Source organism: Girardinichthys multiradiatus, chromosome 2 (genome assembly GCF_021462225.1).
Source record: "Girardinichthys multiradiatus isolate DD_20200921_A chromosome 2, DD_fGirMul_XY1, whole genome shotgun sequence".
Lineage (NCBI taxonomy): Eukaryota > Metazoa > Chordata > Actinopteri > Cyprinodontiformes > Goodeidae > Girardinichthys > Girardinichthys multiradiatus.
Genome location: NC_061795.1, coordinates 37,163,608 through 37,214,118, shown reverse-complemented (window position 1 = coordinate 37,214,118; position 50,511 = coordinate 37,163,608). Strand labels below are relative to the sequence as shown.

The window sequence follows — 50,511 nt, the reverse complement described above, 5'->3', positions numbered from 1 at the left end:
GTCAGGTCGGCAGTCTTACCCATGATTGGGGTTTTGAGTGATGAACCAGGCTGGGAGTTTTAAAGGCCTCAGGAATCTTTTGCAGGTGTTTAGAGTTAACTCGTTGATTCAGATGATTAGGTTCATAGCTCGTTTAGAGACCCTTTTAATTATATGCTAATTTTGTGAGATAGGAATTTTGGGTTTTCATGAGCTGTATGCCAAAATCATCTGTATTAAGACAATAAATGACCTGAAATATTTCAGTTAGTGTGCAATGAATCTAAAATATATGAATGTTAAATTTTCATTGTGACATTATGGAAAATAATGAACTTTATCACAATATGCTAATATTTTGAGAAGGACCTGTAAATATAAAATATGTTACAAAGCACTCATTTTGGGGGAAAAGGCTGTTTCTATTATATCTGGCTTCACAACAGATACTGAGTATATGTTCATGTATGTATAAACGTGGACATATTGAATATATTGGCATAGACTGTTTTTCAGTAAAAGTTGACACCTTTGAAGTTAGCTCCATCTAGTGGTCAGAAATAATAACCAAACTAGAATTTCTGACATTTAATTAGCAGTCAGTGATGATTTTTTGAAAGCAAGTTAAAATACCAGTAAAATTAAAACGTTTTCAGTTCAGTGTGTCATTCAAAGTAAACAAAGTTGCTGTTTTTCATCTGTCATTTATTTATTTACATAGCAAAGTATTCTTTAGAAATGGAGATTGAGCCATATTTTTAAGTTGTGCCATTTTTTTCTCCAAATACCACTATTGTTATTTTGTCACTTGTCCTTTCCACCAGCTGTGCCACTTTTGTTTTCCTATCAGAGTAGCAAACTCTTGCTTAAAACTTTGGTCTGTGTTGGCATTGCCTCACCATGAAGTACTGTTTTTGGCATTGACACAACTATGTTTTCCATGACAGAATAATAGAGCGTCTTCATTGAAAGTCACCACATAAAGAATTTGCATAGTCAGAGTCTAAGACCAAAGCTTACCTGCATTTATGCAACTACTTACTACTATAAAGAGATTAACTATACATGTCCTGTTGTTCTGTTCTTTAAACAATCATCATTGCTTTCAAATATTTATTGCATCCACACAAAATAATGTAGTTTTACAAAATATACAAGTCTTAAGTAGCTTTAGCTGAAGCTGTGTAAAAGTGTTTCTGCATGAAATATACAACAAGAGCAAAAACGTATTTTATGAGGAAACAGGATGAGAGCAGATACCAAAGCTGCACTTAAGTCAATCTGATTTATCGCTCACACCCTCTCTGGGATATAATATGCATTGTTAATCTTCATAATCAAACACCTTGATTTTCTAAGAATTCTGCAAGTTTTGCAGAAATAAACAAAATATCCTGAATAGCTTTCACCACATTGTGTTGCTGACCAAGAAAAAAAAAAAAAAAACTGTTTCCAAAGACTGCACTCATCTTTCAGATGTTTTGCACAAAATACACTGGCTTTAAAAGAACATAAAAAACATTACTTCATTGCAAGATGACAAAGTGCAAAAATAGGCTTCTAAGGCCTGCTAACCTAAAGAAAGTGCAACTAATATTCTTTACAGTGATTTAGTACATATTGTCTGCATTAAAGAGAAACAGGTGTTAGAAGTTACATGATGCATTTGGTGTTTTAACATCAGTGCAGCCACTGTCCATTGCTGACTTTATAGCAGAAGATATTCCCAGACTGCTTATTGCATTCATATCCTGATCTGACTCATAAGGGTAGAGAGAGAGTTGACACTTGTCTTGAGTTTGGAATCTTCTTCAGGTCCCAACAACACTCCAGCCAACCGCGTGGATCCGTTTGCTCCCATAATACACGGCAAGCTGAGGAACACCTCTACGCCTATACCTCCCCAGCCCTGGGAAAAGCAAACCGCAGAGATTAAAAAACCTCATCAGTTATAATGTGACTAACTGGATGAGTGTTTCAGTGCCACTTTGAGTTAATATAGGTACACTTTAATAAATTAGAGAACCATTGAAACTTTTTTTTTAGTAATTCAACTGTAAAAGCAAAACACATTGAAATGATTAATTTCACGGACTGATATTTTTATTGTGTTTACTTCCTACTGTTTTTATGCGCATGACTTACAGCTAATGAAATCCAAATATTCATTTTCTCAGATAGTTTGAATATTTCATAAGCCAAATAAAGTAGGACTTTTAATACAGTAACTGAAAAGCATGTCCATGTCCTGTACAACATACGCACTCAATAGTTGTTTGGGGATCTGAATTCACACATCACTGCATCAATGTGCCCCATGTCTTGGATTTGTCTGACTGGAATTTTTAAATGTTGCTCCTCAAGGCTGCAGTTATCCCATTGCTTGTGTACCTTTTTCCACCACACTTCTTCCTTCCACTTAACTTTCCAATAATATGCTTAGATACAGCACTATGAGTATCTACCCACTTACCAATACACTTTTTTGGCTCAACCTCCTTGTTGAGGGTGTCAGTGACTGTCTGCTGAACAACTGTCCAAACAACAGTCCTGTCATGACTCTGTAGACCTGGGACTATATTCACAAAGAATCCTAAGACTAAAAGTAGCTCCCAGTGACATCCTTCTAAGAAAAATCGTAGTATTTCTGGAATTCTACGATTTTTCTTAGAATTTTACCTCAGCAAGATAAAAGTGATTCTCGAAGCATCTTAGGGGTTAAGAGAGAACCTAAAGTGAACAAATGTTAAGAGTAGTGAGGAGGATTTTAGTAAGCTTTAGAGTGTTATAAGCAGGCAAGTTGGTGGAAAAACAGATATTCTACAAACAATGAATAACAGCGAATCAATAAAAAGCTCGGGGATCCACTCTCATGAACACATAAACTTCTGTAACAGTCATACAATTATTAATATAGAGATAAGATAAACTTTATCATCCCTCTAGGGGAAAATGAAATAGTTTCAGTGGCAGGAGATGAAAGGTGCACCTCTAGTAAGGTGATATTAGGAAGGATACATAAATAATATAAACAATAATAAATAACCATGAACAAAAAGTGAACAAAATTAAAAGCAATATAGTACGGAATTATTTAAATATTTACAGACTTTAAAATACTTTCAAAAAATAAATATGGAAAAAACTTGAAAAAATATATATACGGAAATACAAACTAGACACGACACAGTACAATAAACTAAGAAGTATATACATAGAAGGAAGATGTAAATGAGGTGAATAAGGCGCGGCGCTGATGGTGTAGGGGTTAAGCGCGCGACCCGGGTTCGAGTCCCGGACCCGGCGACATTTGCCGTATGTCTCCCCCTCTCTCCTGTCTGCCTACTGTCAAAAAATTTAAAATAAAGGCCACTAGTGCGGAAAAAATATATTTAAATGAGGTGAATAAGTATTTGCTGTATTGTACATGATGATGTCAGCGGGCTAAGCCTAAATGGTCATCTACAAAACTCTCCATCTGTGGAGACGTTCGCTGGTGTCTGCTCATATCTCCTCTCTAGCTTCTGATTGCAGCAGGTACCAGAGCTGCTCACAGTCCAGGCTGGTCTGTAAAAGCAGAAAGAACGACCCATTGATCTGCTCGGGAATGCCTGTTTGCACCATGAACCCAGGACCAAATGTACCTTTCAACACTCGTCTGTTCTCCTCCACCAGCTGTGCCAACAGCAGGTTCTGCTCCTTTGTTCAGTTTGGTTTTCTCCACCTTTTTTTCCAGGTCATTTTTATCAAACTAAACTTTATTATACAAGAAGGCAATTAAAGTAAAATGCTGAATTTGAATATTAATATGAAATTAATTAATATCAAATAGATGCAGTATGAAAGCGACCAGCGTGGTGAGTAAACATAATAATAGGCAAATCAAAATGACGATGAGCATGTAAACAAGCTACGTTCAAACATTTTAATGCTGTGTGACAATTTAATTTTGCAAAGTTTCATCATCATAACTTACACATTTTAGAATCCAGTCTAAATTCAATCATCGGTTAATTTCTCTCCATTGATTACTAGGAGCACATTTGTTTTTTTGCAACAACCAATCAGATCTCTTAGAACACAGCGTCTCACCTAGCAACGGGATCAACAACACCTCCTCACTAAGATAGGAATTTCTGTTGTTTCCGTGCTCAGAGTCGCTATCACCAGTTACGTGAAACACTCTTAAGCTAAGACTCCTTGCCAGGAATTTTTAAGATTTAAGTTTTAGGCTAAGTTAGATTCTCAGAGTCCTCTGAGATGACCCAGGTGTCTGCGACTCCTATCTTCGAGTGCCAGTGTCCGGCAATTTTTACATGCATTCCTGCTCCAGCACAACCGAGTCAGAAGGCTGAATTTGGCATGTCAGCAAGTTCTGCAAAGACCTGGTCATAAACCATTCGTCTTTTTCAAGTGTGTGGAGCAGGGATGTATCTAAAGGTTGCAGGACAGTGGCATTCTAGGACTGGAGTTGCAGGCGGCTGGTGTAGACTATAATGCGGCTGCAACATAAAATTTTTTTGATGAAAACCTTTTTCCGCAGACAGAAAAAAAAAAAAAAACTGAATTAAATCACTTTGTGTAATGAATGCATATAATGCATCCTACTATTTCAATGGATCTTTTCAGTGATATTCTAATTTATTGAGATACACAAGAGTGAACTACCTGAGCCAGTGTGGAGATGGAGTGAGCCTTCATCTTATCTGTCAGGATGCTGTTGGTGATGTCCGCAACAGAAAGACCTACAGACCAGGACCGCTGGCCTCGATTTTTCATGAGCTCAAATGCTCTGCATGCAAATAAAATAATAATAATCAGAACAATCGACTTGTCTGTCTCTTTTCTACAAAATCCCTTATTTCATGAACCAATAAGATGTGAAAAAAATCTATACTTTAAATCTTTGTTTGGGGTGAAAGTACCTGTCTAACAGTGGTTTGGTAGAGTTGGATCCTGGAGCGATCTCCAGTTCTCCATTGGAACTCAACCCAACATTACTCATTACAGGAACTGTCAGAAAAAACAAACACTGGTAAGCTTAATGGTATGCATCATTTATAGTTGGCTTACACGAGAATGTAAAGAACATAAATGATCAGCTGGAACAGCAACACGACTTGTCATCCTTATAATGGGCTTTAAAAGCAAAAGCACACGGTGCAGGATGACCAAAAGGGATGAATGCAAATAAAAAAGCACACTACATACAGAAAATTTTATATTCAAAGAAAGTCAAAGAAAATAGTTTAGATTTTAGTCACGAGTTATTTTTGTCAGAGTTAAGTAACTGAAAAAGTAGTAGGCCAATAAAAAACGGATTTCTAATATAAAAATGTTGCTAGACTGTAGCCTAAATAATCATGGCTGACTTGACAGTTGTCCAGCTAACATTTACTGACACCCTCCACTAAAAGGGTTGGCCACAGAGTCATTGCTAAAGCTGACCATTCACAGAATACTATATTCTAGCATTTTAACGGAACGTTGAGTGGAAGGACAAAGTGTGGCAGAAAAAGGTGCACAAGCAACATGGATTACTGCAACATTGAGAGGATTGCGAGGCAAAGCCACACTGTAAGAGTTTGGGGGAGATTCACAAAGATTGGATCGGGCTCCAGTCAGTGTTAATAAACCACCACAGGTGTAGCATGGAAAAGAGCAAATATTGTCATTTTTTTCTGTTAAACCACACCTGAAGCAGACGCCATGGTAGCTTCTTTTCCGAGTTACAGAGAAAAACAACGTGATCCAAACTGGCCTACCAAACCATATAGAGAATATACAAGTTTCACTTTATAAACTGAATCATTAAGTTGCACCTGTAAGCTTTGACTGAAACAACAGTCAGGGTAAATGTAAAACCAGGCCTTCAGGATTAGTGTTCACACAGAGCTTTATGTAAATAGTCAGCAGATTTTTTACCAGCCTTTTTCCTCACCTTTATTGTCTGAGAGCTCTCCTATGATCCATGCAGGTTTGTGCGTATTCAGATTAATATCCAGAACGTAGCTCAGCCGCTCAGAGTCCAGGTTGCACCCCGCTCCGATTACCCGTGTTGGAGGGAGACCACTTTGCCTCCAGGCAACATGGGTCATAATGTCCACTGAATCGGAGGAAAAAAGTGTAGAGGTTATAAAAACAGCGATAAAAATAACCCCACTTTGAGGATGCGTCTGTTTCCGTTACTGACCTGGTTGTGAGGCAATGAGAAGAATAGTGTTGGGGCTAAAATGTACCAGACCGGGGATTATTCCTCTGTACAAATCAACATTGGTCTGGACCACCTTTATGTACGACTCTTCGCTGTTCCATGAGTTCGCAGTCAGTACTATAACCCTGGACCCTGCGGAAGCTGAAATATCTAACACATAAAAAAACCATTTAACATGATTAGGGTTTACTCCTGAAAGTCTTGTAGGAACACAACCACATCTTAAAGCCTTGTTGTTCCAGTAAACAAGCATGTGTGTGAGTCACCGTGGAAAGACTTTGTCAGCACAATGCCAGAGACATTATTTCACAACACAAAAGTATTTTTAGCCAAAAAGCAACCATGCGTCAAAACATGACGGAGCAGAAAGTGACGTACCTCTGGATACCTGCACCTTTGGCAGATTGAAAATTTCCAAATCTGTGCTGCCGCCTTTGGTGGAGCTTTCAGCAATGTCAATGAAAACTAATTTGTCCACATTACACTAGATCATGAGTAGATGGGTAAAAAAAGGTAAGCAACAATGCAGGGCATGTTGACATTATAAAAACTCTGATCTGACAGAATCAGAAATCTTCCAAATACAAAGAATTACCTTAGATAAAAGGCTCATCAGACACGCCATGCCCAAATCACCTCCTCCAATAACTGAAACTTTGATATTTTGCTGGTCGTGATGCCCAATTCCACCTGAAAATAATGCAAAATAACTCAACATTTAAAATAAAAAATCTGATTAGTGATAGTGAAATTTAAGAGTGAATGTAAAGAGCAGCACCATCATTGATCTGCAGATTAGAGACAAACGCCATGAGCTCGTGGGGGTCTTTGGTGTCCTTTGTGGTCTTTGAGGATAATGGAGGGTCTTCCTCAAACTTGGTGATCATCTCGGTCAGGAGACCCACAACGGATGACTTGGGCTGTTACAGAGTAAAGCTGATGAGAACATCACAGCTAGGCATGTGTTATCATAATGAGGTACACCAAGATTTATAGTTAAATGAGATCCCAAAGGAAAGCCTAAAGCAACAAGGTAAGCAGCAGACTGCAGGCTAGCTACCCTAGTAGACAGACTGACTAATTTACCAGCTAATATTGGTTTCCTATACCTGTGTTGCTCTATATGAAGCAGAATGGGAAGAAGGGATGGTATTCTGGACATTAGACACTTAAAAATGATTTGTAAATCTAGCAAGGTATTCTATATTTTTGCTTTGGTTTATGTACCAACAAGTCAATAAATGGTACAGATAACAGTATTCTAACAGAAATAATATATTATTTTAGCAGCAGTAGGAATAATTGTTTCTTTTCCATTTAAAAAAAACCATGTTATTTAGTTTTAAAAGTTTTCTGATAAACAGTGAAATTGTGGTATTTTTTTCTCAAGGTTATCAGACAGTAAGAAGTCCCAGTAATAATCGTGGCATGACATTAGACATTAGTGCAATTTTAAAATGCAGTTAGCAAATATAAAACCTTACATAATCCCAGCTGTGAAGTCCCGGTAGGTGGATCCGTCCCTTCGCATCGACATGTTTTCCCTCTCTGATCACCATGCTTGAGGTGGGTTTCAGGAGGCATATCGGTGGAGTGAACGGGAACGAATCCAGAAGCCACAGCTGGATGGGGAAGTTGTAGGAGCGACCTTAAGGAGATGCTGCTGTTAGAACGTCCCCAGATATATTACTGTATGAAGAGAGTGTTTGTAAAATTCTTACCGTCATACTTAACCGGTATGACGCCGGATAATTTCAGGAGCTCCTTTTGGCTGCTATCGTTGAATGCTGAAATATGCAATATGTCAGCTGTATAGTTAATACAATATTGCGAAAGTGTATTTCCCCTCTTCGAGAGTACTTGTTTTTGCTGTTTACTCACACTTGCATGCTTTAGATTAATTTTAAAATCAGAAAAAGATACCCTAATAAATGCCAAATTGTTTTTTTAATGATTATTTCATTTGTTCAATGGAAAACGTTTCTTACCTTCGCCTAACACTATGTTAAAATGTAACTACCTCCTGTTTGCATGAAGCAACACATCATGCGAACTACAGAAATTCAAGAACAGATGAGAAAGGAACTCACTAACATCCATCAATTTATAAAGGGGTTACAAAGCTATTTCTAAGGCTTTTGGACTCCAGTGAACCACAGTGAGAGCCGTTATCTACAGAAGGAGAAAAGAAAAATAGTAGTAAACTTTCCTGGAGTGGCTGAACTCCCAAAATTACTCCAAGAGCACATCAATGACTCCCCCAGGAGGTCACAAAAGAGCCAAGAAGAACATCTAAACCCCTGCAGGCCTCATTTGCCTCTATTAAGGTCAGTGTTCATGATTCAACAATAAGAATAATTTTGGGCAAAAATGGCATCCATGGGAGAGTTCCAATGTGTAAACCACTGACGACCAAAAGAACACAGAACTGCCTCTCATCTTCCAAAAATAGCTTGACGGGCGAGAAAAAAGCTGCATATTTGGAAGGTCTGCTTCCTGCCACATCTATCGTAACAGAGCACTTTAGGAAAACACCATTCTGACATGCAAACACGGTGGTGGTACTGTGATGATTCGGGTCACCTAGCTGCAACTGACTGAATGATGAATTCTGCTCTGTACCAGAAAATCCTGATGAAGATTGTCCAGTCAAAAGTTTGTAACCTTGAGCTCAAGCACAACAGCATAGTCCTCAATGAATTGGTCTTAAAAAAAAAAAAAAAAAAAATCATGGTTTTGGAGAGGTCTAGTCAAAGTCTGGACATAAATCCGATTGAGATGCTGTGACCCTGAAACAACTTGTTTTTGCACTGCAAACCCTCCAATGTGGCTGAATTAAAGTAATTCTGAAAGAAGAGTCGGCCATTGTTCTACCACAGAGACGTAACAGTCTCACTGCCTGTTATAGCAAACACTTGATGGCAGTTAGATGACACAACCAGGTGTGACGTTTAGGGCCAGGTTGGATCGGATAGATTTTGTTTACCTTAATAAATGAAATCTTCATTTGAAAACTCATGTTCATATTTACGCAGGTTATCTTTGTATAAAGCTAACATTTGTTTGATGAGGTAAAATAGCAAAAACAGAAATAAGTAAGGGGGGGAAATACTTTTTCACCAGAGTGTATTTCTGTATCAAAGAAATGTGAATGTCTTTAAGAGATGAATGTAGCACAAAACTCACTGTAAGTGCCTGTGTATGGATTCAAGTCTGGGAAGATATTATTGAGTTTTTGCAGCTCGGCAACTGCGACATCATGAAATTTGTACTAGTATGGGGGGAAAGAAATGATTAGTGATAGCATGCATATGATTTTTAAACAAGCTTTTAATGTTACCAAGACCATTTTTTTTAACCACGTTTTCCAACATAGCAATGTTCTCTTTAAGAATCACCCTAAACTTGCGGTCCTTGTCTTGCTGAGGTCTAAATTCATCAAAACTTTCTACATTTTCGGTTGCTACACGTTATTGCCCATGTTTCCTTCTACTGTGACCAGAGTTTCTTTCTGTGTTACAGAGAAAACATTCCCACAGAAGGATCCCTCCATCACCTTGTTTAGAACAGCTTGAAGGAACTTCTTGCATACAGTTCCATACATGACTTGACCTCTCATTGTGCAAAACTCATTTGGCTGTAAGGATGTACTTAGTTTTCCCACTTACAGTATAAAAAAAATATGACAAGCTGTAATCTGTCATGTGATTTTAAAAGTAGGCAAAAATATGTTCTTTGACTGTCTTGATATTGAGTAATTTCAAATCAGATCAGTTAATTTTACACCATATCATCATTTATTATATATTTAGAAGGTCAAATACATCCCAAAGATTAATATGCACCACAAGACTTTTGGATCCAAGCAGGTAAAAGAAAGCTAAAATAAGGATGCATAAAAGACACAATAATTGAGTTCAAATTATTCCTAATCTCAAAATAAAAGCCAATTTAAAAGCTGTCAAGGAAGATAATATATGCAGATTCAGAAAAATTTGAAATTAAAAGGATATGTCTTTAGTTTGATTTAAAAAATGCAAAGCCATCTTCAGGGAGCCTATTCCAGAGCCAAGAACTGTAGCCATTCATCAGAACCTCATTGTATATTTTAATTTTGACTTTGGTTAAAACCTTTTACCAAAAGAACCGAAGGTTGTGGAAAGTTCATACAGTAAAACAATTCTGATAAACAAGACGGGCCAAGACTATTAACGGCTGTGTTAACAACCTGACGTCCTGAGCCAAAGCTCTTTTGCTCATGACATAATTCTCCGCTCACAATTTAGTGTAATTAAGCTTTTATGGTGAGAGTACCAAAACTCTGAAATAATCTCCCTGAGGAGATTAGATTGGCATATTGAGTTTTACCTGTGTGGTGGTTTTTTTATTTTTTACTTGAGATTAGTTGTTTTTAAATTTCCATTTTGGCTTATGTATATTATTCCTGTATATTATTTATTGCTTCTATTACCATAATGCTGTTTGTAAATTTTATGTTCTCTTCTCAACACACTTTCCAACTTCTGTGTAAAAACATGCTATACAAAGAAATCTGTTTGATATTATTAATAAAAATCAATCCAAAAGCTAACATATATCCAGTATAGATTATCCAGTATTATTGTATGATGTGTCTGTTGTCCCTAACTGTATAACACTGCAAAGAGTAGGAATAATATATTAAACTATCTGCCAAATATTTAAGACATTTTTTTTTTAATCTTCGCTGACTAATAATGGCCAATTTGTCTTCATATGTGTAATGCTATCCAGTAAATAAATAAAACCAAAGCAAAAGAAGCTCAGTAAAAAAGTGTATTAGTCTATTCTTTACTAAAACAGCCAGTTTCAAAGGAATTAACAAATCATACATAAATATCTATTGTCGTACTCAAATTTTAAAGCTTTTACAATTGTTTTTGAAATTTACTTTGTTCATTGTCATAGTAAGGATAAGGAGACAGGGGGAAAAAAACTGTATAAACGTTAATATTTTTCTGTACAAGTGAATAGATTTAAGGTGTTATATTGCTCATTTCAGTAGTTTCATATTGCGCAAATAATTAAATGAAATAATAATTGTACAGTCTCAGATGCTAAACTTATTTAAGGTCCTCTCATGAATGTAAGTAACTAAGCTGGTTTTCCCAGTTCGCTCAGGCTTACAGAAACTAGCCTGCGAAGCTAGCTTCGACAGATGAAAGTTTACACATTTGTTTAAAGTTGTCATTAGTTGAAGTTTCTAACCTTAGAAAGGATCCGCTCTATTTTCTCTGACTTGAGGTCCATCTACTTCACAAAAAAATAGCAAAAAATTAAAACATATACTAGATCTCTATACTAGTTTGGTGCTCCCGCCGGTTGTAGAATTTCAGCTTCGTTAATAAACTTCCGCAAACTCAGCCAAAGGCGTAGCTAGGTGACGCTATTGTCACTACCTGCTCTAGCCCCTCCCCCTTTGGAAAACTCCCCTACACCAAAGATATGGCAAGCAATTGTAATATATAATTAGATATCGCTACAAGGAGTCCTAATCAGGATAGCATTCTTAGTACTTGGCGATGAAACTGACCATAATAAAAACAATCTTAATAGCAAAATTTATATTTCTACATTTTAAGAAATGGAAGTAAAAACCAAGTGTAGAATGTCCAAAATCCTAAAAAGATTTATATTCATTTTCATATTTGATGGTTAAATTCGGTTTTTGTTACATATATAGTGAACTTTTTGAGGTCAACATTTAACTCTAAGCATCATTGGGGGTCGAATTAAAGTCACTTTCCATATTTTATCTGTACTATTCTTTCAGCTTCCGATATCTACAAGCAGCCCTAAAAAATTATTTGGGTATTTATGATCAAGACTAATAACAGTGTTGCTGGTTAGGTTTTTCCTGATAAGAATGCATATATCTGTAATGCCCAATGGATTCAGTTAAGAATGCACATGCTCATATCTAGCGCCCCAACACATATTTTGAAATGGAGGGGTGTCATTGAATGGTGCAAAGTGTTGATTGTGGGTAGGACTAATGGTATTCTGGATAGCTGTAAAGCATTCTACAGATTTAATTCCAAGTATCTGCCTATCAGCGATAACACTGCATGCAATACCCAGCAAGTACTGCCATAAAACCCTGCGTAAAATTTGTGAAATATTCTGCTCATTTTGTGACAAGCAAAAACATGATTTTTAATAAATCTGAAAACATATTCTAAAAAACATTGACATGATATAGTGTTAAATAAATTTTTTTATGTAATTATCCCTGTCAAATTATTTTACACAACATATGAAATGGTAATGCATTCTGCACCTTAACTGATATCTGTAATTGTTTGAAAAAGTAAGCAAGAAAATATGCTGAAAATCTTGAGTTTGTAACAGGTAACATTTAAAAAAAACATATTCATGTTTGTTACAGTTCAGTTCTTTCTGAATTGTAAATCCAGGATTCAGTAGCAGAAATAAATAAGAACATGATGAAAACTTTTCATTATTTTTTAAAGCTTTCCAAAGGTTGTCTTTTAATAGGTCATACTTTACTAGAAATTCTCCTTTGCGATCCAAAAGCATTAAAGCCCCTTATCCACATCGGCCCATGTTGCATTTGACCCTGTATTTTGAAAGAAAGTCACTATACCATCATTCAGAGGACAAAGGAATTTTTTATTCATCAAAACAGGAGTTGATCCTCAGTTGATTTTTTTCCTCTTGGTCTTTTGTCGTTTCAGCTGTTCTTCCTCTCGCCTCTCCTCCTCCAGGTCCTCTTGCACTGCCATCCTTAAGCTAAAGTAGAATGAGTAGATGAGTACAAAACATATCAGGTTAAAGGGTACAATGACTATAAGTCACGAGGCAAAAAGTACAAACAGCATGATGGAAGATATTTTCAATACCTCCTGGCTTCTTCTTTCTGCAGATCTTTCCAGCTGCTCTCCATAAATTTAAGAGCATAATCACTTTCATCTTTGTATCTGGGAAGATTACAAGTAAAATAGTAAGGTCTTTAAACAACATTTTTAACAACAGTGCTATTTCATAAAGCTCAGCCTACACAAATTGATATTTTGAAAAGAAATATACATTGAGCAATAGTTTTAATATAAAAGAAATCTACACTACAATATTTACTGAATTCACATCCTTTCTAGATTGAAAACTGTGTATATAAAAAGTGTATTAACTCTAATTCAGTTAATGAAAACTGCATAAAGCTTGTCGACAGAAGGAAGCATGAATACCATCATATTTTCTGGAAGACGTTTACTCTACTTTGAACCTGATAAAACAGTGGACCAACACCAACAGATAACACAGCTCCCCAAATCTTCGCCTACTGTAGAAACTTCTCAGGAGACCTCAAACAACTCGGGTTCTTCGCCTCTCCATTCCTTCACACTCTAGGAACTTGATTTTCAAATAAAATGCAGCATTTACTTAAATATTAAAAGTGGACTTTAAACACTAACCTTGTTCGATCATAGCCAAAGATCTCCTTAATGTGCCTGGAGATTTCCTCTTGCTCTTCATCTCCATCATCAATGAAGTCGTCCATTTCAGGGTCATACTCTTCCTCCTCATCCTCATACTTTCTCTTGTATGCACTTGTGATGGGTGGTAACATGGTTCCTAGATAGGAAACACAAATTATTGGTGACAAGACTTATGCTAGGGAACAGGAGATGTGATTTGATCATTTTGATGGTGTTAAAAAAAAGAAATAAAAGTTAACCCTCCACTCAAAGATGGATGACACTGAAATGTTTTATACATCTGTGCTTATGTGGTAATGACAAACATCACAGTTTGGTAAATTCCCTACTAACATCATCCTTTTTTGGTTCTTACCCGGTGGTCTGTTCATCATAGGTCTGGGTGGCATTCCTGGTCTCGTTCCTGGGATCATCCCAGGTCTCTGTTGTATGCCTGGCCGAACGGAGACCCCTGGCCTAGGTCCACCAACATTCTTGGATGAGATGGTCTCTGACACAACAGTGCACTTAGGTCTGCCAGGCCCTGATCCAAGGCTACCGTTTGGCCGGCCTGGTACCTGTCCTCCACTACCAGGGTTAAAAGGTCCACATCCAGGAGGCCGGGATCCGCCTCTCCCAGGACCACTGCCACCTAGCCTGGCCTGTGGTGCACCACCAGGTTTATTTTGGGGTATGCCCACAGGCCTCCCCTGAGACTGGTTCCCTGCCTTAGAAGGGCCACCCAAAGACGGCCTTATCAGTGACTTGCCGTTTGATCCCACAACAGAATTATTTCCAGGCCTTTGTAGGTGTCCCGAGCTGGATTTCATCCCTCCGGCAATAGGTGCCTGCTTTGATGAACTGCCTTGAATGGGTCTTGTCTGCTGTACGCCTCCTTGTTGAGACTTTTGGCAAGCTTCAACCACACTAGAAGGCCTGTTCCTTGGAATACCGGAAGCTCCTTTTTGATGCAATGACAGTTTGTCTTTTCTTAAGCTAAGGTCACTTGAGGTGCTGGGTTTTTGGGTAAACGATGGCCTGGAGCTTGCTTGCTTGGCTGAGACCTGAGATGAGAGGGCCTTTGAAGGGTTTTTACTCACTGTAGCAGCTGATGTTGTAGACATGCCCGTTTTAGATCGTTCTCTATGACTGTGAGGCACCTTGTTTCTGTCCCTCTCTTTATCACTCACAGAAGGTTTGGAAAACGACAGGCCTCTGTCGCTTGTCACCGTTGGTTTAACCTTATTTCCTGATCTGTGCAGACTTGTGTTCTCTATGGAGTTCTTTTGTGGTCTGTTGTGTTTCTGTTCTTTCTCTGTAGGGTTTTTTCTAACTGAAGTAGAACTGGACAGAGACCGGCTTCCCTCTCTGCCACCGTCTACCTTTGAGTCCCTGTTTTTGTCGGGTCTCTTAGCCTTGCGCTCCATCTCAAGTTCACGTATTTCTTCGGCTGTGCGAAGTCTTTCTTCCTTTTTCACCTTGGGTTTTAGCTCAACTGGCTCAAATTGCTTTTTCTCTGCCAGTCTGAGTAAATCAGCAAAGTTCATGGCAGGAGGAGGTTTGGGTGGCCCAGCAAGTTGTTTTGAAACAGTTTTGCTAGTACCACTGGTCCTGCTGACACCTATAGTCTTCCCTGGCCTCTGAATCTCTGGCTCAGGCTCTGCCTCTGAATCTGTCTGCTCATACTCATAATTATCTTCATCATCTAGTGGATTGATTGCATTATTCCTAAATCTCTCAGAGTCATTTGAATGATCTTGCTGCTTATCTACTTTTGAACCCCTCTTTTTAGGAGCCTCAACCACTGGAATGCCATTGTAGCCATGGAAATTGTCCTTCGTTCTGGACGCCATGGCTCGTGCTTTACGGTCCGACTTCAACTCAACCCTTTTAGCCAGTAGCTGCTCCTTTTGTTTCTTAACCTCCAATTCTGAAATGAAAAAGAAAGAAACTTCTGAATGATTAAAGAAATTACCAGTATCTGTACAGATTTCAGTCAGAGGTGTACCAGTAAGTCTTTTCCTGACCGAAACAGATTTCCTTTTTTAGAGGATAATTTTATTCGGATTTGACTTATCAGTTTTGCTTTTCAAGGACAATGGGATATAAATGACAAAAGAAATGCATTGCAGGTTCTTCGATGGAGATAGTACTTTTGAATTCAATAGAAAATAGGGGAATTAAAGAATAACACTCATTTATCCATCCATGCACATGTCACTGACCTTTATCTGACTTTTTTTTTAAAGCAAAACTGCATCAACATAGATCCTGTTGGCTGACGTGCTCAAAGACTGAAAATAGTGAGACTTTGCCAATCCGAGTCAATCCAGAGAAAACTAAATATTCCAATCCCCAGCCAAAAGATCTGTGCATATTAAATATCAGTATTACTGATAATGTTTAAGTTGACTTGATTTCTTGCATACCTTTCTGTTTTGTGTCATTATGTCGCTTATTCAAAAGTGCCTGCACTGCAGCAGGGTTCACGCCTTTAGACTTTGGGTCCTTTTTGGATGGTCCTGCCTGAAGACTGTATCTCCTCTGCAGAAAGACAGACAAGGATTAGACACAAAATCAGCTGCTGAGCATGAAGCTTTACCTCACAATTTATACAAGGCACATTTGCTGCTTTTCAAATGCACTAATTTTGAAGTCTTAAATGCATTTTTTAAGGTCATAGAACTAAAAAGATATAACTAGTTAGAATGACATGTTTGGGACAGCTTAAACCAATAAAAACCACGCAGAGTCAAGCACCCAGCCTCATTATAGGACCGTAGCTGACACTTTCAGGTGGAATACACAGAAACGTAGCATAGCTTCCCACTTACAAACGTCGGTGAAAGGGATACTCTTTAACTTACTTGTACACTGCTGACACCCTGGTTTTGCGATGCGATGTCCAATATATTATCAAAATCCATCATTTTGGCAGTAGATGGTGAAATATGTCTGCCTAAAGTGAACCAAGCCAAACTCTGCCAGCACAGCCGAGATTGCCGTTTAAAATTCACGAACTATCAAACTGCATTTAGCTTGACAGCTACACAAAGAGAACCATACTTTGGTGAACACAAGCTACGGGAACATAACTCGTTATCTTAACGGTCCATACTACTTTTACTCTACCACTTTTGAGATAGCATATGCTAGCGAATTTAGCTAACCGTAGGGCCACAGCTGTTAACGTCAGCTATCCGAGATTCCTGAAGGACCAACTTCCCCTTTGTACGCAGGAAAACAAAGCAAAATCCATCAAAATGCGTGTCTGACTGAACGACACTAAAGGTAAATATTTAAAAAATAATCAAAAGTTATTAATTCTGGGTGACAGTGAGTAAGAACGACAAATTAATGGGCCAAAGCGGAATGTGCGGAAGTGCGATGATTCACGCTGCATACTTCCGTTTTTGTCCAACGAGCAGAGAGCGTGTCTAGTAGATTCATGTCGTTTCGCAACAGATGCCGCTGCAGGAAAAGTATCTTCTTCTAACAATTCCAGATATAACAATAAATTAATCAGAACCTCGTTTCAAAGGGACATTGGAACGGTTACTTATGGTGATTCATACTGGGGAAAATTAACGTTCAACATGTTTCCCGCTAAAGTCTATATCCAGAAACGTTTTTAAACGAATATTGATGTTAACTGCAGCTTGTGTTGTCATCTTAAAACATTAGTCCTATCTGTTTTGGCCGTTGCCCCTTTGTTCAATCCTGTATGGCGTCAAACTTGCAACATGATTTTAAAATAAAATGCTGAAGTTTTCTTTTATTGTAAAAGAATATACTCTTTGCTCTTACGAAAAACATCTACAAAAGAAGCCCGATAGGGTATATATAATCGATCTGATTATTATTATGGTCAAAATTTTCTACATTGGTGTAAATTCATGGCTCCTACATTTTTTATAGGTTCCTATATTTTTCATTGCAAAACCCTCGAGTAATTTTTCTGGTCAATGTTTTATGTTAACTAACATATTACTCATTGTTTTGTGTCCAAAGTTTTTGTTCTGTCGGGCTCCGTACAAAATAAAGTTCTTGAAAAAAATCCTCCTTTCGCTGTAAATCGATACATGGAGATGGGGGGGGTGATCTATCTTGACTGTAGGTGTGTTAATGTGACATAATCGACTAATCGATTAATAAAAGGTCCATCGAAAAATGGGTTATTTTTGAATTTAATTAAAATATGTGAAACCGATTTTAGTTTGTTTTTTTATAATATATACAGCATATATACAGTATATCAATCATTGTTTTATGCGATAGGCTTCAAAGTGACTCCATTCCACTTCAGTTCTTGTCTCCAGGTTTTATGTGTGACAAAACCTCCGTTATTCGCCATATACGCAATATCCACCCAAAAGCAATTTTGACAGTCGACCACCACTTGATGTCGCCACTTTTAGGGCAATGTAGAAAGCTCTGGAACTTTCTTTGGAAGCATCGGTAAAGCTCTTACATTGTCTACCAGGTATAACCTGTATAGCCTCATAAAAGGACCAAACATTCATTACTTTGGTTATTATTTACAGCCTATGCTCTCCAATATTTTCTATATTTGTATAACAGTATAAAAGCAACTATATCAAAATGCAGCAGAATGTAAATATGAATACAAATGAAAAAGTATACTGTTTTAAAACAAGGAATTTTTTGGTTTTTTCCATAAATGATTTCCAAGAGGCAGTTCTGGAGTGTATCTACCAATACTTATATGTAAGCTTAAGTTTTTAGGTGATTCAGTATTTTCTTTTTTTTTTTACATTTCAAGATAGATGTTGTTTAGATGCATGTAAGAACACTTTAATGTTAAGTTTGATTTTTAATAAATTTTGTGTATTTTATAATAAAGATTTGACAAATAAAGTCATACTACAGGTTATATATTATTACATACAAAAAAATACTGCGAGTAATCAGCATCAGTCGTGTCCTGTCTTATATTTAGAGAAATCACATTCAACGGGACTAAAAACAAATGCACTTTTCCTGTTTTCCTGTATCTTGAAGCAGCTTTCCTGGAATGTACCCAACAGCACCTTTAAGGTTATCAGATTATAAGAGGTTAAACAGCCATGCAAGCTCAAATAGATGTGAAGTTTGTGGTTGTAGAATGACAAAAAGCAGAAAAGTTCAAAGAGTATTAGTACTTTTGCAAGGCAAGTTTTGCTGCAATGTATGTAACTAGGTGGGTGCACCAATTGATCAGTCGCGATTTCCTTAATTTTGGTTGATTGGCGATTGTCAGATACTTGCATGTGAAACTAATCTTATCCACCGATCTTATCCCCTGATCATCCCTACTGGTCTACCCTGTTGTGCAAGTTTGTTTTTAAAATGTGAAAAATGAAAGACTAAAGCAACTACAATGCTCTAAATGTTTCATTTACAGGTCCTTCTCAAAATATTAGCATATTGTGATAAAGTTCATTATTTTCCATAATGTCATGATGAAAATTTAACATTCATATATTTTAGATTCATTGCACACTAACTGAAATATTTCAGGTCTTTTATTGTCTTAATACGGATGATTGTGGCATACAGCTCATGAAAACCCAAAATTCCTATCTCACAAAATTAGCATATTTCATCCAACCAATAAAAGAAAAGTGTTTTTAATACAAAAAACGTCAACCTTCAAATAATCATGTACAGTTATGCACTCAATACTTGGTCGGGAATCCTTTTGCAGAAATGACTGCTTCAATGCGGCGTGGCATGGAGGCAATCAGCCTGTGGCACTGCTGAGGTCTTATGGAGGCCCAGGATGCTTCGATAGCGGCCTTTAGCTCATCCAGAGTGTTGGGTCTTGAGTCTCTCAACGTTCTCTTCACAATATCCCACAGATTCTCTATGGGGTTCAGGTCAGGAGAGTTGGCAGGCCAATTGAGCACAGTGATACCATGGTCAGTAAACCATTTACCAGTGGTTTTGGCACTGTGAGCAGGTGCCAGGTCGTGCTGAAAAATGAAATCTTCATCTCCATAAAGCTTTTCAGCAGATGGAAGCATAAAGTGCTCCAAAATCTCCTGATAGCTAGCTGCATTGACCCTGCCCTTGATAAAACACAGTGGACCAACACCAGCAGCTGACACGGCACCCCAGACCATCACTGACTGTGGGTACTTGACACTGGACTTCTGGCATTTTGGCATTTCCTTCTCCCCAGTCTTCCTCCAGACTCTGGCACCTTGATTTCCGAATGACATGCAGAATTTGCTTTCATCCGAAAAAAGTACTTCGGACCACTGAGCAACAGTCCAGTGCTGCTTCTCTGTAGCCCAGGTCAGGCGCTTCTGCCGCTGTTTCTGGTTCAAAAGTGGCTTGACCTGGGGAATGCGGCACCTGTAGCCCATTTCCTGCACACGCCTGTGCACGATGGCTCTGGATGTTTCTACTCCAGACTCAGTCCACTGCTTCTGCAGGTCCCCCAAGGTCTGGAATCGGCCCTTCTCCACAATCTTCCTCAGGGTCCGGTCACCTCTTCTCGTTGTGCAGCGTTTTCTGCCACACTTTTTCCTTCCCACAGACTTCCCACTGAGGTGCCTTGATACAGCACTCTGGGAACAGCCTATTCGTTCAGAAATTTCTTTCTGTGTCTTACCCCCTTGCTTGAGGGTGTCAATAATGGCCTTCTGGACAGCAGTCAGGTCGGCAGTCTTACCCATGATTGGGGTTTTGAGTGATGAACCAGGCTGGGAGTTTTAAAGGCCTCAGGAATATTTTGCAGGTGTTTAGAGTTAACTCGTTGATTCAGATGATTAGGTTCATAGCTCGTTTAGAGACCCTTTTAATGATATGCTAATTTTGTGAGATAGGAATTTTGGGTTTTCATGAGCTGTATGCCAAAATCATCCGTATTAAGACAATAAAAGACCTGAAATATTTCAGTTAGTGTGCAATGAATCTAAAATATATGAATGTTAAATTTTCATCATGACATTATGGAAAATAATGAACTTTATCACAATATGCTAATATTTTGAGAAGGACCTGTATATTTGAGAGCACTACCTCATGTGGTGCAGTAAAAACACGTTTGTACTGTTTCATTGGTATTGTTCAATGTTTTTTAATAAAATAAGACATGTAACATTGAAGGAGTATTGTGACCTGGTAGCCACTGACAGTATCAGTTATAATAAAAAAAAATCGGTATGCCCCAAAATCGGAATCGGCAGGTCAGGCTTTTTTTTTTAGGTCAGGCTTTTTAAAGGTGGGGGAGCAGCAATCAGCCAGAAAACTGGAGTTCTTACATATCAGCTTAAAGTTTTAAGTAATTTAGAATGCTGCTTTGTGTTGGTCATTACATAAAATTCTATTAAAGTACATTCAAATTTTTGGCCTTTCATTTAATTTTGAAGTTGTATATGAAGAATGTCCGATTTTTATTCTATTTTTTTAACAGCTGAATAATACTAAAAAGGCCTAAAGAAAATATGAGATTACTGAAGCTTTTCCCAAAACAGTAAACTGTATTTGACTTTAGGGGGCAGAGTTTGCCATAAAATGTCTCTTCTAGTGGAAAAGCTATTTCTCTTTTTTCTATAACGCTACTGTAGCTTTTTAATACTTTTGAGGTTTAACTTCCAAATACATATTGCCTCTTTAATCTTCTTATGTGGCTTGACTTCATCAAGTTGTTTTCCATTTTTATGTCAATGGAGGCCATGTGTTGTTGCTCATAAATAAAGAAGGCGTAAATAAAGATAAAGGGAATAAGGCATTGATAAATAAATTAACAAACAATCAAATAAATAATACAAATCTGATTTGTGTGTCTGAAATGAGTTTTGTTTATTTACTCTTCCAATAATCTTCTCATCACATTTTAGATTAATCTGTTTATAAACCTGTAAGCAGCTCAAAGTATTGGCCAGAACAAATGCATTCTGCACACACTTAACCTTCACTTTTGCAACTGATAAGAAAAAGTTAATCATATTTTAACCTCTGGCCTTGACCTCTGGAATCCCCTATAATCAGGTTTCATGAAGAACTCCATCTCTGTGGCCTCCACTTGTTTAAATTCTTAAACAGCCTTACTCCTAAGTAAATTTCAGACTTAGACTGACCTCCGCTGACCAGTAAGATTTGCAGATCATGCTAACTATGGAGGTAACGTTTAGAGACATAGGGAAATCGGATCAGTTCCTTTCGAGGGCACATTTTATGGCAACCTCTTCCCCTGTAAGTCAAGGGACAATCTCCACTTTGGTAATCACTTTTTCATCCATCTTTTTGTAAAACACTTCAACGCTTTTTGTAAAACACCTGACTTTGCAAAAGAAGAGGGCAGTAAACTGTACATTTAATAATACTACTAATAATAATCCAGAATAAACAACTGCTTTCATGATTCCCCTAATTAGTAGTGTTTCTAATCAGCCTCCCTTTCCATATTTGCAATAATGTGCAGAAACTGAATGCTGAGGTCGAGAACGCTTGGAAGAACAGGATCCATGGCTCATTCAGTTATGTTTTATCATCAATGACTTGTTAAAACAGGCACAATAGACTAAATATTGACTTTAGCTGTGGGTGCACCCATATTATGAGTGAGAACTTGTGATTTACACAGTCTAGTAATAAAACAATGTCAAAATTTTATACCTTCATCCAAAAAATTTAAAGAATATGACAATATTTTAAGCCAACCAACACATGGCTGTCCACATAAAATGACTGGCTGAGAGAGAGCATAAATCAGAGAAGTAGCCAAGAGGCTCATGGTAACTGGAGAGATGCACATCTCAGGTGGAATGATCTGTTGATAGGACAACTTTTAGTTATGCAGTGCACAAATCTGGCCCTTATGGAAGAGTAACAAGAATATTGAACTGTTGAAAGAAGCCTATACAAAGTCCAGTTTTCAGATTGCTACAAGCCATAAATGGGACAAAGCAATAATGTGGACTCATAGACATGAGAATGGTAGGAGACAAGACTCCTAAAACATACAGCCAGAGCTGCAATTTAATGATTAAAGCATATTAATGTGCTAAAATTGGTCAGTCAAGGTCCAGATCCAAATCTTAACGAAACCCTGTCCCAAGATGCCAAAAAACTGGATGGATGGATGGATGGATGGATGGATGGATGGATGGATGGATGGATGGATGGATGGATGGATGGATGGATGGATGGATGGATGGATGGATAGATAGATAGATAGATAGATAGATAGATAGATAGATAGATAGATAGATAGATAGATAGATAGATAGATAGATAGATAGATAGATAGATAGATAGATAGATAGATAGATAGATAGATAGATAGATAGATAGATAGATAGATAGATAGATAGATAGATAGATAGATAGATAGATAGATAGATAGATAGATAGATAGATAGATAATGCTCCGTTCCAAAGAGAGTATTTTTACAGAGTTATCCTTCCTGATCCGATTTAACCCAGCGCAGTGAAGGTTTTTGTAGCAAAATCGACAATAAGCTCGAAAAGCCAAAAAAATGCCAAAAAGCTGAACATTTTTGATTCTGATTTATTCTTTTTTGGGAACTATTCCTCTTGTGGTGGATACAGTTGATTTTTTTTGGACTACTGTCTACTTCGGTGTTGGATGCTGTGCAGCTTGGAGGATTTTTCTTGATACTTTCTATTTTTGGACATTTGTTATGATGCATTGCCATGGCAACGGGGTTGTTTCTTACAACCGGGAGCAGCTGATTAATATCTCAAAAGCTCAAATAATACTTCAACTATAACCCCAAATCCCTGATGAGTTGAAAAGGAGACGCCGTGGATGCAGAGCAGGAGCTAAGAGAAGAGAGAGAAGGAGGAAGTTCAAACCATCTCTTCCGTCGATTATGATGGGCAATGTGAGATCGTTGGGAAACAAGTTGGATGAACTCCAAGCCCTACAAATGACCCAGCCAGAGTACCGGGCATGCAGTATCATGTGTTTTACTGAGACATGGCTGCAGGATCATATCCCCGACTCCAGCGTCTCTCTGCCGGGCTTTTTAACCATACGAGCAGACAGAGATTTAAAGAGGAGCGGCAAATGTAAAGGAGGTGGACTGGCAGTACTTGTGAACAACAGATGGTGTAATCCAGGACATGTTACTGTGAAGTGTCAACTCTGCAGTCCAGATATTGAACTGTTGGCAGTAAGTTTTCGTCCATATTATTTACCCAGAGAGTTCACCAGTGTTATTTTGGCAACAGTTTACGTTCCACCTTCCGCTGTTGCCGACACTGCATGTGATGCCATCAGCTCAGTTATTGCTAAACTACAGACACAAAACCCCAATGCTTTTGTGGCAATTTCTGGTGATTTTAACCATGCTTCACCCTCTGCTACACTTCCAACGTTTCAACAGTTTGTCAGCTGCTCTACCAGAGAAAACAAAACATTGGATTTGTTTTATGCAAATGTCAAGGACTCATACATCTCTACAGCAAGACCTCCGCTAGGCAAATCAGATCACAATCTTGTTTTTCTCTGCTCGAAATATAAGCCCCTTGTTCAGAGGCAACCTGTAATAAAGAGGACTGTGAGAAAATGGTCACAAGAAGCTGAAGAAGCTCTGCAAGGTTGCTTTGAGGCTACAGACTGGGACGCACTGTGCCAGCCACATGGAGAGGACATCAATGCCATGACTGAGTGTGTAACCGACTATATAAACTTCTGTGTGGATAACATCATCAACACCAGAACCGTGAGATGCTTCCCCAATAACAAACCTTGGATCACCAGTGACCTGAAGGACCTGCTTAACAAGAAAAAAAGAATCTTCAGAGAGGGAGACAGAGAATTATTGAGGAGTTTACAGAAGCAACTTAAAGTCAAGATAAGAGACAGCAAGGAGGTGTACAAGAAGAAGCTGGAGGGCAAGCTCCAGCAAAACAATATCAGAGATGTGTGGACAGGGGTGAAGAAGATCACAGGCTTCAAGCAGAAGGATGATCAGACCGACGGACGTCTGGACAGAGCCAATGAACTGAACATATTCTTCAATAGGTTCAGTTCAGAAAGAAGCTCAGCATCCTCCTCTCCTGCTCACAGCCAAACAGACATCCCACCCTCCTTTGACCCACAGCTGTCCAGTAACACCTCACATTTTTTATCTTCCACCTCAGCCCTAGACCCTTCTGCTTCTACATGTTTGCCATCAACCATATCAGAAGATGCGGATGCTTCCTTTGCTTCCCCCTTCCACCTGTGTGTCTCAAGAAGTCAAGTGAAGATGCAACTGGAGAGACTGAATAGGAATAAGGCTGCAGGTCCAGATCATGTCAGCCCTAGAGTCCTGAAGGCCTGTGCAGAGCAGCTCTGTGGGATTCTGCAGCACCTCTTCAACCTTAGCCTGGCCCAGAAGAAGGTTCCGGTGTTGTGGAAGACCTCCTGTCTTGTTCCGGTACCAAAGAAAACTCACCCATCAGTCCTCAATGACTATAGACCTGTTGCCCTGACATCTCACATCATGAAGGTCCTAGAGAGACTCCTGTTGGCCCACCTGAGTAAGCAAACAGTAAACCATCAGGACCCCCTTCAGTTTGCTTATCGCTGTGGAGTTGGAGTTGAAGATGCCATCATACACCTGCTTCAACAAACCCACTGTCATCTGGACAAAGCCAGCAGCACTGTGAGGATCATGTTCTTTGATTTCTCCAGTGCATTTAATACAATCCAACCTGATTTGCTTTGTCAGAAACTCCAGAAGACTCAGGTGGAGGCCTCAACAATCTCCTGGATTAAAGACTACCATGAGCTATAACAACATTTAATTTCCCTTTGAGATTAATAAAGTTTTTTTGAATTTGAATTGAAATGAATTGAATGTAAATAAAGGCCATCTGCTTCCATATGTAAACACCGCTCTGACTCCTCCTATCAGGACGTCTCTGACAGCTAGACCCGCCACTCTCCGCTCCTATTGGTCAAGTTTATAGGCCTGCCTACGTTTACGTGCCTTTGTTCCCTCCTTCCGGGATGTTAGACCGCCCAAAGCATCGAGGACAAAAACAATTGGCATCCTCCTGACAGTGCGGCGCAAACACGGAGATCCAAACGAATTTGGACATCGGTTAGATATATTTGAACTGTTATTATCATTGACTGATACGACAGCTTCAAGGGAGAAATGGTGTCTCCGGTAACAGTGGTGAGTATAGGCGTCAAAACCGGCGTTTTAAACGGATAAGAAAAGCAGCGTCAGTTTAGCTAGTTATTTTTCACCGTATAACATCCTCTGTGTTTAAAGTATGCAGTTTAAAGTATACTCCCTTTATTTTTAACAGTCAACGCCTGTCATAGTTTAGGAAGGCCAACGCATGCTTACTGAATGATTAGTAAAACATTACGATTCATAATCTATCTAGTTATCTTGAAGTTGCTGCATGTGTCCTGGAAACATAATACAGCTACTTTATTATTATTATTTTTTTTCTTCCGTGTATCTGTGTCGTTGTCTTTTTGGTACACTGCATCGGCTAAGCCTGTTTTATCCTTCTCGGCTCAAGAAAACACATTTCAGAATGCACCTCCGGCCCAAAAAAAAAAAAAGAAAGAAAGAAAACGTATCATCATGTGACTCAGTCGAGCCTTTCTTGCCGTATTTTCTTTCCTGTATCCTCCAGTGAAACGCATGCGCCAAGCAGCTCCCTCATAGGGCTTTCCTTTCGGCTTTTTTTTTTTTTTTTTGCTTTAGCACTGCTTCATGTAGACTCAACTGTACCGACCTAAACAGAAAACCGCTTTTTTTGGGCAAAAACAACGACACGTCAGAGACGTCCTTTACCCAAAACGAAGTCCCCCTTTCCTCTGAAAGAGCTCTATGAAATGTTACCCCGTGTGGAGGGGCCTTGAAGAATGGTGTGGGGTGTCTTGTCTTTGCCTGTGGTGAACCCTGATGTGTGAGAGGAGCTTGTGTTGAGGAATGTCTGCCATACAAACAAGTTGCCTGAGTGCTGAGGACGCTGTGCAGGTCTGCAGTTTTCCCTAGAAAAACAAGGATCTGCAGTGGCATCTACTTCCATGTTGTTCTCCCAGCCCCATACGAAGGAAAACATGCTATAATTTATGAGGATATCCTTTAAATGTTACATCACATGACTGAATAATTGCAGTCAGTTTGGTTTTGTTCTTTCAGCCTAGTATTTATTTAGAATATTGTAGATCACTGTGCATTTTTAAATGTCTATTGCAATCATTTTGAATAAAATGAATGGCTGCTTTCAGTACCTGTAGTGTCTTGCTAATGCATTCATGCCTTTTGAGCTGTTTCACATTAAAAGCATTACTTTAATTTATTTTATTGCAATCTTAAGTGCGAGTCAAAATATTGAATAATTTTGAAGTGGAAAGATAATGATACATGGTTTTTGATTATTTTTTTTATTATATATATAAAAATAAAATGTAAAACGTCTGGCATTCAATACTCTGGGTAAGTTCCACCTGTGTGTGTCACCTTTGGGCATCTAGAGACGGTCATTTTTGCAGAATTGTTCAAGGGTCATTCTGAAAATCCATTTCAAGTCTTGCCACAGATTCTCAATTGGATGAAGGTCACGACTTGGAATGTGCTATTCTAACACAATAAGCTTTGATGTAAATCGTCCTGTTGCAGCTCTGGATGTATATTTAGTCATTGTACTGTGAGGTGAACTTCAGACCTAGTCTCAAGTCTTACGCAGCTTATAGCGGGTTGTCTTCCGGGATTGCCGTGTATTTAGCTCCATCCATCTTCCCATCAACTATGACATCCTTCCTTGTCTCTGCTAATAAAAAGTATCCCCACAGTTTGATACAGTCACTACCATGTTTCACTGTGAGAACAGTGTGTTCAGGGAGATGTAAAGTGTTTTCTGATGCAAATGGAGATTTGCATGTTGGCCAAAAGGTTCAATTTTTGTCACATCTGACCAGAGTATGTTTTTCCATAGTTTGCTGTGTGACCTACAAGGCTTGTGACAAACCAAAAACATGACTTTTAATGGGTTTATTATAACCATAACGTTCTAGCTTCTAACTATGTTTCCATAAAGGTCAGATGTGAGGAGTGTCTAAAAGGTTCTCCCACATGAGCTCATCCAGAGTTGCCACGGTCTTCTGGGTTTTTTCCCTCTGATTAAAGCCCTTCTTGCCCAACCTGTCAGTTGACGACCGTGTCTTGGGCCACTCTTTCCATGTCTGGATGACGGATTAAATACTACTCCGTGAGTTGTTAAAATCTTATATTATTTTATAAACCAGCCCCACTTTAAACTTCTTTACTTCTTTATCTTTGATCTGTTTCTCTTGATGATGCTGTTTTTTCACTTTCTCTGAGGCCTCATTGAACAGCAGGATTTATAGTGAGATTAATTATTCATAGGTGAGCTTTATTTACTAAAGTGACCTCTGTGGGCCATTAGTGGCTAGATTTTATTTAGAGTGTCAGCGTAAAGTGGATGCCACATTACTCTATGCCACACTTTAGATTTTTATTGTTACAACATATCCTGAAAACTATGTGTCCTCTTCCTTCTACTTCACAAGAAAATGTTGCTTTTCTTGGTCTATATCACATAAAACCCAAACAATATACATTGAGGATTATGTTTGTGACAAAGAGTGAAAAAGTTGAAGGGGAATCGGGTGACTCATGGTAACAGAAAGGGTGTATTTGTTAAGTCTTTAAAGGAAATGTATCAAAGTTAAATGAACCATTTAAAAGTGTTTATTACCCTATAAATGTCATAATTTGTGTCATTTGTATGCAAAGGAAGCTTCTATATGTTTGCCCTTGTTTTTATTTCTGTCTCTAAACTAGGGTTTGATAAACACTGCCACACTCTGCACCATCTGCCGAACCAACTGTTGTGTTCTCGTAAGGGAACTCATCAAGTTTTTGTCCTTTGCAGATTACATAAAAATCAAGGCTGTTATTATCCATTTTACCTAATTAGGTTCTTCTCTAGGTATCTTTTAAATGAAAATAATAAATGTGTGTGACTGTAAAATTGTCTTTATGAAAATCACCCCAAATCGGTTTTAGATGACATAAGGGAATAGTTTTCTGAGGTGGCGTTGTCATATGATTAAAATGCCAACTGTGGCTGCTAGGACCTTACTTGTATTACAGTTACCCTCTTCCAGGTTGAGTACACAAGTGTCTTTAAATATTTCTGTGTATCATGTTACATATGAACAGTGGTTGAGTAGATGTCATCCTGGGTGAATCTAATGTGGTGCTTCAGTGCATCTGTTTTGTGTTGGTTGCTATAACAGCTACTTATTTCTTCCTGGACTGTAGCTCGAGGCTAAGTAACAGCTCGAAGAAGTTAGTCATAGACATAAAAGTTAGTGAGCAACTTTCAGTTATTATATTTTATTTATATTTTTTGTTATGATGTTACCTTTACCCTGCACTGTTTGTTGTTTCACGTTGCTTTAGAAACACTGTATCTGTACATGTCTAAAAAATATAATAAACATAAACAATATAGATTTTGGTTGTCAGCGATTTTTGGAAAGCGTGAACGTTCCACCTTGTTGCTTGCTCAAACAACATGACTTTCCTTGTAACTGTGCAGCTAATCATTTACAGTGTTACGGTTCAACAGTGAGCAGAGACAAATGTTTTCTGTACAGATTAATATTTATTGGCATCCCTGGTAAAGTTGTGTAAAAAGTTAAAAAATAAATTAAGCTTTTGTTGTAGTTAACATAATCTCATTATTCCAAAGAATTAAACTTTTAACCCGAGCACAGTACATGTTTTCTGAAAGTTTCGTATGCAATCATAGGAATACATTCCAATTCCGGTTATATAAATGTAACAGAAGCATTTTGAAATGTATACTCTTTAAGTTAATCACACAGTTATGGAACTTTCAAGTAGTAAGTAATGTCTCCTTGTTTCTTTGGGGTATAAATATAGTGTTGCATAGAGAACCATTTCTCCTTGCCACTCTGCAACATGGGCTAGAGAACATGTCAGTAAAGTAAAATAGATGAGTTCTCCAAAACTCAGTGAGAAATGCAGCAAAACCTTTCAATGTGAGACTATTCTATAGCAAAAAGGATGAATATTTTAAGGTTTATTTAATCATTTTTTCCAGGGGTACGAATAATGTGAATGGGGCTGCTTCATGTGATTAATCAGACATAAAATGTTGTAAAACATTTATTTTGCCCACCTGTGAAATCAGACGGACAACAGCAGATGGTCTCACAGGACTAACTGCTGTTATTAATGCCAGTCTGTCTACAGGGTTCGCACAGACAGACTCATGTCTCATGGAAGTGAAACCATAGATAGACAATGTGCCTTGATGAACTTAAAGTTATACATGTGCAGTTGAGATGGTGTCACATTGCCTAACCACCACCCCAGTCCTGAGAGAAGTAAAACCCTCACAACCACAGAGCAAATCAGGATTTAAAGCAAGCAATGAACAAATGTATGCAAGCTCATTTCAAGCTTTCAGACCTAATGAGAATTCAGAAATAATGTAAATATGTATGTGTGTGTGTGTGTGTGTGCGTGTATGTATGTATGTATATATATATATATATATATATATATATATATATATATATGTATATATATATATATATATATGTATATATATATATATATATATGCAGGGGTTGGACAATGAAACTGAAACACCTGTCATTTTAGTGTGGGAGGTTTCATGGCTAAATTGGACCAGCCTGGTAGCCAGTCTTCATTGATTGCACATTGCACCAGTAAGAGCAGAGTGTGAAGGTTCAATTAGCAGGGTAAGAGCACAGTTTTGCTCAAAATATTGAAATGCATACAACATTATGGGTGACATACCAGAGTTCAAAAGAGGACAAATTGTTGATGCACGTCTTGCTGGCGCATCTGTGACCAAGACAGCAAGTCTTTGTGATGTATCAAGAGCCACGGTATCCAGGGTAATGTCAGCATACCACCAAGAAGGACGAACCACATCCAACAGGAATAACTGTGGACGCAAGAGGAAGCTGTCTGAAAGGGATGTTCGGGTGCTAACCCGGATTGTATCCAAAAAACATAAAACCACGGCTGCCCAAATCATGGCAGAATTAAATGTGCACCTCAACTCTCCTGTTTCCACCAGAACTGTCCGTCAGGAGCTCCACAGGGTCAATATACACGGCCAGGCTGCTATAGCCAAACCTTTGGTCACTCATGCCAATGCCAAACGTCGGTTTCAATGGTGCATGGAGCGTAAATCTTGGGCTGTGGACAATGTGAAACATGTATTGTTCTCTGATGAGTCCACCTTTACTGTTTTCCCCACATCCGGGAGAGTTACGGTGTGGAGAAGCCCCAAAGAAGCGTACCACCCAGACTGTTGCATGCCCAGAGTGAAGCATGGGGGTGGATCAGTAATGATTTGGGCTGCCATATCATGGCATTCCCTTGGCCCAATACTTGTGCTAGATGGGCGCGTCACTGCCAAGGACTACCGAACCATTCTTGAGGACCATGTGCATCCAATGGTTCAAACATTGTATCCTGAAGGCGGTGCCGTTTATCAAGATGACAATGCACCAATACACACAGCAAGACTGGTGAAAGATTGGTTTGATGAACATGAAATTGAAGTTGAACATCTCCCATGGCCTGCACAGTCACCAGATCTAAATATTATTGAGCCACTTTGGGGTGTTTTGGAGGAGCGAGTCAGGAAACGTTTTCCTCCACCAGTATCACGTAGTGACCTGGCCACTATCCTGCAAGAAGAATGGCTTAAAATCCCTCTGACCACTGTGCAGGACTTGTATATGTCATTCCCAAGACGAATTGACGCTGTATTGGCCGCAAAAGGAGGCCCTACACCATACTAATAAATTATTGTGGTCTTTTACCTTAAGCTCAGAGCTTAAGATTTGATTACAGGCAAAACATTCTTACTAAATGACAATGAATGACAAACACTGTTACAGTGCGACATGACTATGTTGTGACTCCTCTGTTTGTGTTGGAACCAGAGATAGGATAAACATGGTGGCAATGTTGAATAGTCTGAGATTACTGTGTTTATTTCTCTGTTTGCTCCAGTTTGGCCTTCAGAGACTGTCAGAGCCTCAATATAGACTCTTGTGTACAGTACAGCAAAGTTCATAATGTTTAGATGTGACTTAGCTTCCTTTACTTGCTACACCAGTTTTGTTGCTTTGCTGCAAAGTTGCTGCGATTCTTTTGTTTGCAAAGTCATTGGCAACTTCACTGTTGCTGCTAATGTGTTGCCTAGCAAGCATCACGCCTACCTCATTCGAGTTCAAATAATTAAATAAACAAAATTTAAAAAAATTACCAAACAGCTTTGATTTAGAAAGATAACCCTTATTAGAAAACCTAGATAGATTACCCTTCTTTAAATATCTTTAACTTGAATGTGCATTAGAGCAAAATTAAGTTGTACTTTCATGAGATCATAAATGATGCTAGTACAGACTGGGATCAATACACAAAAAGTTTACTCATGATCTGTAATAAATGCATGTGGGGGTATTTGAAATAAAATGAAGTACTATTAGATGTGGTCATACATCTGACCTTCATAATCCAGAGAAATATATGACCAACTGTCACTTTATTTGGTACACCAGGTTGGACCCCTTTTTGCCTATAGAACTGCCTTAATTCTTTATGGCATAGGTTTAACAAGAAACCTTCCTTTTGCTCCATATTGACATGACCGTATCATACATTTGCTGTAGCCGCACATTGCAGACCCCAGTTATAGAGGGATGTGAAAGCATATAAATAGCTGGGCATAGCAGCACAGCATATTCTACAGTCTGAGCTTACGTAATCAAATAAAAATCTGTAGCCAGTGTAGTTTTGGTCTAAACATCCAGGTCTTTGAACATATTGTGGCTTTTTAATAAACTTCTGTTGTACACATACTTTGAGGATCTTCTTTGGTATTCTTCGAAAGTAAAGTGTCGGTTTCATGCTGCCTTTTCTAATTTTGCCCGAACAGGTCTGTGGCCAAAGTGTGTGTTTGTTCCCTGATGTTTTCCTGCTGCTAGTTATATCAGATACACCCCATCCTGTAGTGTAATTTAGTGTGTTTTTTTATTAAGGCGTTGTGCAATCTATGTCCTCCCTTTCCTCTGGGAGAATATGATCTAGAGTAACCCCTCTTTCTCTCTCACCTTCTGTTCCCATCTTCACCTCCTCTTTCTCACAGCTGCCATTTAAAAGCTGGGAAACCTTTCTCACGTATTGTACTCCTTCCTTGAAGGACCTTTTAGCTTCCTAGTCCTTCTTTTTCATCTGTTGTCCTCACCTTTATTTGAACTCTTGCAATTTTCTGATCACAAATCAACATCTTTTGGCCTGCCGTTGTCAGTCATTTTTCAGCAGCACTGTTCTTCCTTCTTTCTTACCTGTTTTTCACTCACTTTTACCCTTCTCATCTCTGTCTCAGTGAACCCTCACTTAATTCCTATTCCACATGACATGATTTTCCCCTTTGTGTTTGTCTGCTGTTCAGCCTTGAGAAAGATTCCCAGAACATTTGGTGGGTCTATTTTTTAACCCTGCTGGCCCTATATTGTTTTAACAGAAAAAGAATCTGACTTATAATGCGGTAGGGAACTGGAACTCGAGCCTGAATACACATCTTAAGAACTTCAGCGATTAAAGGAGAAGACAGAAAATCTTGTATGGAATAAAATAGAAAGAAAAATTTTTACTAGGAGTCAAAGCCATGTGGCAGAAGCCTTTTGCATTTCCCTTTTAGCTTTTAAACAAGACAACAAGACACGCGTGTGCCTAATATGAATGCTCTAACAACCACACAAACCGAGACATGACTGAAGCACTTTCAACCCATTTCTTTTTTTAATAAAGAAAATGTAGGTTTCTGTGCATCACGCACACAAAGAGAGGATTGTTTTAACAAACCATCGTTAACTTCCAGAAGGTCAGCAAATGCTTTATGTTATTATTTAAATGCTAAATCTCCTTTCAGGTCAAGAGCGAAGGCCCCAAACTAGTGCCATTCTTCAAAGCAACCTGTGTTTACTTTGTCCTGTGGCTGCCCACCTCGAGCCCTTCCTGGTTCAGTGCCCTCATCAAATGTCTGCCCATCTTCTGCCTGTGGGTCTTTCTGCTGGCTCATGGATTTAGCTTCCTCGGTGCTCGCTCCAGCGCCCGCAAGATTTTGGCTGGTCTCATCTTTTCAGCTCTGGGTGATGCCTTTCTCATATGGCAGGAACAGGGCTACTTCGTCCACGGTGAGAACAGTTCTAATGTTTGTATTATATTTGTAACAGTGGTTATACACATCGGTCTTAACAGTAATTTTAAACAATTTTTGTAAATACAGCTCCCTTTATTGGCACCCTTAGTAAATGTGTAAAAGCCCTCAAAATTAACTGTTGCAAAAACTTGTGCTGACGTGTAACAGTGAGTGGTAAGTGTTGGAGATTTTTTATGCCTCCCTTATTATCTTCCTCACTGTGCATGGTGGCAAAACAAATGTGGGTCCTTACCCAGCCTTGTTTATCACAGTTTCAGTTGTTTCAAAAGTTTTAACTACTACTAGGCAAGCAGCTCTTTTCTTGTTGGCATCTCCTGTCTTATGGTCATCAACATAAAGATGACAATAGTGTTGGCATCACAGATAAAAATGTTTAAAAAGCCCTGAAATAAATTCCTCTTTTCACTTAGCCACTGTTAAAAATAGAAAAACAAGTCAACATGTTCACGCTGTTCAACTAAGGCAGATATGTGTTAATCTTTTTAAGGTTAAGAGTGATAGCTAGGTTGGATGACCTGCGGTTATCTTGCCACCACGCACAGTAAGCAGGATGGTAAAGGGGTTGAAAAAAATCTCCAAAGATCACTGTTTCCTGAAAAACTGGCATGTTGGGGTCACATCGGGGTCTTGATAATAAACACAATACTATATATACATGCTAATTAAATTAAGTTTAAAATGAAACAGTTGAAACATACGGGAGACTAAAACCATGTCCACAACACAGCAAAGGGTAAAAGAATGAGTAAAGTGTTTCTATGAAACAGTTTTAGTGGTTTGTACGCTTGTCAAATCAGGAAACTTGCCTTTAGGATTGCTACAAGGCAAAATAAGCCATATGTAAACAGGAAAATATTTCTAGCACTGTACTGAGTTGTGTTCTTACACTTTAGTCCACAGATTAATCCACTCAACCTTCATGGAAAAGTGAACAAATGAAAACACAAGATCATTTCAGAAACAGGTCCTGCAGATAGATAAAGATAGATAGATAAAATTTGCTTTTTGGCCAAATTAACAAAACTATTGGTTGCTTTACCAAACTCACAACTGTTTAACATTTGGGAATATTTACTATATTTTAGCCATTCCACTGCATGATTTAAAGACACAAAATTTTTTTTAGTAACAAATGTACACCGACAATAAAACCAAAGCAGGGTGATCATGTATGGATTTCTGTAGCAGCATTTTATAAAATGTTTTAAAACACACTTCCAGTTCTGTTCAGTGTGTTTCTGAATCGATGAAAACTGCAGTTTTCTGTTCCATCGAATGTTCATGGCATGCTACTTTATGTCATTGCTTTAATGTCTTGCAGGCCTTCTCATGTTTGCCATCACCCACATCCTTTATTCATCTGCCTTTGGGATGAAGCCAACAAATGTGCGTGCTGGCCTGGTGATCACTGCTGCGTCCGCCCTGTGCTACCTCCTGCTTTACCCCTACCTGTCCGGCCCCTTCACCTACCTGGTGGCTGTCTACACTGCTCTAATTGGCTTCATGGGTTGGAGAGCCATTGCGGGTCTGCAGCTGGCCAACGACCTTTGGACCTGGACCAAGCTCTCGGCCTGCCTAGGTGCCGTGCTCTTCATAGTCTCCGACCTCACCATCGCTGTCAACAAGTTTTGTTTCCCCGTGCCCCACTCCCGAGCCATCATCATGGCCAGCTACTACGCTGCCCAGATGCTCATAGCTCTGTCAGCTGTCGAGTGCCAGGATGTGGAGGTTTCCCGGAAGAGAACATGAGGTGAAGTGGTCCCCAGGAAGCCAGAGGCTGGGGAGACGGCTCCAACTCCGGCCTTGAGTAGTCATAGACACATCTCACTGCCAGGTCCCAAACCCCCGGCCTTCATTTCAGTGTGGCACTCCCACGTGATTCTTATCATGGCGATTGATCCACTACACAATGATCACCCTGCAATCCCACTAGTATGGTAGTCTTATATGTATCTTCTTATAAAAGAAGATACTATAGTATTATTTTGAGCCTCTCCAGAGTGCAATCAAACCTTAGAAAGACTGTTTCTCAATCAAGTTATAAAGGAGACAAATGTAGAAATAATATCTTACAGAAAGCATTAATCTACTTGTAATTGGTTTGATTTCAGGGGAGCAAGTTGTTGGGCACTTTCAAGCAGTGTGTATGAGAGAGTGGTTTTCTGTGAGTGTGTCTGTGCAGTTTTGTGATTGATTTACACTCTTACCTCAGTTTCCACACAGTCCACAGTCTCCATACAGACACTCATTTTTACTTTGAGTGGTCCATTAAGACGATTTAATAGTTAGTATGTGGTTTTTTTGTTTTTGCTTTAATGCATGACAATTCTGTCAAAAGAGATATCTTCATACAAACCACTAACCATATCTGCCGCTCTGTGTCCCCCTTCATTAAGGGTGCTAATCTTAGATTTAGGGGCATGTTCATACCGGTTTGATTAATTATTTGCAGTCCCTTTCATTTCATTTGCAACAACGTCTCTTCCTTTTGTTAATTATGCTCTTTACACTCCCACTCAGTTTGCTTTAAATAATTGAATATTTATTTTGTTCCTTTAAGATCTCTCTGAATAACTAGAAGAAGCGACTAAAAAAAGTTGTGTAACTAAAAAAAAGTACTGTAGCTTTAGATGTTGGATGCCTCCTTGAGGAGGAGATGTTTCAGTTTTTCAGTTTTAACATCTACTTGACCCTGCTGTTAGGTCCTACAGGTGCAACATGTTGTTCTCTGTTCACTTTTTGGAGTTACACCTTCAACAGCACCACACCTGGCACCTAAAACCTCCTGCTGGTTTAGTCATTAGGAAATGTTCATAGGGGGTCTTATTGTCTGACTCAATCAGCTGACCTGTGCTGTTAATGACCGTGTTATGAAAACAGAAAAAGAAAGGGCTTTGTTGCTGGCTGGACTCAATTTGTTGATGAACTCTGCAGGCAGAGTCTACAAGTCTGAAGGCATGCGCTCACCCGGAACGACGCGCACACAGATTTACGCAATGCAACAAACGGGGCCAGGCGGCTTGGGAGAAACAGGGAGACAAGAGAAAGTGGCGAGGGAACAGTTATCCCATTATTCCAGATTATTCTTTCTCACAGGACATTCTGAAAAAAATCCACTACAGCTTATCTTCGACAAGTCCAGTTGTAGTTTTTTCCCTTCATTCCTGCTTTGTCGTTTCTTTTGAGTTCTTTTATATTGAAGTGTTAACTACATCTACATTTCTGCATGCTTTTTGATGCTTTATTTTGATTGTGTGTTTTGTGTTTGTCTTACCTGTTGAGTGGAACTCAGACCAGCTCAAGGCCAGAAATACTGCGACCCAACACAGTTAATATGACACAGACACACTGGATATGTTCATTTGTATAAAGGTTCTTAAATCTTTGTTTATTCTAGCTCCTCCTTAGAACTGCAACTTTATTATGTAAGTCGCAGGAATTGTCCGTTTAGATTTGTTTTGGCTGAGCAGATTCAAACTATGACTCTTGACTTTACTGTTTCTGTTGCTGGACAGGCTTTTCTTCACCATACAGCAACTTGCAAAAGTATCCATACCCTCTGAACTTTTTCACATTTTGACTGGGACATGCTAAGAGTCAAATATGCTTTGATCTAAACCATTCCACTGAAGCTCTGGCTGGAGGATTAGGGTCATTGCTCCGCAGAAAGGTGAACCTCTGCCCTAGTCTCATGTTGCTGTCTCCGTAAAGGTTTCTTCCAGACGTTTCCTGCATTTAGCTCCATCCATCTCTCCATAAACTCTGACCATTTTCCTTGTCCCTGCTGAAGAGCAGCATCTCTGCGGCATTGTTTTCCACCTCACATTGCATTTTGCATGCAGTCCGTTTAATATTTACTGAGTCCTCCATAGATTTTGGGCAAACTGCCAACACTTCTTAGCTTCCTTTTTGAATTTTTTTAATAGATTTTGATATGTAATCTTCCTGAGAGAATAAAAAAGTATGTTTGAATTGAACCCAATTTAAGTTTATTTGTTGAGAGCTCCACTAATAGTTGTCCTGACAACAGATTCTCTCACTTGAGATGTGAACCTCTGCAGCCTTTCCAAAGTTACCATGGGACCTCTTGTGGCTGCTTCTTTGATTCAGTTTCTTCTTGCTGGGCCATTCAGTTTAGATGAACTACCATATCTTGAAAGCTTTGCTGTTCTACCAAACTCTTCTATTTTCAGATAATGGACTGGACAGGGCTATGTGAAATGTTCAAAGCTTGGGATATTGTTTTTTTTTTTGTGTTTTCCTAACTTTGCTATAAACTTGTCCAAAACCTTATCCTTGCCTGTCGGCTATGCATTTATACTGAGAGTAATTAACTCACAGGTGAACTCTGTATATGAATTCGGTGTCTTTTGAAGGAAATCGGTTGCTCTCGATTTCATTTGGAGGTATCAGAGCAAAGGGGGCTGAATACAGATGCATACCACACTTTTCAGATTTGTTTTGTAAAACATGTTGAAACAATTGAACGATTCCCTACTTCTCCTTCACAGCTACGTTTTTCTTTGTCTTGGTCTGTCACATAAAATCCCAATGGAAAGTTTTTGGTTGTAACATAAAAAAAATATTGAGATGTTTGAAGGCTATGAATACTTTTGTGAGGTGCTCTGTCCACGGCTATTGTCTTCACTGCATTAGGCGATTTTTATGCAGAATCGGGGTATCATTTTTAAAGTTACAGGTATTTAAAATGTGCATCGAAGACATTTAGAAAATGAAGGAAAATACATATAAGATTTTACATTAAAAAAGTTCTGAAAAAAGTTTGACTGAACTAATAAGGACTCGTGATATGTTCTTTAAGAATATGCTTTGAACACTAAGAGGATTATAAATGCTGGCATGGAAAAACCCCAGAATGTTTATGCCCTAAACAGCCGTGGAAAATTATTGTTCCTTATTCCGGGTCAATGACCCACAGAGCTGCCAGGATCACTGAAAACACACACACACATCAAAATATGTTTGCATCACATGAGCAACAAGATCTACACTCATGCAGATCATTCTGTCACGTTTGACCAAGAAAAACACCAACTCCCAGCAACCATTTTGATCACCACTGTATCAGTTCCTCAGTCTTCTTTCGTCTCATCAGTGCCTTTGTCAGCACTATCTGTTCTCTTTGTCTGTCGATCAGTTTCAGTGGTCTGCACATATGACCATTAGTCTTCTGTTCTATATTTTTGAATTAATCCTCCCAGCATTGCTGAGTTCTTGCAGAGTGTTTCCACTGCGATAAATGTAAACCTTTGTGCTTAAAAGCTATAAACAGAGGTCTACTAGCAGACATCCATTAGTCTGCCTACTGTGTTCTAATAAGACAGAGTAAGTGGCGTGATTAATGAAGTGAAGTAGAGAAGATGGATCGCACAGATGATTCTAGTGTACAGCTTCAAGTTAAACCAAGAGGGGGATGGCAATATTAAGTCAGGGAGTCGTATTTATCCTCAGTGTGTGGGCAATTTATGTAAGCACTGCTCCTATGTACTGAGCCAGAAAGAGCCTTCTGACTTTTGTTCCTTCTTCAGGAATGGTCCCACACTGGAGGCACAAGTATTTTTGAAATATTCCTTGGAAAGCATATGCCTTTTAAAACTAGTATTTTAAGAGAGTGATATTTGGAGATATTGGTTTAAGAAGCCATGTCTTAATCTTTGACGTTTATTCATCAGTTGCTTTTGCAAAAGAATTTAAACCTCTTCAAACTTTTTACGTTTGTCATAACAGCCATAAATGTCAATATGTTTTATTGCGATTTCTATGTGCTAGACCAACACAACGTAGTGCATATTTGTGATTTAGATGAAAAATGAAGCAGGATTTTACAGTATCCTTACAAATACAAATCTGAACATTTGAACATCTATTCAACCCTGCCGGGTCATTACTTTGTAAAACCACCTTTTCCTGCGAATACAGGTTTTTTTGGGGTTTGTCTGAAGAGGGCCTCCAATTTGCCTCCAGGATTTCCATTTATTCCCATTCATCCTCCCATCAATCCAGATTCTCTGCATCTATTGAAGAAAAGCATCCTCACAGCATAACGCTGCCACCAACATGTTTCATGGTGGGTTCAGAGTGTTTTCCGCAACAAAGCATCTTGCATGTTGACCAAAAAGTTACATTTTGGTCTCATCTTACAGCACATTCTTCCACATATTTGCTGTGTGTGGCTCACGGCTGCCGTGTTTTACAAGTTTGAAGTTTTACCATACTCTTACTCAGCCCTGCTTTAGACTTCTCCACATCTTTATCCTTTACCTTTCCAGTATTTTTCTTGATCGTCATGATGCTGTTCGTTCAGTAATGTTTTGTAACAAACCTCTGAGGCCTCCAGATGTATATGTACTGTTTAAAATGAAGATTAAATTGCTCCCAGGTGAACTCTATTTACTAACCTCTGAAGGCAGTTAATTGGAATGGATCTTATTTTGGGATAAAGGTGGCTGAATACGCTTGCCACACTTTTCAGATTTTCTATGTACATTTTGAAAACTATGTATTATTTTCCTTCCACTGCAGAATTATGACCTACTTTGTGTAGGCCTATAACATATAATTCAATTCAGTTTATTTATACAGCGCCAATTCACAACACATGTCGTCTCAAGGCACTTCACAAAAGTCAGGAACATACATTCCAATTAATCCTAATCATTGAACAGTGCAGTCAGATTCAGTTATTTATTAAAATTGGATAATCTCAAGATACACCAGTTTCTTTTTGCAACATATAACGATATGTAAACATTTTCAGGGGGTAATCAAATCAAAGGCACTGAATATTACATTGATGCAAAAGGAACAAGAAACTGTTTAAAGGGACTGGATCTCGCTTTTCAAACACCCTTTTGTCTCTGGCTGTGCTGCATCTGGCCGTCCTTTCCCCCAGGGAGTTTATTGTTGAGTGATATTTCACCTGGAATAAGGTGAGCTGCAGAAACATGACACGCAGCAGGAAGAGTCTCCCCCAATCCATCAGATTAGCTCCCATCCTGTTCCCCCATAGATGGCAGACCAGCAGGCGCATCACTTTACCCATCTCAGTCAACAGCCCTGTTGTTCTGAGCTTTGCATGCACAGCCAAAAGGAGACCCAGGAGAGCATGAATGCTTCGGCCTTCACAGCTTGAATTAAGCTGGAGCCGGTTGCTGTTATATTAAAAAACAGTGTGTATCTTTTGAATAAGTTGGCACTTTCCTTTGAATTTATATGTGTTATCAGCCTTGATGTATACATCTTTCTTTAAAGTATTATTCTTTCATTTCCAGAGAATGACAACCAAAAAGATAAATTTTAGCATTTGTTTGTGGGTTTATTTACACAAAAAAAAAAAAGATTTTAGTCATTAAAGCCCATAGACATAAATCATTTCTTACAGTCTACCTTATTGTCCTAGATTTTCACTTTGTGATTGATTTCTCCCATGACTGTGGAGATGATATACTTTTTCTTGCTGTAGTGAAACTCTGCAATGAATGTGAATATCTGTTGGAGAAATAAATGCAATTGCAATGCAACTTCAGCATAATATTGTTTGGACTTGGTTCTTTCCTAGAAACAAAAGGTGCTGCATTGAAAATGTCAGCTGATATTTATAACTGCAGTGTTTTGTGTTTCATTTGAAGCTGCTGGTCCTCAGCTGCTAAAGTGCCATGATGGCAGAAAGGGCTGGAGGACAACAGAGAGCTCTGTTCTGGTAACCGCTGTGATCTATTGTCTCACTGAGGTGGAAAATTTGCTTTCAGCACCCTTTAACCCTTAAAACTGGGAACTCTCTCTGTCCTCAATTGCTATATACAGTGATGTAAAAACTCTCACAAATGTGTTCAGTTTTTGCTGTTCTGTCACAATTAAATGTTTCCCATCATCAAACCAATTTGAGTTTCAGACAGAAATGAACTAAGGAAATACATAATGCAGTTTTTAGTTATCCAAACCAATGTGACCCTGTGTAAAAAATATACCTCCCCCCCCCATGTTAAATCATGAAATTTACCATAATTTATTAACCCCATTATTAACCACTTTCAATCCACACTGTCAAATCCATGCCTGGTTACTGCCATACCTGTGCAATCTAAAAATACTTGAACCTGTGCTACAGAAGGAAGCAGGCTATAAGATCTCAAAAAGCAACATATTGTACACAGAATAAAATAAATTTAGGAACAGAAATAAATTAATTGATTGCCCAAAGCAACATCCATGGCTTTGTGACTCAAGTGAACCACAGTGAGAACCATTATCCACAAATGGGGAAAACATGGCACAGGTATGAAGCTTCCCAGGAGTACACAGCCTACCGAAATTACTCCAAGAATGCACTGATTACTCATCCAGTAGATCACAAAAGAACCAAGAACATCTAAAGCACTGCGGGCATCACGTACCGCAGTTAAGGTCAGTGTTCATGATAAGAAACAAGACTGGACAACAATGGCATTCATGCAAAAGTTCAAGGGCAAAATTAACACAAATGTCTGCCTCAAATTTGCCAAACAATCATCTTAATGATCTCAAAGACTTATGGAAAATATTCAGTGAACTGACAATACAAACGTGGAACTCTTTGGAAGGTAGAACAGCATTTCAGGAAAAGAACATCATACTGACAGTCAAATACAGGGGTTGGACAATGACACTGAAACACCTAGTTTTAGACCACAATAATTTATTAGTCTGATGTAGGGCCTCCTTTTGCGGCCATACAGCGTCAATTAATCTTGGGAATGACATATACAAGTCCTGCACAGTGGTCAGAGGGATTTTAAGCCATTCTTCTTGCAGGATAGTGGCCAGGTCACTACGTGATACTGGTGGAGGAAAACGTTTCCTGACTCGCTCCTCCAAAACCCCCCAAAGTGGCTCAATAATATTTAGATCTGGTGACTGTGCAGGCCATGGGAGATGTTCAACTTCACTTTCATGTTCATCAAACCAATCTTTCACCAGTCTTGCTGTGTGTATTGGTGCATTGTCATCCTGATACACAGCCCCACCTTCAGGATACAATGTTTGAATCATTGGATGCACATGGTCCTCAAGAATGGTTCTGTAGTCCTTGGCAGTGACGCGCCCATCTAGCACAAGTATTGGGCCAAGGGAATGCCATGATATGGCAGCCCAAACCATCACTGATCCACCCCCATGCTTCACTCTGGGCATGCAACAGTCTGGGTGGTACGCTTCTTTGGGGCTTCTCCACACCATAACTCTGTGGGGAAAACAGTAAAGGTGGACTCAGAGAACAATACATGTTTCAAATTGTCTACAGCCCAAGATTTGCGCTCCTTGCACCATTGAAACCGACGTTTGGCATTGGCATGAGTGACCAAAGGTTTGGCTATAGCAGCCCGGCCGTGTATATTGACCCTGTGGAGCACCCGACGGACAGTTCTGGTGGAAACAGGAGAGTTGAGGCGCACATTTAATTCTGCCATGATTTGGGCAGCCGTGGTTTTATGTTTTTTGGATACAATCCGGGTTAGCACCCGACCATCCCTTTCAGACAGCTTCCTCTTGCGTCCACAGTTAATCCTGTTGGATGTGGTTCGTCCTTCTTGGTGGTATGCTGACATTACCCTGGATACCGTGGCTCTTGATACATCACAAAGACTTGCTGTCTTGGTCACAGATGCGCCAGCAAGATGTCCACCAACAATTTGTCCTCTTTTGAACTCTGGTATGTCACCCATAATGTGTGCATTTCAATATTTTGAGCAAAACTGTGCTCTTACACTGCTAATTGAACCTTCACACTCTGATCTTACTGGTGTGTGGTGGACCAGACTTCAGCAAGGACAAAAGGTGTTCAAAAATTGGAAAAACTTCAATTTAATACTGTCAAAAATAGTTAACAAAAGGTAAACTTCAATACAAAAATAACTCAGATAATAAATGACATGAGTTTGGGCCCAACCCAGCTGAGGTCAATTGAACAGCAACAAAACTCAAACAAAACTGACCTCCAGACCAAAAAACAAAGACTACTTAAATAGGGGTGGAATAACCTATACTCAAATGGGGAAGGCACAACATAACAACAAATGAGAAAAATACATACAAACTAATTAACAAACATAAATGACACAAATTAATCTTTAACTTAACACAAATAAGTGAATACTACAGTGACAAAATAAGTAACAACTTTAACAAGTTAAGAAGTTAAGTCCCCCCCTCAGCCTTTTGGAATAATGGTATCTTCCTGGCTTCCACCTCCAGCTGGTCTGCATTTGCAGAACACTTTGTGGTGGTGGTAGAAGCATCCACCACATGGTGCAATGTGCAATCAATGAAGACTGACTACCAGGCTGGTCCAATTTAGCCATGAAACCTCCCACATCAAAATGACAGGTGTTTCAGTTTCATTGTCCAACCCCTGTATGTTGGAGGTAGTCGGTGGCTCCTTGAATTCTGCTTTCTGGCAAAAAATCCTCATGGAGAAAGCCCAGCCAACAGTTTGTGACCTTAGCATGGGTTATGTGCCAACAGGTGATTTAAAGCACACCAGCATGTCCACATCTGAATGGCTCACAGAAAGTAAATGGAATATTTGGAAATTGCCTAGTCAGAGTCTGGAGTTACATTTGATTGTGAAGCTGTGCCAATATCTTAATCAGGCTGCTCATTATGGAAAATCCCTATGGCTGAAACTAATCAATTCTGCAATGAACAGTGGGCCACAATTTCTCCATAGTGATGTGAAAGAGTCATTGGCAATTACTTTTTCACATAGGGCCTAATTTTTTGGCTAACTTTTTTTCCTTAATGAATGAAATCATCATTTGAAAACTAATTTTTGTATTTACTGAATTGATTTTTGTCTGTCTCAAAAAATAGATAGGTGATCTGAAGCATTTCGGTGAGAGAAAAAAGCAAATATGGAATAAACTGTTTTTTACTACCTCTAACCCCCTCCTGTCCTGTCTTTCTTCTTTTCTCTTTCAAATGTCTCTCTTTCAGGTGCAGACTAAGTCAAGTAATAAAAGAACTCAGCCGCTCATGTGGGCTCCTTTGTAAGGAACTCTCTAAAAACAGGTTTTATGACACCCTTTCACAGAAAAACGTCTAATCTCATAACATCATTAAATCACAGAGTAAATATGACAGCTTTGCAATAATCTTATTCTCATTTAAATTTAAATGTTTGCTTCTTAGACGCTGACACGACACATTCTAAAACACTGTTTTATGTTGTTCCCCGATGACAGCAGTCTCTAAATTCTGTATTCAAGGTTTCACTTCAAACTACTTCCACTTTATTCTTCACCACTAAAGAGCCGGAAGGTACCAGTGACGTCTATTGGTGCTTAATTCATTTGAACTGCCAACCTTACTCTGACAGTTTCTGGTGGGTCCTTACAAGTAGTCTTCTTTTAGAAGCAAGGGCTTTTAAAGACGCTGTCAAACACATTTATGTCTATAGAATCCATCACTTTATACTTACACAACAGAAGAGCATCAGGCCCTAACACTGAAATAGTACATGCAAAAGTACTGAATTCAACTCAGTTGCTACTTGTTGACACCAGACTAGTTTCTATAAAAAATCAGAAGTAAAAACCTATTAAAGAGCCAACAGAAAAATAATGTAAGAAGGTCTTTCTGACTTTAATGGCTGTGTGAATATGTCTTTGTCATACTTAGTGATTGCTGCTTTTGTCATGCAGAATCACATTTTTTTACGATATCAGGCTACCCTCTAATCTGATTACAGAAAATTGAACTGGAAAGGCAACAAAGTAAAAATACATTTAATTTACTCCGAAAAGATAAAATAAATGTGACTTGGACAGAAGCATAATCTATCTGGTAACTAACTGTCAATCCCAAAACACACAACATTAATCTGTAATGGAACACTGACATCTAGTGTCCATTTGATTATTTTACTAAATCCCAATAAAAGACATAATAATAATAATAATAATACCTCACTCTATCCTAAACGGGCTTGAAGTTTTTTTTATGAATAGAAACCATGCTTAGTTTCCTGGGGCCATCATTGCAGTTCCACTTTATTCCACTTCATTTACAAGGAACCTTTAGAAGGAGTGTTGTAGGGTGAGTACTAGGTGTTTTGAAATGTTCAAAAGTTTCCAGCATTAAAATTCAGGCAAGCCAGTTTAAAAATGCCAGTAGCTCATATTTTCTGTGAACTGTAATAAAACTTAAATCACCAAAGTCTATTCACAGCCATCTGTGGCAAAAGATGAACTAAAAAATACATTCAAGGGAATATTTTAACATTTTGTTTTTGTTCACATTTCTGAGGCAATAAAAAACAACCACAGTCACTGTGGATCATTAACACTATTTTTTAAACAAGGGCGCTGCTGCATTTATGTGGTTTGTTTTACACTTTTTCATGGACTTTTTAATAACTATACAAGTTCTTAATTGTAGTTGCTGTGACAGCATTATATCTTATCCTAACACTAAAATGAGCATCTTTTATTTTTGCAAGAGGAGTCACTCTCCCATACTCCTTCCTACCTCCTTTATCTTTTATACCACCTCCTTCCATCCTACCGCCTTCATTTCTTTTTTCTCCCTCCTTCATCACTCATCTCTACAATCCTTGTTATTATGAATTATATAGTCCCTTATTTATTTGTCACTAATTCCTGACAATTGTATTCCTTGTTCTTACCCCCTTCATCCATTTCACCATCATCCGTTACCCTTATCTCCTTTATTCCTTATCCTGACTACTCTCATCCTTCAACCCTCATTCCTATTTTCCTCATCCCTCATTCCTTTCTCCTCCATTCCTCATCCCTATATCCCTCATCTTTTTGTCCTCAATCATTTCTCCTGACCTTCACTATTGTCTATGCCTACTTTCCTGATCCATTTCTCCTTCATCCCTGTTCCTCAGTCCTTCATCTTTTATTCTTACTAAATTTACCACATCTTCCTCATCCTCTTGCCCATTTGACTTGCTTGTTCCTTTCTGTCTGAGGTAGCAGATTCTTATGGGGCTCAGGGAATTTATGTCCTGAGACAAAACCCCCACTTTGGGTTTCCATTTCTAAAGCCTCAAGCAGCAACTTTCCCTAGATGATCCCAATAAAACTAATCAACCCTCACCAACTTACCAACCATAACATAGTAAAACGTCTTCAACAAAAACACCTTATGGCAAACAGGAATTGAAATCTGTCCAGTCAAATGGAGGAAAAGGAAAACCAGGTATTTATGTTATTTCTTTCTAAAACATCAATTACTAAAGTCTACATGTGTGCATATAATGTCATATAGTGTGTTTTCTGGAATAGGATTTAAGAGCAGACAGGAAGGATATGATGAGTGGAGTGATGATTTATTCAAATAAAAAGCAAACTTACAAAAGAAACTCACAGCTAATAGGATATGGAGCATGGATAGGGAAACCAATGCTAGCATGGGTAAATAACTGGCAAAGTCATAGACATGGTAAAGGAACAGGAACGGAAGAATCCAGTGAGGAGCAGACCAACATAGTTTTTATATGCGGAGGGAGAGGTGGAGAGAATGACATTGGATGCTGGTGTGTTAATCAGGAGATTATGTGGAGCAGCTGAGGCAGAAGGGAGGGAGACTAATTAACATGAATGGAGCTGAACAGAGATACAAAGAAACTACAACCAACTGGGGAAAGACAAACAGTAATCTAAGAGAAATAAAATCAAAATCTACAGAGAAAAAACCTAATAAAAATAACAAGGAAATCATCAAAACAAAAAAAACAAAAAAACCCAAATACTTGAGGGTCATGACATGTTCTTTACATTTTTACATTTACTGCAAATCACCAGATCACTTGAATGAATTACCAGAAATACCAAATGCAATCTTGAATTAGGTAAACATTTTTCAATGATTCTGATGCTGAATGGAAACTAAAAACGGTTTTAATGAAACTTATTGAGATCAACTAAAAGGTGGGAATAACATTTCATCAAAACCCCTAAAGGGTTAATGAGACTTTCTTTCCAAACTACAAATGCCAAGCTTTTCGTGGCATTTAAAGAAAGGTCAGGAGATAGTCGAGGTCATTAGGAGTCTGCTGCTGCTACACAGCATTGACTTGTTTACCACATATAATGGGAACAAATCAGTCCAAGCAAAACTTGGAGAAACACATTTGAAGCCCTGAGAGGTGAAATATATAACATTGCTTATCTTGTAACACCTAAAACGACGTTTGGATGTGCTAATTAACAACCAGTTTATGCATTTGATCTAGGAAAATGTGCCTGGTAATCTTAAAAACAGGAGGTGTTCACATTATGCAGAGTACACACAGGGCCTGTGCTAACATTACAGCACTGGTTAAAAACCACAGCTAAAATTAGTAGATTAACACCTGTGGTAACAGCAACATTGTCATGTTAACTTACAAGTAATTGCTTTCCATTTTTTAAGGAAGCTTGTCAAAGTCAGATTCATCATTTATTCTTCAATCATACACAATCGTCCTCCTACCTTACTGTGTAGGGGACTTATAGCAGCCTAAAACGCTTAGTTAGAGTCGTGACGACCCGAAGCATGACTATAACTGAGCCTAAGCATCTGACATTTTTCTCTTTAACTAGAGAAAAATAATATGGCAACACACAGAGGACCAGATTAATGGTCAATGATTAGAAAACTTTCATGAGGTCCAATGGAAAATAAATGTGCAGCTTGTTTTTTAGTTTGATCAGTTTCTCCAAACTAACAAAATACAAAAGTGTAATTGTTATGTCACTGTATTTGCTGCAGATAACAAACTACTCTTTCTTCCTTGATAACAGCGGCATTTCTCCTTTACTTCCAAAATTCTTCTGTTTTTGCTGTTTTATCATACCTAAATGTTTTAGATGATCAAACATGTTTTAATATCAGACAAAGATAACTTTAGTAAAGAAAAAATGCAGTTTTCAAATGATTTTCTGGGTTTCTGGGAAGCTGAATAACAACATGAAGTAAGCTAAAATATTTTAAAAAGGAACACATCATGCTCCATTTTCTAGAAATTTAAAAAACACAAAACAAAGCCAGTGTCATCTATCCATCTGGAAATGGTTAGGAAGCCATTTCTATGGGACTGTAGCTAACCAGAATGATAAACCACTAATGAAGCAAACATTGTACAACAGTGACCCGTCTCAGGAGTGGGCAGGCAACCAAATTACTTCAAGAGCACAGGAGGTCACAAAAGATCCAAGAACAGCATCTTAAGCATTTGCAACAAAAAAAAACCAAACGACTTGACGATCTTTAAACTTTTGAAAAAAATATGTTGTGGACTGACAAAACAAAGTTAAACTCTTTGGAAGGGGTGCTCGCTGTTACATTTGGCATGAAACTAATACTAAATGGAGAAAAGAACATCATACATAGCAGTTGTAGTTTGATGATCTTTAGCTGTTTTGCTGCTTCAAGGCCTCAAGGACCTGCTGTAATTTAGAGAACCATGAATTCTGGTCTTTAGCAGCAAATTGGAAAGCAATATATCTGATCGTCAGATTGTGACCTTAAGCTCAAATGCACTTGGGTTATGCAGCAGTAGGATGACCTAAAATGCTACGAAAAGTCCACCTATGAATCTCTTCAGATAAAACAATTTGATTGTTTATTGGCCTAGTCAAAGTCGGGACTTAAATCTGATGACATTACCTTAAACAGGCCTTTCATGCTCAAAAACTCTACAATGTGGCTGAATTAAAACAATTTTACATGGAAGAGTGGGTGATAAATCCTCCACAGTGATGTTAAAGACACACTGTCAGTTATCCCAGATGCTTCATGGCAGGTTTCGCCACCTCTAATCCTTAGGTTTAAGGGGCAATTTTTTTTTCACAGAGGGCCAGGTTGGTTTCCTTAATAAAAGAAAATCCTAATTTAAAAACTGCATTTTACATTTGCTCAGGTTATTTTTGTCTTATGTAACATTTTCTTTGATGAAGAGGCAAATGCGTTTTTTAAAGGACTGTACACAGATGTGGCAACAACATAGGGTATTACTCTGGTAATTAAAGTGCTATGAAATTGCAACCCTTTCATGTTCCCACACCTACATGCAGGCAGTCTCCAAAAGACTGGTGAACAGGATGGAAATCTCTGAATAAAATTAGACTAAATGTATTTGAAGCAAAAATGAATTTAAACAACATTCTGTACTTCCAGGCAACTCAGGCTTAAGTAAAGAAAATATTTTAAGCCACTTAAAACGTTTGGTCTCATTTGAGTCCCTACATGTGAAGAAGACCTTTGATTTAAGGTTATAATTAAAATAAAGAGTTTTCTTGAGAACATCTATAATTAACACAACCTGAATTAATTTGCCCTCTCTGTTTCTGCAAACTCAGAGAACACGTGTCCTTGTGATGATATTTACATGCCTTAAAGTTGTACCTTGGGCAACCAAACATCTTGTTAGACAGAGCTGTAATAAATGAGCTTGTTGTGAAGAGGGATTTGCTTGAATTACTTTCAACTCAGTACCAGGAGAGGAAAATCTTCATGCAAATGTAATTTGGATGAGAGGGATGATGATATTTAACGGTGCTGATGGGGAAT

The 50,511-nt window shown here is 38.6% G+C and overlaps 3 protein-coding genes across 5 annotated transcripts; 1 reads left to right on the top strand and 2 right to left on the bottom strand.

Annotated features, from left to right (window-relative positions):
* Window positions 1-552: 552 nt before the first annotated feature.
* On the bottom strand, window positions 553-12,807 carry uevld (UEV and lactate/malate dehyrogenase domains). Of its 3 annotated transcripts, XM_047351014.1 has the most exons (12): window positions 11,441-12,804; window positions 9,380-9,464; window positions 7,915-7,980; window positions 7,678-7,841; window positions 6,972-7,113; window positions 6,789-6,883; window positions 6,572-6,677; window positions 6,173-6,343; window positions 5,921-6,085; window positions 4,905-4,992; window positions 4,648-4,771; window positions 553-1,888 (listed from the first exon to the last, which is right to left on the bottom strand). In XM_047351014.1, exons 1-12 carry the CDS (start codon window positions 11,480-11,482, stop codon window positions 1,724-1,726), a joined length of 1,413 nt encoding a protein of 470 aa, XP_047206970.1. In that variant the 5' UTR covers window positions 11,483-12,804; the 3' UTR covers window positions 553-1,723. The 3 variants fall into 3 exon arrangements, with proteins under 3 accessions (XP_047206970.1, XP_047206984.1, XP_047206975.1); XM_047351028.1 differs by lacking the exon at window positions 9,380-9,464 and having other exon boundaries at window positions 11,441-12,803; XM_047351019.1 differs by lacking the exons at window positions 4,648-4,771; window positions 4,905-4,992 and having other exon boundaries at window positions 11,441-12,807.
* A 37-nt stretch (window positions 12,808-12,844) lies between these two features.
* spty2d1 (SPT2 chromatin protein domain containing 1) lies at window positions 12,845-17,133 on the bottom strand. Its single transcript, XM_047351003.1, has 6 exons — window positions 16,539-17,133; window positions 16,101-16,215; window positions 14,048-15,601; window positions 13,669-13,828; window positions 13,096-13,173; window positions 12,845-12,985 (listed from the first exon to the last, which is right to left on the bottom strand). The coding sequence occupies exons 1-6, from the start codon at window positions 16,599-16,601 to the stop codon at window positions 12,892-12,894; spliced, it is 2,064 nt and encodes a 687-aa protein (XP_047206959.1). The 5' UTR covers window positions 16,602-17,133; the 3' UTR covers window positions 12,845-12,891.
* Window positions 17,134-25,629: 8,496 nt separating this feature from the next.
* tmem86a (transmembrane protein 86A) lies at window positions 25,630-41,482 on the top strand. Its single transcript, XM_047351039.1, has 3 exons — window positions 25,630-25,820; window positions 33,646-33,910; window positions 35,258-41,482. The coding sequence occupies exons 1-3, from the start codon at window positions 25,800-25,802 to the stop codon at window positions 35,683-35,685; spliced, it is 714 nt and encodes a 237-aa protein (XP_047206995.1). The 5' UTR covers window positions 25,630-25,799; the 3' UTR covers window positions 35,686-41,482.
* The last annotated feature ends 9,029 nt before the right edge of the window (window positions 41,483-50,511 follow it).

Excerpts from the sequence above, each read along its gene's own strand:
- uevld (XM_047351014.1), bottom strand. The coding sequence starts at position 11,482 with ATGGACCTCAAGTCAGAGAAAATAGAGCGGATCCTTTCTAAG. Across the intron at positions 6,884-6,971 it reads TAATCTGCAGATCAATGATG|GTGGAATTGGGCATCACGAC; the intron begins GTGCTGCTCTTT and ends CATTATTTTCAG. Across the intron at positions 4,772-4,904 it reads ACCAAACCACTGTTAGACAG|AGCATTTGAGCTCATGAAAA; the intron begins GTACTTTCACCC and ends ATTTGCATGCAG.
- spty2d1 (XM_047351003.1), bottom strand. The coding sequence starts at position 16,601 with ATGATGGATTTTGATAATATATTGGACATCGCATCGCAAAACCAGGGT. Across the intron at positions 13,829-14,047 it reads TATGATGAACAGACCACCGG|GAACCATGTTACCACCCATC; the intron begins GTAAGAACCAAA and ends TTTCCTATCTAG. Across the intron at positions 13,174-13,668 it reads TTTGGCTATGATCGAACAAG|ATACAAAGATGAAAGTGATT; the intron begins GTTAGTGTTTAA and ends TAATCTTCCCAG.
- tmem86a (XM_047351039.1), top strand. The coding sequence starts at position 25,800 with ATGGTGTCTCCGGTAACAGTG. Across the intron at positions 25,821-33,645 it reads TGGTGTCTCCGGTAACAGTG|GTCAAGAGCGAAGGCCCCAA; the intron begins GTGAGTATAGGC and ends ATCTCCTTTCAG. Across the intron at positions 33,911-35,257 it reads ACAGGGCTACTTCGTCCACG|GCCTTCTCATGTTTGCCATC; the intron begins GTGAGAACAGTT and ends AATGTCTTGCAG.